The 72089-nt window shown below is 34.8% G+C and overlaps 7 protein-coding genes and 2 pseudogenes across 7 annotated transcripts in view; all 9 read right to left on the minus strand.

Moving 5' to 3' along the window:
- Nucleotides 1-11267: 11267 nt before the first annotated feature.
- Nucleotides 11268-11938, minus strand: LOC127800979 (auxin-induced protein X15-like). Its single transcript, XM_052335698.1, has one exon. It carries the CDS (start codon nt 11729-11731, stop codon nt 11441-11443), a length of 291 nt encoding a protein of 96 aa, XP_052191658.1. The 5' UTR covers nt 11732-11938; the 3' UTR covers nt 11268-11440.
- A 7327-nt stretch (nt 11939-19265) lies between these two features.
- On the minus strand, nt 19266-19937 carry LOC127802746 (auxin-induced protein 15A-like). Its single transcript, XM_052338751.1, has one exon. The coding sequence runs from the start codon at nt 19835-19837 to the stop codon at nt 19550-19552; it is 288 nt and encodes a 95-aa protein (XP_052194711.1). The 5' UTR covers nt 19838-19937; the 3' UTR covers nt 19266-19549.
- Nucleotides 19938-22425: 2488 nt separating this feature from the next.
- Nucleotides 22426-23111, minus strand: LOC127802231 (auxin-responsive protein SAUR22-like; annotated as a pseudogene).
- A 1258-nt stretch (nt 23112-24369) lies between these two features.
- Nucleotides 24370-27302, minus strand: LOC127802232 (uncharacterized; annotated as a pseudogene).
- A 4752-nt stretch (nt 27303-32054) lies between these two features.
- Nucleotides 32055-32709, minus strand: LOC127802747 (auxin-induced protein 15A-like). The gene has a single exon (XM_052338752.1). The coding sequence runs from the start codon at nt 32616-32618 to the stop codon at nt 32331-32333; it is 288 nt and encodes a 95-aa protein (XP_052194712.1). The 5' UTR covers nt 32619-32709; the 3' UTR covers nt 32055-32330.
- Nucleotides 32710-36638: 3929 nt separating this feature from the next.
- Nucleotides 36639-37123, minus strand: LOC127801109 (auxin-responsive protein SAUR21-like). Its single transcript, XM_052335966.1, has one exon. The coding sequence runs from the start codon at nt 37047-37049 to the stop codon at nt 36765-36767; it is 285 nt and encodes a 94-aa protein (XP_052191926.1). The 5' UTR covers nt 37050-37123; the 3' UTR covers nt 36639-36764.
- Nucleotides 37124-38730: 1607 nt separating this feature from the next.
- On the minus strand, nt 38731-39019 carry LOC127801108 (auxin-responsive protein SAUR21-like). Its single transcript, XM_052335964.1, has one exon. It carries the CDS (start codon nt 39016-39018, stop codon nt 38731-38733), a length of 288 nt encoding a protein of 95 aa, XP_052191924.1. The 5' UTR covers nt 39019.
- A 748-nt stretch (nt 39020-39767) lies between these two features.
- On the minus strand, nt 39768-41156 carry LOC127802233 (uncharacterized). Its single transcript, XM_052337944.1, has 2 exons — nt 41039-41156; nt 39768-40684 (listed from the first exon to the last, which is right to left on the minus strand). Exons 1-2 carry the CDS (start codon nt 41154-41156, stop codon nt 39768-39770), a joined length of 1035 nt encoding a protein of 344 aa, XP_052193904.1.
- A 17073-nt stretch (nt 41157-58229) lies between these two features.
- LOC127802508 (AT-hook motif nuclear-localized protein 1-like) overlaps nt 58230-72089 on the minus strand; it is a 25456-nt gene continuing 11596 nt past the window's right edge. Inside the window, exons 4-5 of the mRNA XM_052338339.1 lie at nt 58981-59145; nt 58230-58685 (exon numbers count right to left, since the gene is read on the minus strand). Of these exons, the coding sequence (XP_052194299.1) occupies nt 58548-58685; nt 58981-59145 (303 nt within the window). The 3' untranslated portion in view covers nt 58230-58547. The remainder of the gene's footprint in view (nt 58686-58980; nt 59146-72089) is intronic.

Consider the following 72089-nt stretch of genomic DNA (forward strand, 5'->3'; position numbering starts at 1 on the left):
CCATTTCTTTCTCCCCTCTCTTTCTCTGCATTGTCTCTCTCTCTCTCTCTTCCTTCCCAGCTTGCGATCGCTATTTGTCGCTTCCTGCCTCACGTGCAATCGCCATCCTCCGTTTCCTGCCTCACCCGCAACCGTAGTTGCCGTTTGTCGCCGTTTCCTGCCTCGCGTTCGACTGCCGTCGTCGTCTGCCACCGTTTGCCGTCGCTACCTGCCTTGTCGTCGCCGCCTCTTCCTGCCTCAATTGTTCCAAACATTTTCACAGCTAAGCAACCTCAGTTTTCAAATATATGCTTCTTCGTTACTGCTCTGCTTTGTTAACCAGGTTTGATCTTCACACTGCTTTTGTTCATTACAATATGTGCAAATTAAAAACTAACTATCTCTGGAAGAGGCTATAGTTGTTTTCCTGCTGTTAGGATTTAATTTTTTTTTAGAAACTCACATATCATGTTACTTGAGCATATGTTTATCCTAATTTGGACACTTAATTAAACTTTTAATGATTACAGGAAACAAGAGAGAATGGTGGCTAACATGATTTTCTTTGATATTTGTTGTATTTGTCTCCTGGGTATTGCTTAATAGTCAAATCCCTCTAGGGCCATTAACACCTAGGTTCTCAAGTGTTTAAGAGATTTTGCAAACGTATGTTTTTTGAACATTATGATAGATGATTCACTGTCCAATTTTATTGTTAACTTATTTTGGCTGTCTCCATTTTAATGTAATAGTGAAATTTTTTACATACTTTATAGTGTATCAATTTGTAATGTTTAGTAATATATTTTACATACTTTATAGCGTTTAAATTATATGATATTGACAATGTTGGAACCTACAATCATTTAACTAAATCAAATTTTATTGTCTTAGTTAAGATGGCTTCTAATTTGGAAATATGTGAAGCTTCAATCAACTCATCTATTTTGCATTAAAGAATCATGTGTGAGCATGGTGTATCTATTTGGTGCTACATATCAGGGACTAGGTGTAATCCTGGAAGAAAATTCTTGATGTGTCAGTTTTGCAAGGTAATTTGTTATCTTATAAATGAAAAAGCTATTAATGTAAATGAAATTGATTGTTGGATGGTTTGGTGGACATGATAATGATTATGAATGGTTTCAATGGATTGATGATGAACATATAACTCGCAAGAAAGCATTATGTGGAGTTTTCTTGGATAAGTTGAATGGAATTAAACATAATATAGCAAAATTAGTTGAAAAGAAGAGAATACTACAAGAACAAGCGATTTTTGAAGAAAAAATCTTACAAAACTTGAGAAAGATAATAAGTGTATTATGGAAGAAAATTAAAAATTAAAAATGAAGATCCAAGAGTATAGGACAAAAGAAATTAAGTTTGTGAGGGGTTTGATAGTGTTAGGGTTAGGTTGTTTTTATTTTTTTATTTTATGATTAATGAAAAATGAAGATAGTAGATTCAGGTATTTAGTTTAGGTATTTGGCTTTATTGTAATTAATGTATGTTAATTACATAGAAGTATGCTTGTAAGGCATAGAAGTATGCTTGTTGTTTGTTAATTATGTATTTGTCACTTATTATTATCTTGGTGATTAGTATGATAATTAATTATTTTGATGCTTGTATCTATGTATAATTGTTATAGTATTGAAAGAATTAATTAACTTAAAAGGAGTTTAATTAATTAATAAATTAAGTGCAATTTGTCAAAAGCAATTGACATGAAAGGGGAGGAATTGACGTGAGGGAGCAGGTTATTATTTTATTTCATTGTATATTATTTAATCATTTGTAACGTTTTGAAATGCGTGTAATTTTTAATTTATTATATGCATAAGCTATTATAGCAATCAAAAGAGGTTGAATATACATCATACGAACGGGGGTACAATGATATGTGGCAATGTTGGTGAATTTGGAGATTCAAGTTTAAGTATTGTGAATTTAAATTGACGAAGTTCTTAATTGCGATTATTAAAATTTAAGGATGAATGAGCTGATAATATTTATTACAAAAAATGTAATGTGATATCATTGGACCCATGTACAATACTTAAGGCGAGTTTGATTGATCATATTTTTCATGAAAAATAACAAAATAGTTATTTTTCATGTAAATTCTCATTTTAGTGGTATTTAATAGATCATATTTTCTAAGTAATTCAAATTCTCACTTTTGCTCACGTGATGCCCAAGTCTAACTTTTGCTGGAAAACCAATTCTTAAGGGGGGGTTGAAAAAGAAATTCCAGACATTTAGAAAAGAAGAAGAAGAAGCAATAGAGGAGCGGAAGCACGAAGTAGAAGAAGAGAGGAAGCGCGACCGATAGTCATGAGGAGGAAGGGAAGCGTAGCCAGCGATCGCAATGAGGGGAAGCGTGGCCGGCAATCACGAGGAGAAAAGGAAGCGCGATCGGCAATCAGGCATGGGAGCCACAACTAGTGATGGTAGCGACGGACTGAGAGAGAGGGCGAGGACGATGAAAGCATTCTGAAGCATTGGGAGTGCTCTGATTGACGCTGTCAGGCTCTTGACCTCGCGCTGCTCCGTTGAAACTTGCTCGGTTGAAGATGACGCTCCCATCATTGACTCTTCGCTTTTCTCGACTCTTCTCCTATGTATGTATGTATATTTGTGTATATATATTTAATTTTTTTGAATATTTTGTATAGTATATTTGGTTTTTTGAATATTTGTGTATATATATTTGGTTTTTTAAATATTTTGTATAGTATATTTAATTTATTTTTAAATAATTTCTAGGTAAAAAATTAAGCCAATCAAACGCCTTCAATTGATATTTTTCCTATAATTTAATTTCCTGAAATTCATTTCCTTTCTACTCAAATTCTATCCTTGTAATCAAACACACTCTATTTTCCCTTTGATTGCACACATTTACCATAGAAAATATATAATTATTACATATTTTTTATGGAAAACAATTAAACACTCTTAACTTTTCTATAAAAAAATATGTATGATACAAGCATTTAAAACTTATTTTCATAGAATTTATTTTTCAAAGGAATGGAGTGATTTTTATTTTCTAGACAATATTATCTAGAATTAAATTCTAGGTCATGCAATCAAACACACCTTTAGGGTCTGTTTGATTGGCCATTTTTTTCCATGGAAAATGGTCATTTTCCACCTAAATTCTAATTTTTGGAGTGTTTGATTGATCAAATTTTTCATAGAAAATATTTTCCCACTTAGAGTCACGTGACCCTATTTTTCCACTTTTGGTGGAAAATGAATTCCCATGAGAGGGCAAAGAAATCATTTTTGAGGCAAGCATCAAAGTATGTCTTGGAGAGAGGATGGACCAGAACTTAGTCTTTCCCTTGGTTTTGAGGGGTTGGCCGGCGACGGGAGGTGGAGGTGGGGCAGCGGCCTTCTTGTAAGAGCAGAAGAGGCACTGCATTGGGTGGGGGTGGAATGAGGTGAATAGCAGATTACACGCAGAAATATATACATATATATATACATTGCAGTGAGGAATATGGGTTTCTGCAGCGAGGAAGAGACCCAGATAGGGTCTCTCCTGCAATGTCTCTGCTGATATATATATATATATATATTGCAATGAGGAAGATGGGTGAATTGGGGGATGTATATTTGTATTTGATTTATTTTTTTGAATATTTTATATATGTATATTTAATTTATTTTTATAATAAATTATTAATTTGTATATTATTGATTAATGTATAAGTAATTATTTTTATGAAAAATAATCACAATCAAACACCAAAAGTTAGAAAATTATAACAATTTTTAGGTAAAAAAATTAAACCAATCAAATACCTTCAATTGATATTTTTCTTAGAATATAATTCTAGGCAATTGAATTATCTAGAAAACATTTTCTTTCCATGTAAATTTTATGCTTGTAATCAAACATACCCTTAGTGTTACTGGACTCTCAAATATCAAGCAAGATTATTAGTCACATCATGCCTAGCCCAATAAGGATGGTAATGAATTGGATTGAAATTTATATTTTTTAAGACAATATTTATGTAAAGATAAGTTTAGTTGTAATGGTATAATTAGTTTCAAACTAATTTTATGTTAGATGTGATGGGTTAGAAGTTTAAACCTCAAGGTGTAAAAAGACTTTACTATGATGATTTGTGATTGAAGGATTTAGAGGATCTTTGAAATTTGACAAATTTTCCAAATCATGACAAAAGATTTGAGATATTGGTTTCATTCCAAATCTTCTACTGTTGTTGCTCCATGTTTTTGTTTTTTTCCATCTGACCTGATTGTATGGAACAAAGAGGTAACCATTTCTTCCATTACAACCAACCAACCAACCAACTGAAAAAAAATAACTTGGAAACAACAATGTGGGCCTTTTGGTTGAGTAGGAACAAAGAAGTTGGTAAGTAACTGCACAAAACTGAAACCAACAAGAAGCAAACAGGATGCACAACCAGTTTAGGAATTTCTTCCCCCTACCCACAAAAGGCTTGGTGGGAATGTAAGGGCTAAAAGTGAAAAAACAGCACCATGAGTCAGTCAATATAATAATAAAGGATTACAAATAAAATATAGACAAGATAAATAGATGAAATGCAAAAATGAAAATAATATACTACAATGTATAATGGCCCATTACATAAACAAATGACATATGCTTGTTGCATTTCATTACTTGTTAATTATTATTATCTTTTTGTAAACAAGGATAGTTAAAGAAAATGGCATTATGCCTTGCATTTATTCTTAGTCCTGAATAGGAGAGCAAAACCTTATGATCCAACATGGTTCCACAATCTGAAGAGTATTTTGATTCAGTGTTATTAAAGATCCAAGGCGCACTAAGATACACAAGAGTCTTGGAGCCTGAGGTGTAAGACGCAAGACGAGGTGCAATCCTGGTGAAACTAGGCGCAAATTAATAAAAAAATAAAATAAAAATATATGTCCTAGTTGAAGAAAAAGGTATAAAATAGGTTAAAACTTTTAATAATATTTTAACAAACATGTTATAAAATATATATATATATATATAATTCAACACATGTTAACTATGATATTTCCATACTGAATCTTTTCTTCTACCAGTAGAGCGACTATCAGGATTAAGATCAATAATGTTGGATGACATTTTAAAGTTTTTATTCTTTCAACATTCATAGCATGTTAACAACAATACCACTATAAAGATCATCTTAAGAAAAACAAAGAGATAATACTCAAAATCAAACCAGTAACAATCATCATGCAAAGTTTTAAACAAACACATAAATACTACAAGTCCAAAATCAATAAACACTACAAGTCCACAATCAAGAAAATGCTTTCATTTTGAAAAATGCTATTTTTCTAAGTCTGAAAATTAGCATATTATAAGGAGACATATAAGAAAATATTTTTATTTTGAAAAACTATCTCCCGGTATTTTAATAACTAATATTCATTGTTGTTAAAAATAGTTTTTAATTATTTTTTCAAGAAATAGTAGGTATGTATTTTAGGGGAGGTAAAATCGCTAAATCCCGAGTTTGTACTAAAACCAAAATTTCATTTTTTTTATTGTTATGGATTTTGATTTTTTAGATATTTTTATTGAATCCAAATGGAGGGTACTTTCTTATTTATATTTATGTATTAAAGTAAATAGAAGGTAAAATATAAATTAAAAAAATGTGGACATTTACTTTAACTAAAAAAATGTAAATATGTTATAATGTGTATATGCTGAAACTGAGAAAATGGGGGGCTAAAACCAAGAATGGCAGCTGATTTATTTAAGTATAATTTGAATTAAGATTAAATTTAATTAAAATATAGTAATAAATCAATTCTAATTTAATATTTTTTTAAAATTTAAAAACTAATACTAAAATAAACCAGGCGAAGCCTTGGCACGCCTAAGCCCAAGGCTATGCCTGAGGGCCTGGGTGCCCCCAGGCACGCCTGGGTAGATCTCACCCGCTTGATTTGTTACTAGGTGCCAGACTTGCAACTGCTATCAAGGCGCGTCTTTAATAATACAGCTTCGACTTGACTCTGAAGTCCCATATTCACTCATTCCCATATTTCAGACGAAGTTTCACCTACCTTTGATCTATAATAGCCACAAGCACATAGGTAATTCTGCACAGTTATATGATATTAGGTTGCCAATACAAGTCCATCATCAATCATTACAAGACAATAAATTTAATAACTAATAATATGTATCCTGTTCTCGATTCAAGTTGCCTAAAAATGTACGTGCTGCACTCAACTTGTCGATGTTTGCCAAGTCTTTCTCTTTCAGCATTTCAACAAAACTATTTTTGCAATATTTTCTATCCATCCAAACAACAGAAGAGTCAGCTGTCCTCTTCAGAATCAATCTTCCACACCCGCCCGCATCATCAAGAAGACAAGGCCATGTGGTCTGCTGTGATCTATTCCTCTCATTGTAACCTTCCCACCAAACCCCTTCTATATCACTTACGAACAGTGTCGTGCATATCAGTTGTCGTGTATCATAAGTTCAGCTGTGCCCTACCTCTGCTAGCTTTTGTGTTTCTCTGGACAATAAACCTTGCAAATAACTCTTGTTCACATGGCTTGCCCATAGATTGTGGAATAGATTGGGTACTAATTTGCTTTATAGTAGTGCTTACCATCCTCAAATGGATGGACAAACCGAGGTTGTTGACAAGGGCGGAGCCAAGAATTTTAGGTAAGGTGGACAAGAATTAAATAACACAAAAAAAATTAAAATAACATAATATTAAACAAAATATATCAATAAATTATTATAATTGTTCTCGATGTGTTTTTATATTTTGGAAATGCTGCATAATAATATCATTATCAATTTCATTAAATAAATCTTTTTCAATATACACAACTAAACTATCGTTCTACCATTGATCTCCAATTCGATTGCGCAGTCAAGTCTTGACAAGTTTCATGGTAGAAAATGCTCTTTCTACTGTAACAGTAGTAACATGAAGAATTAATGCTAGTATCAAAAGTCTGTAAACTAATGGATACACATCATTATTCTTTGTCACTATCAACTTCTGTGTAAGATTACTAAGACCTCGTAGTCCTTCAAAATTCTTGTTTGTATGCACATTAATAATATATGTTTCAAGTATATTATCAAGTGCCAAAAAATCTATTAGTGAAAAATCTTCAGGATAATACTCATCAAGTCAAATTAATTTATTCTTATCAAAAGCAGAGAATGAATTATATGGAAACAAGCATGCTACACAAAAACACAATTCATTATTTACCTCAAAAAAATGATCATTCAACTCCTAAAGTTGTATATCAATGATTGCATAAAAGAAATCCATCTACAAGTGATACAAATTTGTCATTTTTGGAGTGTTACAACATGAATGAGCATAGTTTATTTTTTCTGTGCTTCTGACAGAAAGAATAAACTATTTTCAAAAAAGAATCCCGTTCATCGTCCCTCATTGCTTGAAACTGTTCTTTACAAATTTTCACCAATTTCATGGTATTGGCAATATCTTGATCTTTCTTTTGTAGCGTTTTTGACAATTCATTTAATATTCCTAAAATCTCTTTTTTCATGAGATGTAGATTAAATACAAAGTCAAATGTTATTATCAAGCTCAACAAATTACGTGCTTCACCTTTTTTTCCAAAACTTGGAACATCATTAGTAATCATTTCAAGGACATCAATTGTAGGTAAAAACATATGAATCAAGTTCAATAAAAAACCATAGTGAGAGTCTCAACGTGTATCACCGGAATGCTTAAGAGTAGTTTGTTGATTAACATCCTGTCTACTTGATATTTCATCATGATTGAGTGCTTTAAGAATTTTGAGTCTTTCTTGGTTCTTGCTTTAGTGGAAGAGATGCCGTGAAAAGAGAGAGAGATAAGGAGAGTAGCCAAGTGGGTGAGGTGGAGGAGGAGATGTCGGTGACTAGCATAAATAGGGGCGTCCGACCTTTGACGGATTGATTGTCTAAGTAAAGTAAGTGAGAGAGAGATTGAGAAGAAAAAGAGAGAGGGAGAGAGAAAATGAAGGTTAGGTTGGGTGGTTCGATACTCAGAAAAAAATAAAAAAAATAAATTATATATATACAATAATAATTTTTAAAAATGAAGGGTTTGCAATTACAGCCCCTCCTGGTGGCTCGGTAATCAGAAAAATAAATAAATAAACAAACACACCCAAACTGAAATAATACAGAAATAATTTTTGAGGGCGTAGCTCCGCCCCTGGTTGTCGCTCTACAGGAAAAAGTCCATTTGAAATTGTGTATGGGCGCAATCCTCATCATTATCTTGATCTTGCTAAAATACCAACATCTAGCAAGGCGGCTGAAGATTTTACAACAACTGTGGCAAGGATTCAAGAAGAAGTAAAGAATAAGCTTCAAGAAAGTAATAAGTCATACAAAGAAGTTGCAGACGCTCATCGAAGAATCCAACTTTTCAATGAAAATGATATTGTTTGGGTTTATTTAAAAAAGGAAAAATTCTCTGTTGGTACATACAACAAGCTCAAAGAGAAGAAGATTGGTCCTTGTCGGATTCTAAAAAAGATAAACGACAATGCCTACAAAGTTGAGCTCCCAGCACACATACACACTCATCCTACATTCAATATTCGTGATTTGACCCTTTACTATGGAGAGAATGATCTGAACTCAGGGACCAGTTCTTTCCCACCTGGGGAGGATGATGTAGTGCTTTAAGATGACAGATTCACTGAACTAGGCGGTGTCCAGAGTTTTTATCATAACTTTCTCTAGAAAGCTCCAGTTCATGCTTGGTTGGTGGCATTGGAAACTAGACTCATTTATCTTTCCAACAAGTTATTATTCACTATCAGATTCCAAGTCAATCGAGAGTTATGGAGCTTCAAAGTGACGCCTTGTGACGTGGGAATTACATTTTGAAAGTTGAAGTTTCTGATTTTTAGTGTTCTGAATTTATTTATCTTGGTGTATTTTGTTAGCCTATAAATACTTTGAGAGTAAAGGCAGACAGGACTTTTGGTGTTTATTTGATAATAGATATTGAGAATAAAAGTTATCTATTTCTCTTAAATCCCAACGTTGTGAAGCCAAATTTAGCATAACTCTAAATTATTCCTTTCCCTTTATTTTCTTCCTCATCATAAGGAGACAAGATAAAGCTTAGATAGGGACTGGATTACAAGGGCCAAGCAAACATGACCAAGCTAAGCGCACATTGTTTTTCGGGTAAAGTTAAGCAAGTGCATGATGCATCTTAATCACCAAATATCTCTTTGTCTATTGATGGATGGGCAACCTTAATATCATAGCAGCATGCCAATGGACATTCATGACTATAGCCATATGTTTAGATGGAAGGTATAAGAAAAATTCTCCAATATCCGAAATGAGGTGTTTAAGGGAATCCAGAGTGGGTACAAGTACTATTCAGATTTAGAAGACTTAGGAAGAAAAAGTTTTCTCCTCCCCCTTACAATCAAGAGTTTAGGTTGATATAACAAACATATTAGTCTTGTAGGTTGAAAACATCACAGTTCTACTTTTAGTTAATAGCCTGCATATTTAAGCAGATCCTCCTATATAAGTAAAATATAGCATGACCTCTAAGTTAAATTACATTAGTAATAGCTGACTGTTGCATCCAAAGCATGCTTGAGACATCTTACTCCTTTTTTTCCTTCACTAACACGATATGCAACCTTCACCCAAAAAAAGAAAAAAGAAACACCATATGAAACCACCAATTAATGAAGAAAACAGTGCATGATCAGAAGTTTCATTTTTGTTTTCTGTTACACAGGAACAATAACAAGCAAATTTGGTGGGGATTTTTAAGTTTTAAATCAGTGGTTCATAGTCCTAAATCATCTTCATCCTCATAAAAAAGCTTTAATCCCACTAGATGGGGTTGGGCTAGTTAGTCTACACAAATTCTAATTCCCCAGTTATCTTTGTTCATGACCATATTTTCTATAAGGTCATTATATTCCATGGCATGTCTAATAATTTCCACCAAATTCTCTTTGATCTTTCTATATCTCTTTTGCCACAAACATTATCCCATTCCATCCCTTCCCTGACAAGTGCATGATTAATATAAAATTAGCTTATAATTAAAACGTCCAAAAGATCTCTTTGACGAGCACTACCAAGAAAATAGCAAGTGTTATCACGCATTTTCTAAAAAAACAAGCTGTAGGGCAATAAATGATCACCTTGCACAAATACAGCAAGCTAATCAAGCAGTCCTGGCTCAAGTTACTAAAATGATACAGCATAATAAATCTGTTTGTTCAAGATATAAACAATAAGGGACTTAAAGCAGTCAATCATTTGCAGTAATTTTAGTGAAAGAGTTACTCATGTAAGACCAGCAAGAAGACCAACTCAAGCCACTCATTATATAATATAAATATTAATATTCAGCCTGTTCCTTCTCACCAATTGCATGATTTGGGCAATCTAAGTTTTGGGTAATTTAAATTCAAACTAGGACTCACAGAAAGGAAAAATAAAATAAAATCATGACAAAACAATACCTCCTTGCTGGTCTTGTGATCAACCAAGGCATTCTAGGACTCTATTATGACCACTAGGATCATGATTAAAAGCAATTCTTAAATTGGCAAATATAGAAATTACTTTGGCAAGCACATGGATGTGAAGTACTGAGTAAATGAGGTCAAATTACCATAAATTCGAGTTTAATACGGTCATCCTCCAAGAAGGTTCAAAACCCACTAATCCACAATTTAGCAATACGGTAATCCTTCTCTAACAGGACTTTCGTCAAACAACCGGTATACATAGTGGATAAACAATAATTTTGCTCACAAATAGGCTACATAATTCGCCCACTAACAACAGCGGAATGTTTCCCTTTGGTACTTTTCAGATCTGGGATTGAGATAAATTAGCTAGAACAGTAACAAGCAATGTGATTAGCTTCTGCAAAAAAGTCATAACAGTATGTTACTGTGAAGGAAGCTTCTCATTTCGCCTGCTAGTCTTAGTTGACTGGTGACTGTAGTTAGGAGGACCAAATATGAAGAAATAAGGCATCACCAGCTGCTTGACAAGCACAACAACAGTAGTCATCAAGCAAGATACACTTGTTTCTTCGAGATAGAAACAAGTCTGGAATTGAGGGAATTGCACGTATAAAGATTAGAAAGAGTCAACCTGTAAGGGATTTCAATCGTTACACAGTTGTCACATTCATTCTAGTGAAATAGTTGCAGATTCAAGAAAGAAACCCGAGACGAAAACCAACCCAAGCCACTCAAGTATGTAATAGAAACATCCACATTTCTTGTCATCTCAACTGAGGAAATGAATATATATACATATATAGAGAGAGAGATTTAAGTTGATTTACAAGAAGCAACGTAGTCCTCTAATGCAAAACTGGACTGCTTTTTCCTAAGTGCTAATCTATAGTAGAGTCTGCCTCCTCCTCCTCAGTTACAAAGATGATCTCAAACTGCAAATCAGATCGGTGAAGCTTTCTTCTGTGCAAGGGATTGTAAGACCACCCATTGGATGTTCGAATCCAAACTCCTCTTCAGCTCGGATGAGCAAGCTCTGAAACCAGGGATGATTCAGATACGAAACTGGGACCACGAAGCGCTGCCACTCGTTCTCACCAACATAAACAGCAACATGGCCTTTGGGGACATCTGCAGCCACTGGAGTTGAAACAAGTCTCCTGAGGATCTTCCTGGCATCAGCAACTCTGGGCAAGCGAATACCCATCTGAGTGTTGAATTGTTTTCCTTATTCAAGAAACGGAAAGTAAGTAATTGATCTCAAGGAAGGCTTTGTTAATGCACTATCTGGTGAGTGGCTTATGCATATGTGAAATGTTATAGCCATATATATAGAGAGAGATAGCAGAAACATTATGTTGTATGGCCAGCATTTTGTATTGTGTGGACCATTGAGGAGATGATGAAAATTAATGCAAATTGGCCTACAAGCCAATTTCATATGGCTTGCATGAGGTATATCACATGGCTTTGCCTCCCAACAAATATATACATATATATATGCTCAGATCATGATATCTTTTTGTGTACTGTAATGTTTCTTTGCTATTGTATGCAGAAAACAGTGAATGCCCCACTTGAGATTGCATATGATCAGTTGGCTAGTAATTCTTGTACTCAGATTTTGTGCTTTTTAATTATTCTATGGCAAGGATACAAAAGCCTTAGGAAATACACAAGCCACCAGTGGTAGGGGACAGCTGAACCTATTAAACATAACAAATGTCACGCAGGAAATCATTCCCATTACAGTATGCGGTGCATACAGTGATATAGAAGGGAAACAACTCATCCTTGTTTACACAAAAAAGATAACAATAACTATTTAGCATAATGCAGCACTAAACAATAGGTTCTCCATCCAAAATAGAAGAATTGTTCTTTATGTAGGAGTTTCGGTGAGAATCTTTGGCAAAACATTATAAGCATAAATACCCAATTTGGCAAGCTATCTTTCAGTTTAGAAGCATAAATACCCAACTTGGCTAAACATTCTAAGCTTAAATATCCAATTTGTAAAGCTATCCTGTAGTTTAGAAGCATTCTCAAGCTGGGGACTTAACAAGATTAAGAGACAAGGTATTCACTTGTCCCTGCGCAGCCATATCCCACACGGTTCTCCAATTGGAATATTCGTACAGATTGAGAGAAGATCCTTCTTCTTATCTGGAAAGATTATGTTTGAAAGGATTGTCAAGATCTGCTTCTCGATTTTCCAAGAGAATGTTCATTTAAAATAGATACAGATTCTCAAATTTGCAAAAAATTCTTTTCTGAATTTGCTCACTAACAATAGGAGCCAAAATAAATTATACATTTTGGGCTTACCATCCATACATTTTCAAATATAAAAGGGGGCACTAAGACTTTAAATACAAAATGAAACCCTATAGTCTTGCCCTCAACATTATACTCATAGATCTTGAGGCTGTGACATCTTTGTACACATCTAACCAGAAGTTGCTCCAAATATCTATCTTCTACGGACTTGGAACGACAAAAGAAATAAAGTGAGCCACAAGACTCGGCAAGTATATTGCAAAGGGAAGTATCCATAAAACGATATATGAAGGAATAAATAACTCAGAGCTAAAAGAAAATCTCTACCTAACATCTAGACAAACATTGGGTTCATGCCTTCTACATTAGCCAATAACATCTTCAAAGAAATACAATTTCTTATGTTTCATCAAAACACAATTTTTGAAAGTGAGCCATAAGGTTTGGCAAGTGTATGGAACAACGAAAAATGGATACGATCGGGCTTTCCCTAAACATCATGCACATCATACTGTATATAGAAACACATGCTAATCTCATATACATAAACAACACACAATCCATGCTATATGTGGTTATATAACACGATACCCAACCATAACATAAATGCATAGATACACACATAGGGTTCTTGGGGCCCATATAAAATATAGACACTGGCATCCAAGAACCAATATGCAAACCTACTAGCAACTATAACAGGCTACTGAACGAAATTATGAATACCACCACATCAAAGATCTCAAGCTGCTGCAGTCTTACGTATCACAATCACAAGCCAAGCTTCATTGGGGCGATACTCCCAACACCTAGAATAGTAAAAATTAGGAGCCAAAGCTCCATTGGAACAGTCCTCCCGTCTCCAAAAAAGATGTACATCTCGTGGATAAAACCAGTGCGAGCAAAGGAACCATGCAATGCAACATGTAAAGAAATGCAATGTCTTTTGCAGCATAAATGTAATGTCAAGACCCCATAAACCAAGCATCAGGCTATGCTACGCCCACGTAGGAATTCACACACACGAATGCTTTAAATGCTTATGCTCACCTAGTATACCCAAGTTGGCTCTTAGGCCCATCAGGTCATACCAATGGGCACATGTAATACCCGAGAATGATTTGAGGTCATAAATAATATTTGATGAAGGGCATAAATGGACTTTGTAGAAAATAAGACTATAGGGTACACTAACGCAACTTTGGACGATCGAATTAGTCAGGTAATACGAGTTATAGTATCGACAAGTAATACGAGTTATGATTTTAGGCATCAAAAGAAGTTGGATCGGGAACGGTTCCCGGTACAGCTAAAAAAAAAAAAGGCAATTGTGATTTAGGCTGAAATACCGAATTATCGTACGGGGCATCCGGGAAGTCAATGGAACCCCAAGGAAGTTCATATTTGGCATATAGAGTAACCCTTCAGTAGTTTTTGGAAGAAACAAAAGGGTTTTTAGCTAAAACGAAGATTCGGGCCTAAGTGCAGTTTTTTTCGAAATTGACGGAGGGAGATCGAAACGATATTTTTTCGGAATTTTAAAGAGAGTGTTTTGGGATATTTCAAAGGGTTATAAAGGTCTTTAAAGAGAAGTTTAGTTTTTGAGCCGGGGGCAAAATCGTAATTTTTGAGGTTGGGGTAAAAGTGTAATTTACCGAAAAATTAGGGGCATTAGCGCAATTAGTCCATTTTTCAGGGACTAAAATGCAATTAAAAATTAGCCCGGGGACCATGTTGAAAAGGGTCTAAGTGCAATTATCCAAAAGTTCGGGCCAAAGTGTAATTCTTGAAATCTTTTTACTAGGGGCATTTGGGAGATTCAGGAAAAAGCTTCATAAATGACTTTAGAGATAAGGATGAAGTCTCATGATGACGTTAGAGATAAGATGAAGGCTCATAATGACTTTAAGGATAAGATTTGTATAAAGATTTGATTGGATAAGAAAAGATTTGATTTAAATAACAATGATTACAAAAGATATTAGAAGATTTGGAATGATTATAGAAGATTTACAATGATTGCAGAGAATCTTAGAAGATTTTGGAATGATTACAAAAGATATTAGAAGATTTGGAATGATTATAGAAGATTTACAATTATTGTAGAGAATCTTAGAAGATTTTGAAATGATTTGCAAAAGATATCAAAAGATTTGGAATGATTATAGAAAATATTAGAAGATTTGGAATGATTGGAAAAGATTTTGAAAGATTTGAAATGATTGCAGAATATATATTTCTTGGTGGCTAAGTTTCCTAAACATATAAATAGGGGCTCAAGGCTAAGGATTCTCTCATTCGAAGTTGTGATACATTTGTGCTAGACGAGAGTGCTTCGGGTTTAGTGGATAGAGGGTTTTTAAAGCATACGCGAGGCATCACACGCGTAGAGCACTTAGGCAGCGCGTGAGGACCTGTAAGGAGGTGGTTTGGTTAAAAGACTTGAGGAGTTGCACGAAAATTGAGGTTGGGCACAAGATTCGAGGTGTTCTGAGTTTCGTTCAAGGTGAGTTGTTCGCTACCAAAATTTGGCTTTCTTGTGAGTGGTTCTCCTCCAAAACTTGATTTATTGTGCTTGTTCTATCTGAACATATGGTGATTTCATGCAAAATAGTTTTGTGCATTAAAATGGTAACCAGTGACGGTTGGATTTATGAGGGAGGTTTGTCCCTAAACGTTTTGAACTGTGCATTGCATTTTATAAATGTTGTTTATACGATGCATTGAATTGTGAATTGTGGCATTGTCTTGGGTTTTATGTGTACGTATGGAATGTCAGCCTCGGATGTTGTCTGGATAGTGTAGCCATAATTCTCCAAGGGCGTGACGGAATAATAGGGGTATCTGATGCTGGTGTGCATGTCAGGATAGCCGCCTTGGTTTCCGTGCCAGACCGTTTGGTCAGGGAAGTTGCACTAGGACGACTAGGTGGTCCATACTGTGTTGTTCATGTGGGATGTCAGCCTAGGATGTTGTCTGGATAGTGTAGCCGTAATTCTCCAAGGGCGTGACGGAATAATAGGGGTATCTGATGCTAGGTGTGCATGTCAGGATAGCCGCCTTGATTTCCGTGCCAGACCGTTTGGCCAGGGAAGTTGCACTAGGACGACTAGGTGGTCCATGTGAAATTTTGGAGTTGGGATTGTATGGTGGTTCCTGGATGCTTAAGGTGGGAACGTATTCTGGTGAGATGCGTTGGCAGCCCCATTTAAGCTAGAATCGCGTCACGTCGTCGTGTCGTCGAGTCGGTGTGGTGGCATAGCTTTTAGAGAGATTGCTCTTTCCCCATGGTAGGGTTAAGCGCGTGGGAATTCTCTTGAGCTAGGGCTTACCGGGTATATTGGTTTATTTCATGTCTTGCATTATTCATGAAAAATGTGTTTTGAACTCTCACTTAGATGATTCATCATCTAATTTGGACTTTGTCCCTGGAATATTCAAACGTTCCAGGTGAAGGTAGCGGTGCAAAAGGGAAAGGAATCGTCGAGGAGTGACGGCGATTAGCGGATAGTTTACATTATGTCTTTTCAGTTATGTTATTTATTTTTGAAAACGTCATGTAAACGTTGGTGCAACTTTATATATAAATAAAGTGGTTTCGGTTATGACCTGTTGAGGTTTCGATCTAGCTTCCGCATTTGTGTTGGTGAACCTGTCTTGGTTTATTAGTGGTTCATAGTTGATATACTGAGAAGGTGTAACGGGATTTTCGGGGAATGGTTTTTGTGATGGGTTTTTGTTTAAAAAAAAAATTATCCCCAGAATCTTACGTTACGTTAACGCTCCCGGGAATTGGGGTGTTACAGCACACATCCCCACAAACAAGGCATGTCCCCCCAATGAATGCAACCCATGACCCAACATCATAATGCAAAGTAATATAGTAATACAATGCAATGCACACAGCCACAAGCAATGTTATAACAAGGGACATTCACCCACTCGTAGTTATTGCCCATTTTACATAATTCACATTTAAATAGGTTCACCACATAAATTACGAGCAATTATTTGATAATATTGGTAATCGGGTCAATGAAGAAGTATTCGATTTCATAATTTAAGATTGAACGAATTTTTTTTAAGGAAGGAGAATACAAATCATGCATACATTTCTAAGAAATCCCACAAGTGCAATATTTTCCCAAATGGCTCAAATCCTATACCAAATTGAAGATTATCGAGTTAGGATCGCAACAAAAAAAAAAAAAAAGATTTTAATTTCGATATCAAGATAAAAAGTTACAATCAAAAGAATGCAACATGAGTAAAGCTGAAAGAAATGGAATAGTCGACTTTTGGAAGGAATAGTCAACTAAAACTTAGTTGATTGAGCAAATTAATTAGTCGATTGGGCCGAGAGTTAGTATAAAAATATGAAAAAATAGGTCTTTACTGAGTTGACTAAACCCCAACATTAGTCGACTCGGTGCACACAAAACACACGAATGGATCCGAAACACCCCAAAACGACCACCACTAGCTTCCTAACCCACAAATGTCATTTCTTGAATGAAAATTGGAGTGAACGAACCCCAACGAGACTCTCAACAAGACTATTCAATTTACAAGATAAATATACAATACTTATAACCAATGAAGAGAAATTGTTTTACTGAAAGTGATTTCAACACAATGAAGAAGATAAAATCTTGCATCAAATGAAAAGAGAGATAGTCAAGAACTTGCACAACCAAATAAAAGAGGGTGCAAGAAGAACTTACCTTTGAAACTTGAATTGAAGAGAAGAAGAAGAGGAAGAAACCTCCTCAAAGCTGCAAATCCTCCCACCTTTGAAGCTCCAAGCAATAAGAAAAATATGGAGGAAGAAGAAAAAGTTAATCGAGAGAGGAAGAGGAGAAACAAGAAAAAGAATAAGAAGAAGAAAGGTGAGGGAGACAAGGAAAAGTGAGGGGGATGGCATGCACGTCCACCCCCCACCTGCCACTTTCTCTCTTCTCTTTTCCCAATTTTACCCCATTAACACACACACAACACACAAATATCTAAACCCCTTTGTCTTTTGCCATTTTTCTTATTTCTTTCATCTTTTCTTTATATCTCCAATTATGAATTTCCCTATTTTCCTTTACCTTTTTCATAAAGTATGTCCATTTTTGTTATTTGTCACAAATTCTCATTTTTCATTTAATTATAATGGCACTTTTTATACACATGGGCCCAAGCCCAAATCAATGGCCCAAATAAATAAAATGGCCTACTTCCATCTTAGACTCCAAATAAAATAACACACACATATTTACTTAATTTTAAGCCCAATGGCCTCAACCCAATTTATCAATGAATTTCAACTCTTCAATTGTATTGGGCTTTTCAACTCTTAGCCCAAACCCATTATCCACACAATTTATTTACATAAATTTTTCATATAAAAATATTTTTCAACATTTAATTTAATAAGGACAAAATTTTCAATTTCTATAAATAAAATATTAATAAACTCCTAAACCCACTAACGGGTCGTTACAAAAATTGTTTAGTTATTCACTAAACTAGCTAAAAGAGAGAAAGAGCATAGTTAGTTCCGGTATTGGCCATAAAAACATCTAATTTAACTACACAAAGGAATACTAGGAGGCCAAAGATCAACCATGTAAGAAGCAAAGCAGGCCCGGATCAAGTTACTACATAAATCTGCAACAGCCTGAGATAGTTGCTTACTCAAGATAGAGACAACAAGGGAATCCAAATCAGTGATTAGTTTGTAGTTATTCTAGTGAAAATAGCTTATTCAATACAAAACAATCACTTTTGACACAGATATAGAACAGGAAGATTCAATTTTCTTTCATAAGATTAAAGCTTTACATTGGTGACAGGTAACATCCCCCTTCTCCTGATTAATTCAAAATTGGAGAGGTTGCTTTTGTGATAAGTTGTGTCCAACAGTTCAAGTGTTTTTTTCCTAAGTGCTAAAACTAGAATCTTTCTCCTCCACAGTTGCAAAGAACTAATACTGGAATATGATCCTTGTATCTACTGTAATTACATGTAGCTATATATGATAAAACAGTGAAGATCCACTTGAGATCACAAATGAATAGTCAGTGTTCCCCATCTATTTTTGTATCAGGAACAAATTAAGTAGCTAGTAGCTCTTGCATTTGAATATTACGCAGCCTTTCCCTCTCCTCATTCTTTTATTTATCTATTTTTTTTCTAAAGAAACTGTTCCTACAGCTTGAATCCATAAACTTCTGTCCCCAACAAGCAATCTTATCATTGCTACAGCTGTCACAAAAAATCTTTTTACAAGTGCTTGGCACACACACCAACACAAAATGTGCGTTTTTTAATAGTAATTGTTTTATCCAGAGATCCAAGATATACTACTTGTTTATTCAAGATAGGAAAACAATTCTATCATGCATTGAGAGACTTGCGTATACAGAGATTCAAAAAATAATCGATCTGTAAGGGACTTTCAGTCAGTACACTGTTAATTTATATTTTATTCTAGATAAATACTTGCTTACCTTATGAAATGAAAAACAAGAAGAAGACGAACCCAAGCCACTCAAATATGCAATAGAAATATTCATATTTCTTGCCATCTCAAAAGAGAAAATGACTATTTATGGAAGTATACATTGATTTACAAGAAACAACCCAGTCCAAATTAGCGCAAAACTGGACGTACGGTTGCCTTTCTGATATATATGGAGTGTTCAATCATGCTTTTCCTATGTGCTAAAGTATCGGAATATATCTCTGTCTTCCTCAGTTACAAAGATCTCAAACTGCAAATCAGATTAATGAAGATTTCTTCTGTGCAGGGGATTGTAAGACCACCCATTGGATGTTCAAATCCAAACTCCTCTTCAGCTTGGCTAAGCAAGCTCTGAAACCTAGGATGATTTAGATACAAAACTGGCACGATGAAGCGCTTTCTCTCGGTTTCACCAACATAAACAGCAACGTGGCCTTTAGGGACGTCTGCAGACACTGGAGCTGAAACAACTTTCCTGAGGATCTTCTTGGCATCAACAACTCTGGGCAAGCGAAAACCCATCTGCTTCGAGTTATTGTTCTTGTACAAGAGAAATGGAAATTAAGGAATTGATCTCAAAGTAGGCTTTGTTAGAAAATGGATAATGCTCTATCTGCTTGTGGATGGCTTATGCATGTTATAGCCAATATAAATAGAGAGAGCAGATATATGTTGTATGGCCAGCATTTTGTATCATATGGACCGCGGGTAGATGGTGAGAATTAATGCAAATTGGTCTACAAACCAATTCATACGGCATGTTTGAGTGTATATCACATGGCTTTGCCTCCCAAACAAATTATTATACTCAAAAGCGTACAATCTTTTTTTTTTTTTGGGTGATTGCGATGTTTCTGAGTGAGTGTATACAGAAAACAGTGAAGATCCACTTGAGATTACATATTATCAGTCAACTAATAACTCTTTTATGCAGACTTCGTGTTGCCTGTTCTATGGGCAAGCCATGTGAACAAGAGTTATTTGCTAGGTTTATTGCCCAGAGAAACACAAAAGGCTCCAGTGGTAGGGCACAGCTGAACTTATGATACATAACAACTGATATGTACGACATTGTTCGTAAGTGATATAGAAGGGGTTTGGTGGGAAGGTTACAATGATAGCAATAGATCACGGGAGATACATGGTCCTGTCTTCTTGATGATGCGGGTGGGTGTGGAAGATTAATTCTGAAGAGGATAAATGACTTAGAATGTCTTCTGTTGTTTGGATGCATAGGAAATCTTGTAAAAATAGTTTTATTTTTTTTTATGAAACATCAAATGAGGTCCAAAGGTTGGGGGCCACTTAGCAATCGTGGGCTGCCCTTTTGGGTGCCCACTGGAGGGCCATTTTGGCAACAACCGTTGGCCCAAGCCTAAGCCCTTTGCCTTTTGTCGCGTAGCTTGCAGCAGATCACCCCTTGCACGATTTCATCTAAACTGTTGCTGCTGTCTTTATCCCTTGTCATCGCAGTCGTCCAGTTGCATTACTTATCGAACGCCTCGAGATTGATGAAGGGATCAGGGGAAGACAAAAAAGAGAGGGGGGTTGGCCGAGAGTCATTCATTTTAGGGTTTTTACACTCTCTCTCTCTCTCTCTATATATATAAATTCTTTGTACAGTCTTCGTCTTCTTCTTTGTCCATATGTGTTCTTTGGTTCGATTCAAGGTAAGCTCCTAACTTTTTCAAAGTGGTTTTGAGCATTTTGTATAAAGAATCAAGGTTGGTCCATTTTGATTTTGTATATGGTTGTAATCAGATTGATTTATATAGCGGAGCGAGCTCTACTCACCGGAGTTCAAGTTGACGTAGTCCCTATTTGGGGTGAACCACTATAAATAGTGTGTCTCTTGCTTCTGCTGTGTTGTGTTTATACTCTCGGCCATTAGAGTTATTTTTCAACAATGCTTGATTTTGACTGTATAAGAAGATTTGTTATCTCTGTTTTCGTAACAGTTTTGCTGATATGCTGAATGAGAAAAACTTGACAAACATCGACAAGTTGAGTGCAGCACATTTTTAGGCAACTTGAATCAAGAACAGGATACATATTATTAATTATTAAATTTATTGTCTTGTAATGATTGATGATGGACTTGTATTGGCAACCTAATATCATATCATAATGCAGAATGACCTATATGCTTGCGGCTATTATAGATCAAAGGTAGGCGAAAATTCGTCTGAAATCTGGAATGAGTGACTAAGGGACTTCAGAGTAGAGTCGAAGTACTCTTCAGATTGTGGGACCATGTTGGATCATAAGGTTTTGCTCTCCCATTCAGGACTAAGAATAAATGGAAGGCATAATGCCATTTTCTTTAACTATCCTTGTTTACACAAAGATAATAATAATCAACAAGTAATGAAATGTAACAAGCAAGCACATGTCATTTTCTAAATCAGGGTCAAGTATGATTAGCATGTAATTACGAATGCCAAATGTGTTCTCAAGCATAAAAAAGAAAACTCCCTTTCTCTTATATTTGCAGATGATTTACTTATCCTGTGTCAATATGATTCTCCTATGCCTCAGCCATCCAAGAAAGCCTAAATCTATTTTCCAAACTCTCTGGATAAGAGATTAATAAAGCTAAATCAGCCAGTTTATTGCAGTAAGAACACCCCTCGAGATACGATCAGATCCATAAAAGGCCATCTAGCTCTTAAAGAAGGTGTGAAGGCCAAGAGCTTCTCTTACGTAGGAAGACTCATGCTTATTAGCGCATCAGCAACTGCATTGGGCACCAGTTTAGGCAATGAGCACTCATCGGTTGACTAAACTGGTACGCCACAAATTAAATCCTTCTTCATATTTGAAGTGGTTCTGTTTGAAAAGATTCAGAAATGGAGGAATATTGTAAGGCCTAGCAATGGAAAATTGAACATCTCAGAGCTTCGTTCTAAAGTAAAAGCAGCACGGTTCGAGCATTTAAGTATCATTGACAAGAATAATTCGGACTCAGCAAGTCACAAAATAGAAGATTAAAGTTTAACAAGGGAAAAAAAATGAAGGAAATTATATAATTTACCATATAAATGTGGTACAGGCTGACATAGTTGCCTGCTCAAGATAGAAACAATAAGGGACTTTGAGTCACTGATTAATTTGTAATGATTCAAATGGAAGTTGCTTATTCAATAAAAAAGCAACAAGAATACCAACCCTTGCAACTCAAATATTGAACAAAAAGATTCAATTTCCTTTGCAAATGATTAAAGTTCTACATTGATGTACAGGAAACAACCCAGTTCTCCAGATTAATCCAGAATTGGAGAGGTTGCTTTTCTGATAAATGGTGTTCAAAGTGACTTGTTCTAAGTGCTAAAATTAGAATCTATCTCTTCCTCAATTACAAAGAACTTAAATTGCGCGTAAGACTGAGGAAGATTTCTTCTCTGCATCGGATTGTAAGACCACCCATTGGATGATCAAATCCAAACTCCTCTTCCGATTGGCTGAGCAAACTCTGAAACAAAGGATGCTTCAGATATGAAACTGGCACAACAAAGCGTTTCCTCTCAGTTTCACCAACATAAACAGCAATATGGCCTTTAGGAACATCTGCCACTGCAGTCGAAAGAACTCCCGAGGATCTGCTTGGCATGAACAACTCTGAGCAAGCGAATGCCCGTCTGATTCTTGAGTTACTGTTCTTGTACAAGAAATGAGAAGTAATTGATCTCAATGGGCTTTTTTATTGAAAGAATACAATGCTCTGGTGGTGGGTGCATGGCTTATGCATGTTGTAGCCAATATATAAAGAGCCAGAAATATGGTGTATGGCCAGCATTTTGCATCTTATGGATCAAGTGCAGATGATCAGAATTGTTAGAATTGCGGTTATATTAAGATAAGTTCTCTAGTGATAAGATAAATGTTATGAATTTGAATTTGTTTCAAACTCATTAATATTTGAATTTTAACAATATAATGGGATAGGTAATTGAAATTTGAATTAGATTCAAATTCCTAAAGAGATATGCCCATCAATATCTGTGTGATACCTATAAATAGGCATAGATCCTAATGAAAAAAATGATAATTAGAATTAGTTTTTGATCGCTTATATACTGCTTTCAACATCACCTTTCGAGCCTTGGGCAAACAAGGAGTAGACGAATAAGAAAACTTTTATAGTTTTCTTTTACAATTGTTAGACAAATCAAATTCGAGTATTCCGCTACAATTCAGGTATTTCACATACCGCTTGTATTTTTTCTAAAAGTTCTACAAGAATTAATGCAAACTGGCCTACAAAGCCAAATTTAACATTGCATGCATGAGTTATGTCACATGGCTTTGCCTCCCAGCAAATATACTGTCATCTTCTTCTGTGAACTGCAATGTTTCTAAGCTACTGTACAAGAAAACACTGAAGGCCCACTTGAGATTACATATGATCAGTCAATACAACCAATATATATTGTATCAGATTTATTAGTAATTCTCCTAAGCAGAGTTTTTGTTACTGATTCTATGGTTGAGCCATCCTTTGAAAGGTTTATTGATCAGATAAACAAAAAAGCCACCACTGGTAGGACACAGCTAAACATATGACACAACAAATGATATGAGTGACATCATCCCTTTAGACATCTCCAATCCAAAATTTCAAAATGGTGCAACTTTCACACTATCATGTCAAGACATCTCCAATCCATTACACCAAAAGTTAAACCAAATGAATAGTGTTATTTCTATTTTCTTATTTCTTTAATTCATAATAATTAATTTATTTCAAAAAATTACTAATTTTTTATGCAATTGCAAATTAAATATGTAAAAAAAAATTATACATATTTACATAAAATATTACATTTATTTCAAAAATAAAATACGATATTATACATAATATCGCAATCTACAAGATTTATAATTTAACACGACAATATTCAAAAGTGATTATTTGAAAGAAAAAACATTACAAAGAAAAAAATACAATTAAGACTTGACATTTAATTCTCAGAATTAGTATATTCTTCTCACAAATGTTCAATCAATTCATTCTGAAATGCAATGTGAGCCTTTTTATCCTTGATTTTTCAGTGTCAAGTGAGGAATTCTTGAAATCGGGTGCCTTCATCAACAATCATCTCAACGTCTGGACTTGGTGCTTCTACCCAATCTCGAATTAGCGACTCAACGTCACGTTCTACTACAAGAAAAACGAAATTTAGTAACGAAAAAATCCATCGCTAAAAAATCAAAATCCGTCGCTAAAAATGGCGTCGTTGAATTTCAGCAACGGGAAAAATCAGCGATGGAAATTTTTGTCGCTAAATAAAAATAAAAAAAATTAAAAAAAGTTAAATATTATTTTAGCGACGAAAAAAGTTATAGCCCGCTCTAGAAGGCCGCGCACGCTGTTGTAGCGCCACCTTGAGCTGCCACGTGGCGTCGTGGGATAATTTCTCAGTGCACTCCTTTCTTTTCTTCCTCAATTTCGATCCCTAGTCATTCGTGCGAGCACAATCGTCCGAGCTGCAAACTTACTTATCATATACACTGCACATATTTTATATATACTATACTTACCTGTGAGTCATTTTAATTTTATTTTAAATTAAGTTTATAAATTTTAAATTTTTTAAATTTATAAATTAATACTTAAAAAAATAAATATTATAAATTTTAACTCAACTAATATACCATTTAAATGTTGTAATTAATTTATCTCTTAAATATTTAAGTTTTGTTTGATTAAAAATTAGTTTAATACATATTTGTTATTATAAGTTTTACAACATATCAATTTACATATTTTTGGTTTGTAAATAAAATACATAAAATATGCATTTAATACATTTTAATATTTATTTAATCTTTGTTTAATACATAATTAATAAATTTTATTTTTTTAATTTATTTTTTTCATTTGTAACTGCTGGCTAATTTTTTTAATTATTAATTTAATTTTTTTAATTATTTAGAAATTTTATATTTAATTTAAATTTAAGTTTTATTATATATTTAATTTTTTATTAGTTAGCGATGGAATATTTCGTTGCTAAATATATTTAATTTAATTAAATAAAAAATATAAAATTTAACCACGGAATTAGTTCGTCACAAAAAAATAAAAATAAATTAAATAAAACATTTAGTGATAGGATAGACCCATTCGCTAAAAAATAAAAATAAAATAATTAAAAAAATATCAAATTTAGTGACGGGGCAACCCCATCGCTAAAAAATAAAAATAAAAAAAATAAATAATGCAAAATTTAGTGAAGGGACCTGTTGCTAAAAATTAAAAAATAAAAAATAAAAAAAATTAAAATCCATAATTCAGCGACGGGGCAACTCCCATCACTAAAAATTAAAAATAAATTAATTAAAAAATACCAAATTTAGCAACGGGATAACCCTCGTCGCTAAAAAATAAAAATAAAAAAAATAAAAATATAAAATTTAGCGACGGGCCCCATCGCTATAAATTAAAAATAAATTAATTAAAAAATACCAAATTTAGTGATGGGTTCATACCCGTCGCTAAAAAATAAAAATAAAAAAAAATAAAAATCTAAAATTCAACAACGGGGCAATCCCTGTCGCTAAAAAATAAAAATAAAATAAATAAAAAGTATAAAATTTAGTGACGGGGTCACACCCGTCGCTAAAAAAATAATAAAAAAAGAAAAAAAAAATTTAGTGATGGGGTAACCCCTGTCGCTAAAAAATAAAAACAAATTAATTAAAAAATATCAAATTTAGCGACGGGGTCACACCAGTTGCTAAAAAATAAAAAATAAAAAAATAAAAATCCAAAATTCAGCGACGGGGCAACCCCCGTCGCTAAAAAATAAAATAAATACAAAATACAAAATTTAGCGACGAGGTGACACCCGTCGCTAAAAAAATAAAAAATAAAAAAAATAAAAATAAAAAATTTAGTGACGGGGCAACCCTTACCGCTAAAAAATAAAAAATAAATTAAATTTTTTTAATTATTTAGCGACGGAAGATTCTGTCCCTAAATTTTTTAAAAAATAAAAAATTTGGCAATGGAATATTCCGTCGTAAATCCAAATTTTCGTCGTCCAAATTTCCATCTCTAATTGGCGACGAAAAATTTTCGTCGCTAAATCCGTCACTAAATTACAAATTTTTTGTAGTGTTCATCCTCGATAATCATGTTATGCATAATAATGTACGCAGTCATTATATCGTGTAAGACATTTTTTTTACCAAAAGCGTGACGATCCTACAACTATTGCAAACCTAGATTGTAGAACCCCAAATGCCCGTTCTACATCTTTTCTACAACTCTCTTGTTTCATTACAAAATATTTTTTCTTGGGACCACGTGGCTCACGAATTGTTTGTGCAAGAGTAGACCATTTCGGGTATATACCATCTGCTAAATAGTAACCCATATTATATTCATGTCCTTGTATGACGTAATTAGCGGGATGAGCAATATTTTCAGCTAGGTTGGCGAACAGATGAGAGGTCTTCAAAACATTGATGTCGTTATTTGAACCCGGCATACCGAAGTGTGCGTGTCATATCCAAATATCGTAATCTGCTACAACCTCGAGAATAATTGTTGGAGATCCATTTCGGCCTGCATATTGGCTGGCTCAAGCGGTTGGACAATTTTTCCATTTCCAGTGCATACAATCCAAACTACCCAACATTCTAGAAAATCACGTTGTCTACTAACATAGAGCAGCCTTACAATATCGTCAGCATTTGGTGATCTCAGATATCGACCCCCAAATACCTCCACAACAGCACGACAAAATTTCTTCATACTTTCAATAGCAATGGACTCCCCAATTTTGATATACTCATCAGTTGCATCTGTTGTGACACCATATGCCAACATCCGAAACACAGCAGTTACCTTTTGAATTGAGGACAAACCGAGTCTTCCTAGAGCATATTTTTTATGTACAAAGTAGTTGTCATGAGCTGTGACGGCCTGAAGTATATGCAAAAATAATCTTCGTGACATTCGAAAGCGACGGTGAAACATCCCTTTGTCGTAACATGGGTGAACAACGTGAGTTTATACGAAAAGAACATAGAATAATCATGAGGAAAAGTGGTGAACAACAGGACAAAAAACTCGGAAGTTCCTCAACTCCATTTGGTCATTATTTTGATGGTCTTGGAGGATCTAAAAATAATCTACCGGATTATTAAATATTTGCCTTTCATTTTTAGTATATGTTGTAATTTAATTTTCAATGTTTACGATTTTGTATTGCTCATGTTGTTCTCAACTTTTTAAATCTTATGGAGTAATTTATTTTATCTTGTTAAATAATTATAATTGTTTTTGCTTAATTTTAATTTATTATGTTTTTAAAAATAATGATCAAATTAAATATATAAATTAAGACTAAAATCAATTATTATACATACTAAAACAAAATTAAAAAATGATATAATGGGAATAACATTTTTTTACATTGAAAGGGGAAGGGTAATTTGGGCATTAACTTCCCACGACAAAAATACCGCGGGTGAACTATTCATCACACCATTTTGGTGTGATCTTTTGCCATCCCATTGGAGACGGAAAAATGGCAAAATCACTTGATTTTGTCGTTTTTCCGTCTCCGTTGGAGATGGCCTTAGTGTGTGTGGCGCAAAATTGCATACAGTGATAATTATAGAATGGCTATGGTGGGGAAGGTTCAATAAGAGGACTAGGTCACAAGAGATGCACACGATTTTGTATTTTGATCATAATGTGTGTGTGAATATTAAAGTGTGTTTGATTGCACTCATTTATCATAGAAACGCCTATGAGGGTGTATTAAGCGGCCAAGGGCATTTGGAAGCCTAATTTATCTATAAATAGCTAAGAGCTTGGCCGAGAATTTTCAGAAATTAGAGCTTTAAATCGAGGGTGAAAACAAACGAATTAGGACTTCAAAGCATATGGCTTTTGTTGCCCATAGCTTGAAGATCGTTTCTGGAGAGTTTAAACATTTTGGTGGCGATTTGAGTGGGATATCGAGGCTTGGTCGGAAACCTAGGCAGTCCACCTGGCCGAGCATTCCAAGCCTTTGGTTGACGGCCTTACGGTGCTTCGTTCAGGCCTCAAGTTGGGCCATTTGGATCTACTGGAAGCAAGGATTCACGAGGTGGAGAAAACCAGCAATGCCAGTGTATCGACGTTGGAGAAGAAAGTTAGAGCGTGAGGTTCACTCACGGCCTTCAAGTGCATGCACGTGGGTCAATCTTTCTTGGGCGCGTGAGAGCATGTGCCGGCATAGAAAATTGTGAAAAAAATTCCTAAATTCCTAGAATTTTGAGATCTTGAAGTGTATGCAATTAGTTTTGAATTTGGGCTTTATGTTGTCTCAATTTTAGCATCAAATAGTCTCGTTTTGCGTGAAAATGCAACACCCGGGGTGCTTTGAGGCCTAGGGTTGAGTGTTGGTGTGACTTTTGAGGTTGGCACTAAAATTGAGATCGGGCACGTAAATCGAGACAGTGCACGCTTTTAGAGGTACCCTGAATTTTGTCAAATGTGAGCAATTCTAATCCCAAAATTTGTTTATTTAAAGTTGTTCTCCTTTTAAACTCGATTTGATCCATGTAAATGTTTTGCTGCATGTGAATTATTTTTACCTCTGATGGTTGGTTTCATAGAGGTTTGTCCCGAAATGGTTTATGCATGTGCATTGAATTTTGTGTTATAAATTGTGTACATGAAATATTGTTTCATATGATTCATCGAGTTATGTTTTGTGGCATTGGCGTGTTTTTATGGGATGTCAACCTAGGGTGACGGGTTGTACATATGGGATGGGATGTCAACTTGTGATGTGGCACTTGAAGTGACAGCACTAGGAAAGCGTGCCAAGGAAAAATACCCATTTGAGACCTGGGCTGAGCCACCACCCATGTGAATCGTCAAATGGCAGGGCTGAGAGTGGACACCAACCTGGACCGGCAAGTAGCGGGGCTGCAAGTAGGCACCACCCCAAATGCCTTGCGCGATAGTATTGTTTCCAATGTGGACATGGATTCCCAGGATGGTGTTGGTTATCATTTGGCCCGGATTGATGTTAACGTGCTCCGTAAGCTTCTAAGTGGGAACGTAGTGATGACGGGGTGGTTCTCGGATTCATGCATTGACGTTGCTCCCTCTTAAGCTAAGACTGTGTTGTGCTAATGTGTCGATATGGTTGTGTTGCCTTTAGAGAGATTGTATTTTTTCCAGTTAGGGTTAAGTGCTGGGTGGGTTTCTCTTAAGCCGGGTTTTGTCGTGATATTTTGTTGTTTCATGTCTTGCATACATTTATGAAAATATTTTTAAACTCTCACTTAGATGATTCAACATCTTATGTTAGACTTTTGTCTCTAAAATATTCTAACGTTCCAAGTGGAAGCAGTTATTCCAAAGGGAAAGGAATTGCTGAGGACTGACGGCAACTTGTAGGTGGATCGTAGCATGTCTTTTGGGTTATATATACTTTATTTTGGGTGATATAATGTTAGACGATGGTACGATTTTGATGTTATATATAAGATGATTTCGGTTATGTACCATATCAAGTTTCGATCTAGTTTCCGCATTTGTTTTATGATGATATTACTTGTCTTAGCTTGATGTTTTTAAGTTTGATGTGCTAAGAAGGTAATCGAGATTGTTGGGGAAGTTATGGATTTAAGTGTTGTGTAGTAGAAGTGCATGTCTAGGAAAGTTCTAACTAAGGAAAGATTTGGTATTTAAGTGTGTCTCTTTGTGACCCACTTTTTTGTCATGAGAACTTACCTGGTATACTATTCACGTACAGATGCTATTCCAATATATTTGTGAAAAAAAATATATCCTTGAAATCCTTAATGAGGTTTATTTATTCCGCATTTATAACGCCCCTCGGTTGGAGCTGGGTGTTACACTTTTGCCCTTCATTTGCACACAATCTCAATTATTCTCATACCCCTTTTGGACATTTGTCATTTGTCATTTTTTTTCATTTTTTTTATCAAACCCATTTATGCAATTTTCCATTTACCTTTACATTTTTCTCACCCAACATTAGGACCTCAAGTCCTTTCTTAATATTTCATAATTAATTACATTTCTATTTAAATTTATCTCTCACCATTTAGAAACTAGGCTCAAACCCAACCCATTAATCCAATTCATTTAATAGGCTCAACTCACTTAAGGCCAAAGAGTGGCTCAACACTTAAAAGGCCAACCCATTTCATATGAAATATACAACCCACATATAGTTTAGGCCAATCCATTTAAAATAAGTTTTATTTAACTCTAACTATCCAATGCCTCGGGCTTTTTCACTTAGCCCAAACCTATTTCATTAACTCAACCCATTTATTAAATTTTCTACCTTTAAATTTCTTTCTAAACAAATATATATATATATGTACCAAAATAATTAAAGTTTTTAATAATGACAGAGAATAACAGGTCGTTATATTTTCCAAATCCTAACTTTTTTTTTTTTTTACCCATTTTGGCATCTTTCTTCTTCTTTTCTTGTAATCTTTGAAACTCGATTATTTTCAATTCAATTGTGATTTTAATTAATTTAAAATGATATTCTGTAATAGTTACCTAATAAATTTGATTCAAAAATTTCACTTTGGTCGATCAACTATACTCATGATCAAGAGTGAATTCAGATTACCGATATTATTTTCTGCAACTGTGGAATAACATGAGATGCTATACACATAATTACACAATTTGTGACACCCCCCTGAGAACTGTGCTTCCAATCGCGTGAATCTATTTGTGGTACTAGCTCATACTGGAACAAGAGTGCGATAAGCATGGCATGACTCCAAGATGAGTAGTTGTCTCCCATTAAAGGTTGCGACATTGGCAATAATCTAGGATTGTCAAAGTGGTGCAAATAGTAGGGGCTCGAGACATCGTAAATGGCAGAGTTACTCATTGATAGAGAAGATATTTCTGAAAACATAGTCGCCATAAAACAAGTATGGATGATCGAGGAAGAAAAAGATGAAATCAATAACAGGAGATTGTTGGAGAGAGAGATCGATTTGCAGATCTCTGATCAAAAGAGATCGCGGTCACATAAAAGAAGGAATTTCGAACAATGGAGATTCACTAACATTGAAACTATGATACATGATATCAATCGAAAAAAGGAAACATACCTAAGGCTCGTCAGAGATCAATGGAGAAGAAATTGTGATCGATGTAGACAAAATCGCAAGCCTAGGGTTTTGAACGCTCTGATACCATAACAAAACAAACAAGAGGAACAAAGGATAATAGCTTCACTGATTTCATTATTGAGATCTAAGCCTTTAAATGGTAGCCCTAAAACTAATACATCAATATTACAAAAATACCATTGTTCAACAATAGCAATTAGAAAAGAAATAACAAAAAATAAAATACAAACAAACAATAACTAAAATGCTAATATACAAAACTCCAAAATAAAATAGAATGAATTAAAAACTCAAACACTCTGTTAATTTATTTTTTTTAAAGAAAAAAAAACTGTTCCTACAGCATCAATCCATAAACTTCTGTCACCAAATCATTGCTACAGGTGTCACAAAAAAATCTTTTTACTTCGTACACACACCAATACAAAATGTGCGTTTTTTAGTAGTAATTTGTTTTATCCAGAGATCCAAGATATACTACTTGTTTATTCAAGATAGGAAAACAATTCTATCATGCATTGAGAGACATGCGTATACAGAGATTCAAAAAAGAATCGATCTGCAAGGGACTTTCAGTCACTACACTGTTAATTTATATTTTATTCTAGATAAATACTTGCTGACTTTATGAAGTGAAAAACAAGAAGAAGACGAACCCAAGCCACTCAAATATGCAATAGAAATATTCATATTTCTTGCCATCTCAACCGAGAAAATGACTACTTATGGAAATATACAATGATTTACAAGAAACAACCCAGTCCAAATTAGCGCAAAACTGGACGTAGGGTTTCCTTTCTGATATATATGGAGTGTTCAATCATGCTTTTCCTACGTGCTAAAATATCCGAATCTCTGTCTTTCTCAGTTACAAAGATCTCAAAGTGCAAATCAGATCAATGAAGATTTCTTCTGTGCAGGGGATTGTAAGTCCACCCATTGGATGTTCAAATCCAAACTCCTCTTCAGCTTGGCTAAGCAAGCTCTGAAACCAAGGATGATTTAGATACAAAACTGGCACGATGAAGCGCTTTCTCTCGGTTTCACCAACATAAACAGCAACGTGGCCTTTAGGGACGTCTGCAGCCAGTGGAGTTGAAACAACTCTCCTGAGGATCTTCTTGGCATCAACAACTCTGGGCAAGCGAAAACCCATCTGCTTCTTGAGTTATTGTTCTTGTACAAGATAAATGGAAATTAAGGAATTGATCTCAAAGCAGGCTTTGATAGAAAATGGATAATGCTCTATCTGCTGGTGGATGGCTTATGCATATTATAGCCAATATATATAGAGAGAGTAGATATATGTTGTATGGCCAGCATTTTGTATCATATGGACCGCGGGTAGATGATGAGAGTTAATGCAAATTGGCCTACAAACCAATTCATACGGCATGTTTGAGTGTATATCACATGGCTTTGCCTCCCAAACAAATTATTATACTCAAAAGCGTACAATCTTTTTCTTTTTTTTTTTGGTGATTGCGATGTTTCTGTGTGAGTGTATACAGAAGACAGTGAAGATCCACTTGAGATTAGATATTATCAGTCAACTAATAACTCTATTATGCAGACTTCGTGTTGCCTGTTCTATGGGCAAGCCATGTGAACAAGAGCTCTAGGTTTATTGCCCAGAGAAACACAAAAGCCACCAGTGGTAGGGCACAGCTGAACTTATGATACATAACAACTGATATGGACGACATTGTTCGTAAGTGATAAAGAAGGGGTTTGGTGGGAAGGTCACAATGAGAGGAATAGATCACGGGAGATCACATGGTCTTGTCTTCTTGATGATGCGGGTGGGTGTGGAAGATTAATTCTGAAGAGGACAAATGACTTAGAATGTCTTCTGTTGTTTGGATGGAAAGGAGATCTTGTAAAAATAGTTTTGTTGATATGCTGAATGAGAAAGACTTGGCAAACATCGACAAGTTGAGTGCAGCATATTGTTAGGCAACTTGAATCAAGAACTGGATACATATTATTAATTATTAAATTTATTGTCTTGTAATGATTGATCATTGATTATGGACTTGTATTGGCAACCTTATATCATATCACTATGCAGAATGACCTATATGCTTGTGGCTATTATAGATCAAAGGTAGGCGAAAATTCGTCTGAAATCTGGAATGAGTGACTAAGGGACTTCAGAGTAGAGTCGAAGTACTCTTCAGATTGTGGGACCCTGTTGGATCATAAGGTTTTGCTCTCCCATTCAGGACTAAGAATAAATGTAAGGCATAATACCATTTTCTTTAACTATCCTTGTTTACACAAAGATAATAATAATCAACAAGTAATGAAATGCAACAAGCATATGTCATTTTCGAAATCAGGGACAAGTATGATTAGTAATTACGAATGGCAAATGTGTTCTCAAGCATCAGAAAGAAAACTCCATTTCTCTTATATTTGCATGATTTACCTATCCTGTGTCAAGATGATTCTCCTATGCCTCAGCCATCCAAGAAAGCCCAAATCTATTTGCCAAACTCTCTGGATAAGAGATTAATAAAGCTAAATCAGTAGTTTATTGCAGTAAGAACACCCCTCGAGATAAGATCAGATCCATAAAATAAAAGGCCATCTAGCTCTTAAAGAAGGTGTGAAGGCAAAGAGCTTCCCTTACGTAGGAAGACTCATGCTTATTAGGCAATGAGCACTCATTGGTTGACTAAACTGGTATGCCACAAATTTAATCCTTCTTCATATTTGAAGTGGTTCTGTTTGAAAAGATTCAGAAATGGAGGAATATTGTAAGGCCTAGCAACGGAAAATTGACCATCTCAGAGCTTCGTTCTAAAGTAAAAGCAGCACGGTTCGAACATTTAAGTATCATTGACAAGCATAATTCAGACTCAGCAAGTAACAAAATAGAAGATTAAAGTTTAACAAGGGAAAAAAAAAAAAAAGAAAACGAAAGAAATTAACACTATAAGAATTTTGAATTTTAGCGACTAAATATTTTCGTCGCTAAATCCAAAAATCCATCACTAGATCAATTTAACGACGGATTAGTGATGGAAAAACAGATTAAAAACGGACTTTTTCCGTCGCTAAAGCAATCATCACTATCTTTTTTTTGCTATGGATTAGTTGCCAATTTAGCAACGGATTAGTGACGAAAAATTTTCGTCTTAGCGATAAGATTTCAGTCACTATTTTTAAAAAAAATTAAAAATTTATTTTAGCGATGGAATATTTCTTAGCTATTTTTAATTTTTTTATAAAATATATTTTTTATTTTTAAAATATAAAATTAAAAAATATTTTAGCAATTGAATATATTCTGTCACTAAAGCATATTAATAAATAAAAAAATTAAAAATTAAAAATTAAAAAATAATAACAATAATTAAAAATAAAAAAATATTTTCACTACGTTAAAAAAAAACACTACAATCCTGACAAACATAAAATTATTAAAAAAAGAAGATAATTAATTAATTTAAAATTAATACTTAAATATTTAAACTTTAAATATAATAAAAATAGAATAACATTAGAATCCTAACAAACATTTCTAATTTACTGAAAACAAATAAAAGATATAAACAAATAAAATAACACCAAAAAAAAAAGAGAAAGAAAGCATACAAAATATATGAGCAGCAAACAACATAATAAATAATTTTTTAATGAAATAACATAAAAAAACATACAAAAGAAATAAAAGAACAATTCTTTCACTGAAAAAACATTTAAAAGAAATAAATAATTTCTTTCTTTTTTGCTTGGAAAGAAAGAAAAATTAAAAAATTAAATAAAATAAATAAATTAATACTGAAAACACTACAAATTTACTAAATTTAATATGAGCAGCAAACAAATTTTAAAAATAAAGAGTAAAATAAATATTCAAAATAATAATAATAATAATTTAACCTTAGTGATGGCGAGGGGCTGCAAGCAAGAGACGCGAGCTAAGGTGAGGGGCAACGAGCTAAGGTGAGTCGCTAGCGAGAGTGATAGAATGAGCAAACGAGAGACGAGGGTGAGCAACGAGAGGCGAGGGCGAGCTGCGAGCGAGAATGAGACAACGAACGAGAGCAGGGTTGAGGGTGAGGCAGCGAGCAAAAACGGGGGCGAGGGCGAGGCAACAAGTTAGATGAGAAGGCAAGAGGTGAGGGCAAGAGAGCCAGAGAGAGTTAGAGAGCCAAAAAGGATTAGAGATTTGGGAGGAGGGGGGGGACTTAAGGATTTGGGGGGAAGTTTGGGGACTTAAGGATTTTTGGGGGGAAATGAGGGGGAGGGGGGTTTGGCTAGGAAAGAGGCGGGGAGTTTCCCGCCTCTTGAATTTATTTATTTTTTAATATTTTTTAATTAAATAAAGAATAATATAATTTATAAAATAATATAAATAATTATTTAATTGATAAAAATAATGTAATTTAAATAAAATTTTATTATTAAATAATTTAAATAAAATCTTATTGTAGTTATCTAAAAAATTAATTATATTATAAATCCAATAATTATAATAAATTAATTTGATATATTGAATTATTTTTAATAGTTTGTTATCTTAAAAAAATAATTTTTTCTATAAATAAAATTATATTAAACGAAACGTACATAACATCTATAAATTACTAGGATAAATTTTGAGTTTCACAAAAAAAAATTTAAAAATAAAAATCCAAAACTTTCATTGCACTTAGGATTCTCAATCAAAGAGTAGAACAATACTAATGGCAAAACCCATCTGATGAATACAATGGGTTTTAGATTGTTGAATTTCATCTATAACTTAGAAGCAAAATTAAAGAGCACAAATAATAAAGAGATATATTATTTGTTTTCGTCGATAAAAAAATAATTTTTTTCATTTTTTTAGTGACGAAATTTTTTTCCATTGCTAGTTCTCTCAAAAAAAATTTTGCAACCCATTGCATTTCCCGTCACTATTTCGTCACAACAAAATAGCGACGGAAATATCCGTCACTAAATCCCGTTTTGTAAATAATTTATCATATAAATGTGGTACAGGCTGACATTCTTGCCGGCTCAAGATAGAAACAATAAGGGACTTTGAGTCACTGATTAGTTTGTAATGATTCAAATGGAAGTTGCTTATTCAATAAAAAAAGCAACAAGAAGACCAACCCTTGCAACTCAAATATTGAACAAAAAGATTCAATTTCCTTTGCAAATGATTAAAGTTCTACATTGATGTACATGAAACAACCCAGTTCTCCAGATTAATCCAAAATTGGAGAGGTTGCTTTTCTGATAAATGGTGTTCAAAGTGATCACTCCTCCTAAGTGCTAAAATTTGAATCTATCTCCTCCTCAATTACAAAGAACTTATATTGCGCGTAAGACTGAGGAAGATTTCTTCCCTACATGGGATTGTAAGACCACCCATTGGATGATCAAATCCAAACTCCTCTTCAGATTGGCTGAGCAAGCTCTGAAACGAAGGATGCTTCAGATATGAAACCGGCACAACAAAGCGTTTCCTCTCAGTTTCACCAACATAAACAGCAATATGGCCTTTAGGAACATCTGCCACTGCAGTCGAAAGAACTCTCCTGAGGATCTGCTTGGCATGAACAGCTCTGAGCAAGCGAATACCCATCTGATTCTTGAGTTACTGTTCTTGTACAAGAAATGCGAAGTAATTGATCTCAAAGGGCTTTGTTATTGAAAGAAGATAATGCTCTGGTGGTGGGTGGCTTATGCATGTTGTAGCCAATATATAAAGAGCCAGAAATATGGTGTATGGCCAGCATTTTGCATCTTATGGATCAAGGGCAGATGATCAGAATTAATGCAAACTGGCCTACAAAGCCAAATTTAACATTGCATGCATGAGTTATATCACATGGCCTTGCCTCCCAGCAAATATACTGTCATCTTCTTCTGTGAACTGCAATGTTTCTAAGCTACTGTACAAGAAACACTGAAGGCCCACTTGAGATTACATATGATCAGTCAATATAACCAATATATATATATATATATATTGTTGTATCAGAGACTAATTAGTAATTCTTGTAAGCAGATTTTTTGTTGCTGATTCTATGGGTGAGCCATGTGAGGAAGAGTCCTTTGTAAGGTTTATTGATTAGATAAACAAAAAAGCCGCCACTGGTAGGACACAGCTAAACATATGACACAACAAATGATATGAGGGACATCATTCCTCTAGTGTGTGGCGCATAACTGCGTACAGTGATAATTATAGAATGGCTATGGTGGTGAAGGTTACAGTAAGAGGACTAGGTCACAAGTGAGCACGCGGTTTTGTATTTTGATCATAATGTGTGTGTGAATATTAGAGTAATACTGGCGACAAATAAGTTAGCAAACATCAGCAAGTTGAGTGCGGGACATTTTTGGGCAACTTCAAGAAAGCACAAAATGCATATTATTAGCTATTTCAAACTTCTCTTCTTTGTAGTGAATTGAAGGAACTGTATTGGCAATCTAATATTGGATGACTCGGATCATCCCTATTCATAAATGACCTATATGCTTATAGCTATCTATACATCAAAGGTATGTGAAAAATTCTATGATGAAATCTGGGATGAGTTACTATGGGAATCCAAAGTGAAGTTTAAGTACTCTTCAGATTTTAGGACATGTAGGATCATAAGGTTTTGCTGTCCCATTCATGATTTAGGGCACAATGCTATTCTCTCTGTCTCTTAACGGCCCTTGTTTGCACAAAAAGATAGTAACAACCAAGTAATGAAATGCAGCAAGCATTTTTCCTTTTCCATGTCAGAGTAAAAATAATAGATCGAGTTGATAGAAGACTTTTCTTCAAATCATAGGGATTCTGTTTGAAACAATCTGAAAATGGAGGAATATTGTAAGCAATCGAAAAGTGAACATCTCGGGGCTTCATTCTGAAGTGAAAGCAGCCAGGTTGGAGCACATAAGTATAGCTAACAAGCATAACTCAGACTCCACAAGTAACAAAGCATTGAACAGCAATGAGGGATGGATCAAGCTTATGTGTATTAAAATCAATACTGAAATAAGAGGGTTCAAATCAGTTGTTAGTTAGTAATTATTCTAATGAAAGTTACTTATTCAATGAAGGAGCAACAAGAAGAGCGACCCTTGTGACTCAAATATACAACAGAAATATTCTATTTTCATTTCATAATTTAAGTTTTACATTGATGTATAAGAAACAACCCAGTTCTCCTAATCAATCCAAAAGTGGAGAGGTTGCTTTTGTGATAAACGGTGTTCAAGTGTTTGCTATATATTAGTGCTAAAAAAAGAATCGGTCTCCCCCTCAGCTACAAAGAACTTGAATTGCACATAAGACTGAGGAAGGTTTCTTCTCTGCATGGGATTGTAAAGCCACCCACCGGATGATCAAATCCAAATTCCTCTTCAGCTTGGCTAAGCAAGCTCTGAAACGCAGGATGCTTCAGATATGAAACCAGCATGACAAAGCACTTCCTCTCAATTTCACCAACATAAACAGCAAAATGGCCTTTAGGAACATCTGCAGTCACTGGAGTTGAAAAAACTCTCTTGAGGATCTGCTTGGCATGAACAACTCTAGGAAAGAGAATACCCATCCGATTCTTTGCGTTTTTTGTTCTTGTGCAAGAAATGAGAAGTAGCTGATTGCTCTAGTAGTGAGGGGCTTATGCATGTTACAACAAATATATAGAGGGCAGAATATGGTGCATGGCCAGCCTTGTATATTATGGATCACATTGAGATTATGAGAATTAATGTAAATCATATGCCATGCATGAGGTATATCACGTGGCTTTGCCTCCAACCAAATATAATCACAAAATACTGAACTTTAAGATAGGATGCTCTGTCATGCATGATTGTGAACTGTAATGTTTTTGAGCTACTGCACACAGAAACACTGAAGGCCCACTTGAGATTATCCATGATCAGTCAATTCAACCAACACACACACACACACACACATATGTATATATATATGTACATGAGTATATTGTTGTATCAGAGACTAATTACTGGTAATTCTAGTATGCAGATTTCATGTTGCTTACTCTCTGGTCAAGCGATATGAACAAAGAGCTCTTTGTTAGGTTTATTGCCCAGATAAACACAAAAGCCACCACTGATAGGACAGAACTAATAAACCTATGACAGATAACAAATAATATATGTCAGGTTCCAATTTCAGTGACTCAGTGCCGTACTAGACCCTCAGGCGAAATGTAAAAATGAGCCCCCAAATCATAGATTACATTTAAATTTTGTTTTTTTATAATAAAATATAAAATAAATAAATAAATATTTATACCATATCAAAGAATAAAATTGAAAATTTTCTAAATTATCAATTAAAAACTATTCTCCTTACAGTTTTGGAGGCAAAAATATTAATCAAGTTTACATAATGAAGCCGATCTAGCATTTTTTTCTCAATAGACAACATAACCAATCCATTCAATATGTCTTGTGACATAGTTGAGCGGAGATAAGTCTTGATCAACTTCAACTTAGAGAAACTTCTTTCTGCAGATGCAACTATAACTGACATAGTTAACAAAATTCTGTACGCTACACAAGCATTTGGAAAACACCCATCCATTCTCTTCAAATAGTTCACCACATCAATTGTTTTTTTTATTTCTTTAGGTAAAGAGTATTTCAAGATTGTCAACTCCAAAAACAAATCATCTCCATCAATATCAAAATGACCATTATGCATTAAGGATTTTTCAAGATTCTTACAAGACCCCAATAAAGTATCATCATCAGCACACTTCAACCTCTTCAAATTAAACAGAAATCCAAATGTTTCCTCATATTTTTTAAATTGTTCAAATCTAGTTTGAAATGAAAAACGAGCTCGATCAATTATGAAGAGGAAATAATTTACTCTAAAGGAATCTTCTGCTGATTGTCTTATCTCATCATTGCCATCTTCATCAAACTGTTTCTTTCTTCGAATCATGCGTTTTTCTCGAAATACAGCTTCAACTCCCATTTCATTTGCTATTTGTTTCGCTTCAACCATGGCCTTATCAAACCCAAATTCTCTATAGTCATCAAGAAACAAAAGAAGTCCTTCTAAAAGACTGATAGCAACATCAATATCCATATTTTCAGTTTGAAGGAATTTACTTACAGTGTTGATTGCATGCAACAACTTGTACCAAATTACCATGCCAAGCAAGAACTCAAAATTCTGAAGTTCACGTGTTGCTAAGGACTCAGCTTCGCTCTTTGTTTTAGGATCTTCACTAATATCTACCAACTCAAATAAAGCATCTATTATTTGTACAGTTTGCTCTTTTATAGGCCTCACACTTTTAACATGACTTTCCCAACGTGTTTGTGACAATGGTTTAAGTGTAAGACCTTTCACATAATCTTTGAAATTTTTTCATCACTTGGTAGATGAAGAAAACAATGTATAGATGCATTGTATAACTCCAAAAAATGATATAGCTTTAGGATAACAATTTGCCATATCACATAAAATCAAATTAAGACTATGACAACCACATGGAGTATAAAAAGGCCTCAGATTTATTTCAAGTAATCTTGTCTGTACACTTTTATGCTTCCCTTTCATATTAGACCCATTGTCACATCCCTGACCTCTTATATCATCAATGTCCAGCTCAAGATTGGTCAACATGTTTTTAAGCTCAGTAAAAAGTCCAAGCCTTAATGTATCATCAACCTTTAAAAATTCTACCCAATATTCTTCTACCATTACAGAGTTTGTTGAATAATCCACACATCGTATTACAAGATGTTAGAACAGTAGGTGTTATGGCACACACCAAAAGGGAGGGTGAATTGGCTATTTTAAAAATCTTGATAGGACTTGAAATCTTTTTGACCCAATTGAGGTTTTAGTGATTTAAAACATTAAACATATGAAATGAGAAATATAAAGCTCAATGAATGTAAAAGCAGGAAGGATAAATGACACAAAGAATTTATAGTGGTTCGGCTTAAACCAAGCCTAATCCACTACCTTAGCTCCCACTAAGGATTTTGAACCAATTCACTAAAATCTCCTACTTACACAAGTAGGCCCTCTAGCTACACAAGCTAGGAAATACAACCTCCTACTTAAACCAAGTAGGCCCTCTAGCTACACAAGCTAGGAAAACAGCCCCTTGCTTCAACGAGCAAGTCCTCTAGCACAAAGCTAGGAAAATAAGAATGATACAAATGTAAAGAGAGAAGCTAAGAGTTAACACTCTTAGTTACAAGTTCTCTCACAATGAAAATAAGGTTTAATAATAAATTTACAATGATAGAACAATGAAGCCTTGGAGAGAAAATACAACAGTGAAAGCGTAAATATATATAAGCTCGAGTAAAAATGATTTGAACTCTTTAGATCAACTCGTTCCCATCCATTAGCCTTCTCTTGATCATCTACAACTTGTATTTATAAGCTTCTCAAGAGATTGAAGAGAAATGTAGCCGTTTGTGACCGTTGGAGTTTGAAAACTAGCCGTTGGAAGCTTTCTGTAAAAGATATAGTTGACAGAAGAAAATGCATAGTTGACTATTTTTACAAATAAAACCAAACATAGTCGATAGACAAAAACGCATAGTCGACTATCTTATAACACAAAAATCCCATAGTCGACAGATACATATGCATAGTCGACTATTGCAAAAATGTGAAGAAAATTTTGAATTCTAAGAACAATAATAGTCGACAGATGAAAAGCCATAGTCGACTATCCTTACTTGATAGTCGACAGATTGAAAAATAGTCGACAGATGAAAACAGCATAGTCAACTATCCTAAAAACATAGTCGACTATATTTAGGCATAGTCAACAGCATTAAATCACATAGTCGACTATCCAATTTGAAAAAATGAAAACTAAACAAATTCTCATTTCGATTCTTTTGAAGCAAGTTGAGATTATTAAAAACATATTTATTTTTAATCTAAATACACTCAACCACACTTCAATATATCTCCTATATAAATTTTCATAACTTTGCTCAAGGAGATTTAAAGATTGATTTTCTCATTCATATAGATTGATTAAAAAAAAAACTTTGTCCATATATATATACTTACTCATAAAGATTTAGAGATTGATTTTCATATAGTCATTATCAAAACCATTATTTTATTTTTCAAGAGTAAAATATCAATCTCCCCCTTTTTGATGATGACAAAAACAAATATGAAAATCAATTCATTTATTTTATCTCTCCTTTTTTGTCAAAATCAAAAAGATTAATACTCCCCTTTTTTGGAACATACTGAAAGCATAAATAAAATAGGCTCCCCCTTAAACCAAATCCTCATAAAAATCATTATTCAATTTAAGCATATATTCAGAGGCAAGCATTCATTGGCAAGAGTAAAATATTCATTTTCTTTAGATGAAAACTCCCCCTTAATCAAAGCATAAAATTTGAGAATCATTTTAACACTATAACTCCCCCTCAATTTTAGAAACCAATATAGGTTTTCAACAAAATCATAAAGCCACACTTATAACTCAAGATCATCAAAACTTATAAACAGAGAGTTTAGGGATAGAAAATATACCACCAAGATTGAGTTTAACAATCTTTCTTACTCTTGGTTGGCAAAAACAAATGAGCATCTTTTGGGGTTGAATTTCTTTTTCATGCCCTTTTCTTTCATGCTTGATTCATCCGCAAGGATTTCATTTTAAGTTTCATTTGGATGTCAAGCAACCTGCAAAAATAACTCATCCACAAGCTTTTGGTGCCCAAACCACTTTGGAGTCACCATTGTTAGCATAGAGCTCCTCCCTAGGAACCCAAATTTGTTTAAGCTTATGTGGGTTATTTCTTATAAGATATTTGTTTCTAAAATGATACCAATAGCTAGGATGTGAAGCAAAAGATTTTTGTTTCCTTTTTATGAAAATTGTTTGCTTCTTATCCTTATGCACATTTCTCTTAAAATGAGAGTTTTTAGGTATCAAAACATGCTTGGATTCTTGGGGTTTAGTATGAGAAACACTTGATGGTTTAGTTCCCTTAGGAATCCATAACATTTTAGGTCCATAATATGATTTCCTTTTTAAAGGACAATTGTATGCAATGTGACCTAATTTACAACAGTAAAAGCATTTAACATCATGAGAGGTGTGTGAAGGTAAGCTTTTGACATTAGCTCTTTGACTATTAAAATTTTGAACACCTAGTTCACGATTACATGAATTTGAAATCTCCTCTTTGAAAATGGATTTCTCATTTAATGCACTGTTTGAGGATTTCAAATCAAATTCTTTCAAAACATTTTCCTTTGAAAATTCATTATTGGAAGCAAGCAAATATTCATTCTTTGATCTTAAAACTTCCAATTCATTTGACAATAAATCTAATTGCTTTTGACGAGATTTATTTTTCAAACATAGCTTTTCAAAATTTTCATATAAATCATTAAAAGCATTCAATAACTCTGCATTTAAAAAAGTATCATGATCATCATTTTTAGCATTCAAAGAACTAGACTCATGATCATTTTCAATATCATTACTATCATCAAAATCATAAGTAGAAGTAGAGGTTACCTCCTCTTCTTCATTTGCTGTGAAACACAGGATGGGTTTTGAATTTTCTTCATTCTCTCTTTGTTGATGATTCAATAGATTTTCAATCTGTACATTTTCATCAACATGCTTGCAACATTTGTTAGAGAGATAAATTGAATCAAGAGTTTTCAAAATATCTTTAGCATTTGAACACTTAGAAACTTTAACATAAATATCATCACTTAGGGCATGCTGTAAAATATGCATAGCTCTAATATTTAAAGAAAAATTCATTTTATCACGATCATCCCATTCCATCTTTGGTTTTAAAACAAAACCCTTTTCCACAATATACCACAGATAACAATCAATGGATGTCATGAATACACAAATTCTTTTTCTCCAAAAATCATAGAATGAGCCATCAAAATAAGGTGCCACATTAATAGGATACCCTTCCTTAAGAGCCATGGACCTCTCCTTAGGTTGTTAGACCTTGAAACAAGGAGTTAGGCTCTGATACCAATTGTTAGAACAATAGGTGCTATGGCACACACCAAGAGGGGGGGTGAATTGGCTATTTTAAAAATCTTGATAGGACTTGAAATCTTTTTGACCCAATTGAGGTTTTAGTGATTTAAAACATTAAACATATGAAATGACAAATATAAAGCTCAATGAATGTAAAAGCAGGAAGGATAAATGACACAAAGAATTTATAGTGGTTCGGCTTAAACCAAGCCTAATCCACTACCTTAGCTCCCACTAAGGATTTTGAACCAATTCACTAAAATCTCTTACTTACACAAGTAGGCCCTCTAGCTACACAAGCTAGGAAATACAACCTCCTACTTAAACCAAGTAGGCCCTCTAGCTACACAAGCTAGGAAAACAGCCCTTTGCTTCAACGAGCAAGTCCTCTAGCACAAAGCTAGGAAAATAAGAATGATACAAATGTAAAGAGAGAAGCTAAGAGTTAACACTCTTAGTTACAAGTTCTCTCACAATGAAAACAAGGCTTAATAATAAATTTACAATGATAGAACAATGAAGCCTTGGAGAGAAAATACAACAGTGAAAGCGAAAATATATATAAGCTCGAGTAAAAATGATTTGAACTCTTTAGATCAACTCGTTCCCATCCATTAGCCTTCTCTTGATCATCTACAACTTGTATTTATAAGCTTCCCAAGAGATTGAAGAGAAATGTAGCCGTTTGTGACCGTTGGAGTTTGAAAACTAGCCGTTGGAAGCTTTCTGTAAAGGATATAGTCGACAGAAGAAAATGCATAGTTGACTATTTTTACAAATAAAACCAAACATAGTCGACAGACAAAAACGCATAGTCGACTATCTTATAACACAAAAATTCCATAGTCGACAGATACATATGCATAGTCGACTATTGCAAAAATGTGAAGAAAATTTTGAATTCTAAGAACAATAATAGTCGACAGATGAAAAGCCATAGTCGACTATCCTTACTTGATAGTCGACAGACTGAAAAATAGTCGACAGATGAAAACAGCATAGTCAACTATCCTAAAAACATAGTCGACTATATTTAGGCATAGTCAACAGCATTAAATCACATCGTCGACTATCCAATTTGAAAAAATGAAAACTAAACAAATTCTCATTTCGATTCTTTTGAAGCAAGTTGAGATTATTAAAAACATATTTATTTTTAATCTAAATACACTCAACCACACTTCAATATATCTCCTATATAAATTTTCATAACTTTGCTCAAGGAGATTTAAAGATTGCTTTTCTCATTCATATAGATTGATTAAAAAAAAAACTTTGTCCATATATATATACTTACTCATAAAGATTTAGAGATTGATTTTCATATAGTCATTATCAAAACCATTATTTTATTTTTCAAGAGTAAAATATCACAAGAGACATTTGCTCCTCATGACTAACATCTGGCATACAATCTAATATGACTGAAAAATATTTTGTTTGTTTAACTTTTCTAAGAATTGAACTTTTTACCTCATTTGCCAACATTTGTATCAATTCATTTTGAATTTTAGGGCCCAAATATATATAATGAGTCTCATATGCTTGAATACGTCAAATGTGCTCTTTCATAATCGGATCAAACTCAGCAATCATTTCAATCATTTGCAAAAAAAGACCATTGTTTTCCACATAAAGCTTCTCACAATCTCCTCGAAATGCCAAGTTATTTTTTGTCAATCTTTGCACAACAGCTATTATCCTCTTCAACACTTGTCTCCAATGTTCTCTTTCTTTATTGATTTCAATATGCACACTTTGATCAATTGTCTTATTTTTACTCAATCTTGTTTCTAATTCAATTCAACTAGTTATGCAATCTATATACTCCTTACTTGCTTCATGATTTTTAAGGCCCCGACCCATATTATGCCAATCTATGTATCCTTCATTTCCCAGCGAACTAATTTTACTCATTGTTTTTTGAGTCTTGAACAACTTACAGCAAAAGCAAAGAACCTTGTCCAAATGAATTGAATATACTAGCCATCTCCTGTCATTTGTTTCTCCATTGAGCAATACTCACTTATATTGTGATAATTCAAAATGCCTATCACTACTATCTTTAGGAAACAAGACTCCATCAACTCTTTTTGGACCCCTCTCTCCTAACAAATCTCTCATATTTTGGTCAATTTTATCCCAACACCTAGATCATAAAAATTAATCAATAAATCTTTATGTTGAACATTGTTTTCTTCTTTCTTGTTTAATTCATTAACATCAACGTGATCATCTTTGTCTTCATTCAATTCATCAACTAAGTCTCCTTGGTCATTGACATTATCATTTCAAGTTTTTTGTTCCTCTACTGAAGTTTCACCAAAGTTTTCAACTATTTCTTCTCTCTGTTTTATTTTGCTGCTACTAAAGTATTTAAACATATCACCGACTTGATATTGAACTAATGCTTCTTCCCTCTGTTTCCTTTTTCTTTTTTGAGCTCCAGACATATGTTTAGGAGGCATGATTTATGACTATTGCTTAAACCTAACAAAAGTCAAAAGGAAAAAAATATTATGACATTACTCGACACACTTAAGCATTAATAATGTTAAACTTAATTTTTATCTAGACTTGTAATAATAAGAAGAATAAAATGAACCAAGCATCTCTAGACTCTAATTACAATTTCTAAGAATAAAACAATTATCACGTATATAAACAAAATAAAGACATTAATAAAATTAAATTTTCTTTTGCCGATACAGCCAACACCAATAAAGCCAAGTTAGCCAACATCAATAAAATAGACATAGGTAGCTATCAAATAATCCAAATCTCCAATGTATCACAAACGAAAGGAAATGAAAATGATTCGTGAAAGAGAAACTAACTGCTGAAAGTGAAAATTGAAGTAATGAAGCTAAGCTAAGTAGATCTGGATTCTTCTGGAGAAGCAGATCTGCTTCAAGGATCTAATGGTCCGAATCTGAGGCAACAAGCGGAAGCGGTCAAGCAGAGATTGAATCTGGAGGCTTGAGCGACTGTCGACTGAGAGCGAGCCAGAGAGCCACTGGTGACCGGCCACGAGGGCGAAGGGCGACGATCCGACGGACTGACGGAGCAGCGAAAGGAGAGAGAGGCAGCGAAAGGCGAGGGCGAGCCACCGATCGACGGCGAAGGTGAGGCGCGAGGCGAGGATGAGAACGACGGACGGAGGGACTTACAGAGCGAGAGGGCGAGAAGGGCATGGGAGAACGCGAAGCTTCGAGGGGGAGGGGGTAAACCGTGGGCGGTTGGGCTAGGCGACTGGGCTCTTACCAAAAATGGGGGTTCCAATTTATGGCCCCCCAAATGTATTAATTTTCATGGGCCCTGAGGCAGCTGCCTCACGGGCCTCATGGAAGGTCCGGCCCTGACGTGACTAACACTACCCCTAAGAAGTCGTAGACTCTAATAAAAAATAAGAAACCTTACAATATACCATTTACCCTTAATAATGTTGATCTCATAATAGAATATACAAAAAAAAAAAAAAAAAATCGATTTGCAACTTGTGAGGAGTAATGTGAAAATAATTATGATTAATGACTCTCTAGATATATGAACACGGCCTCCTTAATCTCTGCAAATTAGGTTCCTTTTGTTATTTATTTTTTTGTAATAAGTTAGAAAATAGGTTTGCGAGATCAGTGTCATAAAAAACACTATCAAACAAATATCTTAGGAGTTGGGATGTCAAGCAAAGTGCTGGTGAGAAAGGCCATTTGGTAATTATGGAGGAAGGGGATAGATTCAGACTTACAAGTCAAGCTAACTAGAAGTCGTTCTACAGGGCCAGACAAGTTTACCGATGAAATTGCACCTGCCCACTTTGCAAATTTGCAAAGTGGGCCACTGCCTTGCTCCCTGGTCTCCCCTCCCATGGCCATCGTTGCGCCTCGTTGCCATATCGCTGCCGCCTAGCCTCACCTCCATCGCCTCGCTACCATTGTCGCCTTGCCTCGCCTCACCAACCGTCGCAACATCTTCAAGATGCAGCAACAGTCGGTGAGGAGAGGCGAGGCGAGGGCAATGAGGCACGACGGCGATGCGAAGGCTATGGGAGGGGAGACGAGGGAGCAGGGCAGTGGCCCACTTTGCAAATTTGCAAAGTGGGTGGGGGTAATTTTGTCATTTTTTCCTCCATTCGGTAACTCCGTCGGTAAATTTGTCTGGCTCTCAAGACTTTTCCACCAACTAATATCAAGTCAACTCTACAAAAATCAACAGTTAGAGATCCACTTCATAGAAACGTGGCTTAGATAGAATGCAGTCAATTAGCTAAGGATGTCAATGTGGGATATCTGTGGCCTTTACCTTCGATTTAGACAAGAAAAAATGAAAATCTGCTTCTAGTCAAAAGGAGCAAACAGATCTCTTTTATCTCTTTTAACACCAAAGCATTGAAGATACAAAATTGGTAGGGTTCATGCAAAGGGTGGGACCTGAAAGTACAGTCAAAAACGAAATTGACTTTGATAGAACAATAACCACCATCGCAAGACAATAACATGATGATCCACTCACAACACAATCTCAGTACTTCTAATTAATTTAAAATATTTTTTTATAATAATTGCCCAACAAATTTGATTCCGACATTTCACTTTGATCGATCAAATGCACTAATGATCAAGAGTGAATTCAGATTACCTATATTATTTTCTACAACCATGGAATAACATGAGATGCTATACACATAATTACACAATTCGTGGCACTCCCATGAACTTTGTTTTTGATCACGTGAATCTATTTGCGGTGCGAGCTCGTACTAGAACAAGGAGAGACGTGACTCGGATCGCCAAAAATGGCGATCCCAGAATTATGAATAGTTATAAATTGGCTTTTATTCATTCAAATATTCATCTTCAATCATGATTTTGTCAAAATTATGAAGTTGGACCTTATAGAAGATGGGATATTGATATTGAGAATGATAACATAGAGGAGTCTGTTAACCAAATTGGAGGAGCTGAGATAGAGTTCTTTGGATAGTGAATATGTTGAAATGAAGAGGAAGCTGCACAAGATTGCTCAAGAGCTTTGCTTGCTGCCACATACAAGCCATCATCTAAGCTTGTGAAAGGAAGCAATTCAGAGGATGGGGAAAAAAGTAAATTATAAACAAGGTAGTTAGAGATTTGGGATTTAGGTGCTCTTATTATTAAGTTTTTGAGATGATTGCTACTTTTAAATTTGTTATGTTAGCATTCAATTGTTTTTTTTTTTTACCCCATTTCAATTCTACTATTATAGTTTTATGTAATTGTAGACTTAAAACTTATTTTCATTACAATATCTTTTTAATATAACAAAAATTTTCCTTCAAATTTTAATAAGCATACCAATACATTATTCATTTTTTTTAATACTCATATTAGTTTAAGTAAAATTTGTTGTGTGAAGCCTTCTTAAACTTTACTTATTCCTAGAATATCTTATAATATTCTTTGTTTTAAAAACAAAAACAAAATTTATCAACCAGCTTGAACTCATGATCTCCAATTCAAAACAAACTTATTTTACCATTATACTAAATATTGTCTTTATCCAAACTTTGCCTAAATATATAAGAACTAAACTACAACTTTTAGTCATTATCAAATGAACTTTCATTTTAAATCTTTTATCTTTTTATTTGTACATGCATAGCACGAGCTACACATCTAAAATAAATAAACATTGACATAAATGGACCTTGCAAAAGAGGAGGCACTTCAATCCAACTTAGCAATGGAAACTTCTATAAAGCATTCTCATGTTGAGTTTATTTCATTTCAACCAAACACATAAATTTTGAAGAAACTTCCCTTAACCTATCTGTGATGACTCAGAATTTTTCAAATCTTTATTTACAATTAGCTAATAATTTAAACATATAGGCTAAAAATTTGTCCTATTATTACACAACAACGGAAGAAAATTAAATATAAATATACATCTCAGAGGTATTTTCTTACTCAATAAAATATCAATCAATCAAATACCACATATACATAATTAGAGCCCCTAATCACAACTTACACTCTAAAGATCTTTTCGACTAAGATTGCCTTGTACACATAGAATCCAAAGAAAAGAATAACATCGCCATAGCAATCATTCTCAAGCAACATTCTTCTCAACCTGGAATGATAGTAAAACAAAGTGAGACACAAGATTCAACAAGCACAATAGAAGAAATATGATACGGCTGGGACTAAATCTCTCACACTAAATACCACCCATCAAATGACGTGATGGAAATCAAAGAGCCATGCTGTGGCATGCCATGCCATGTATTACAATATGCAGCCGTCAATATAAATAAATAAACCAATGCACACAATGGCAATTCTTGGGGCCCACATAAGAAATGCACAACCTAGCACCCAAGTCCGCATACAAACATGTCGCTGCCATGGACTGGCTAGCAAACATCTTATAGGCCTAAAGCCCCAGCATAAATCATATGAGCCCAAAGCCCTAGCTAGCAAAGATAGATGAGCTCAAGGCCCTAGCTAGCAAAGATAGATGAGCCCGCGACCCTGGTTAGCATAAATAAATGAGCTCAAGTCCATGGCTAGCAAAGATATATGAGCCTGCGGCCCTGGCTAGCATAAGTAAATGAGCCCGAGGCCCTAGCTAGCATAGATATATAGTATCGTAACCATACATGCAATGCAACAAATAATAAATGCAATGGCTTCTATAACATCAACATGATGACAAGTCCCCCATAAGCCAAGTATCAGGCCATGCTACGCCCACGTAAGAATTCACACAAGAGAATGTTCTAAATGCATATGCTCACCTAATATACACAAGTCAGCACTTAACGGGCCAACTGTGTCATGCTAATACTCACACCCCCAACACATACAAACATCCCCAATGACTATAAAGCCAGTCACATGCTAGCCAGGAAACTTCAATAAAGAGGGGGCACTTCAATCCAACAAAGCAATGGAAACTTCTATAAAGCATTTTCATGTTGAGTTTATTTCATTTCAACCAAACACATAAATTTTGAAGAAACTTCCCTTAACCCACCAAATAAAGCATGATTATTAGCCTCCTTTACAATAAATTATGACAACCTTCCACCAATCATTACACGGTTACCTGGTTTTTGTAATCTTAGTTTGTGGAACGTGACATACCAATTTACCCAAAACATGTGTAAGGGGTAGGCTTTTTTAGTTCCCTTCTTTTTCAAATTAATTTTTAGTTTTTCAATTATAATAACTTAATATAATAAGTTTTATATTAGATATTGTTCCACTAAATAATCTTTCTGCTTTTTTATTATGAATAAGGGTAAAACTCACTAATTTTTTGGGTCTTGGGGCAAACCAAAGAAGTTGGCCTATACATGTCTTCACAAGGGTGAAAATCCTCCTTCCTTGTAGCTACCTCCCATTTTCCCTAGTTTTCTTTTCTCTTTTAGTATGCCATTATTTTTCCTTTTCCACTCCATTTTTCTTTCCTCTTTCACCCAACTACCCCCCCTTCTCTCCCCAACTTTCTTTCCTTGGTTATTGGTGAATGACAACATCAGATGAGGCATCAGGTTCACCCTTTAATTATTATAGTGTTGTTCAATGGTTAATATTGCGATTATAGATAGTGTTTCTTTTGGGTTGATATATTGGCATGAATGATCTTCTTCCTCATTATCTCTTTCCCTTTCTTTCTTTCTATTCTCATTTGTCTTGCATTTAGTCTTTAGGGTGTTTTCTTTATTTGAATGTCGTTCCTTGGGGGTGGTAGGGTAAACCCAGTAACTCCGGACCCTTGTGCCCTATACACTATATTCTTCATTTCAATGTGCATGGTTCATTGTGCCCTTTACACTATATATATTGAATGAATAATATGGTTGATGGTACAAAATATTTATAGACTAAATTACCCAAAATAAAGATAAGATCTAACTAAAGTAAAGACAAGACTCATCATTTGTTGACTAGTAATTAGGTTTTTCCACTTCAAACCCCTGTTGATTATAAAATGGATCACTAATGAACACTTGCTCAGCGCTCAGCCAGTCCTCCCCTCATTTCCCTCTTTCTTGGTTTGCCTAGAACCTCAAACATGTCATTCACATGACGGAATAGAAAAACCAAGCACACCAAGCTATAATCTGTATTTGCATTTGGGTCAATTGGAACAACAATTGAAATGGGATTTACTACAATAGAACTAAATCTCACAATTAGTTTAATACTAATCTCAATACTATTCCAATAGCCTGGTTTTTGGTAATCCTTGAATTACTTGTATAACACCCGCTACTAGACTAGCTATGAGATTCACTTGTACTGTAGTCCATCCCATTTCAGTTGCTACTTCAAGTACCATAGATACAAAGTATAGATTTACAAGTTGGTGTGATAGGATTTTTTGCACCATGTGAAACATTATCATCTAAAGTTGTAGGCCAACCAACAAAGAAGCAAACAAGGGAAGGACCAACTGGGCATATGTTTGTTAGTAATCTAATTTACAATCAATAGGAATTCAAAGTGAAAAAGCCTAATTATCAGTCAACAAATGGTTAAACTTGTTTTTACTTTGGTTAGGTCTTATCTTATATCTCGTGTAATTTTTTCTACAAAAACTCTTTATTATCAACCATATTGTTCATTTAACCAATACACTCTTCATTGTTTGCAAATAGGAAAATAAAACAATACTTAAAGAAAACTTTGACACATATGATCATTGGCAAGTAATTTTTTAAGGCTCATTTGATATAGTTACTGATTTTAGATACCTGTTTCCATTTTAAAAAAAAATCATATACAAAAGAAAAAAATATCATCTTTATTTTTGTCTTGAGGAAAACCTACATATATTTATAAAACTTTAGGAAACAATGGGGGTTTGGTATCATTTCAATCCAACACATAAGTTTAGACTTTTACAAGATGTTTTGGTGTTGGGTTTATTCACCTCGACCTAACACAAAAATTTTGAAGAAAATTCTTTTTGGTATTTAAAATTTTAAAGAAACTTACCTTCACTCTCTTAATAATGCATTACCTTACCATGATTAGCAGCATCCCTTACAATAATAGATAACCATCATTCAATGATCATTGCATAGTTACCTAGTTTGTGGAATGCTAAATACGTGGTACGGTGCAGGCTTATTTTAGTTCCCTTTCTTACCCAAAATAATTTTTATTTTTTCAGTTACAATAACTTGATGTAATATGTTTTATAATATTTTTTATGTTTTTCCATTATAACTAAATGTATAGCCCACCAAGTTATTGTGCCTTAATGAAATGGACAGCAAAATAAGTTGGCCCATGATGAGGGAAACCCATTAGGGTTTGGTCATGGAAGGGTAAAAACCGCCCTCTTTGTCGACTCCCATTCTCCTTTTCTCTCTTAGTGAGTCACTATCATCTCATCCCCACCCTTTTCATTTCTCTATTTGTTCACTCCCTTTCTCGTTTTCCCTACAACCTTTTCTTTCCATTTCTCGTTTTTTCTACAACACTCTCTCTTCCCTTCTCGTTTCCCCTACAACCCTCTCTCTTTCTTGTTTCTCCTATGACTCTTTCTCTCCCTTTCTCATTTACCCTACGACCCTCTATCTCATTTCCTCGTGTCCCTTATGACCCTCTATCCCTCTCTATCCCCTCTTCAACTATTTGTTGAACAACGACACTACGACAACCCCTCAGGTTCTTCATTTAATTTATTATAGTGTTATTCAATTGTTGATAATATAAATAGGGTTTTTTGGTTGATTTATTGGTGTTAACAATCTTTTTCCTCCTCAATATCTCATTCTATTTTGGTTTGTCTTGCATTCAATCTTTGGTTATTTTCTTCATTTGAACATGATTCCCTTGGAATGGTGCAAAAAACAAAGTATCTATTGACCATTCTGTCCATTTGACCATATTTTTTACTACATTGCCATAATACTCCTTTAGTGCCCCGATCACACCAAATCACCTAGATTTGGCTAGATCAAGTAGCTAATGACCACTTTTTCCTTCCCTATCTTTGATAATGAATAAGCATGTAGATCTACAAATTGTGTCCTCTAGCATGCTTCATTGACAACTTGATCGTGTTGAACCACTTAAGATTTTTCCAGATTAGACAGTTAATACCTTTCAACAACACATTTTCTTTCTCCTCCATCTTTGGTAGTGTGAAGTATGTTGATTCACAAATCATGACCTTGTGGTGTGCACAAAGCTTCTTCGACGATCTCATCACACTAAACCACCAAGATTTGGGCAAATCCAACCACTAATGAACTTTTACAATGCCCCATTTTTCTTAGCTATCTTCAATAAAGAAGAAGGTGTAGATCGGCAAGTCACGAGTTTTGATGAAGTTTGACAAACACCTTTCATTGCTTTCCTTGCTCTAACGAATCTCTACTCACTTGCCTCATTTTTGACAAACTCATATCAGGTAACAACCTATTCTCCCATGCCACAATTTAATTTTTTGTTTTATTTGTTCCTTTTTGTTTTATTTTCTACAAAAAAGAATTGCAAATATTAGGTGAGAAATTGATATATATATATATATATATGTGTTTATAATTTTATTATGTGAACTTAAAAAGTTTACATCACTATATGGAGAAAAAATAAAACAAATAGAATGATCAAAAGCAACTTTTGTTTCATTTTCAAAATTTCTCAAAAGGTCAAAATTGAAACAAAAAGATATGAAAATTAAAAACAAAATCCAACAGGCACTTAATAAAATACTATACCTCAATATTGATAAGTGAACTAAGATGCCAATTTATTCTCAACTAGTTGGAGTTGTACCAAATTCAAGGTTGCATTTTTTTTTTTTTTTTTTTGTAGTTAATCATAAAGATTAGCCTTATTGATTAAACAAATATTTACTAGGGAATAAAGGTGTCTGGATACAAAAGTTTGAGCTAATAAGATATGTTAATGAGGGAAAGATTTTAACTAAGCAATTAATTTGATGAATTTTTGTACCAAAATTAACATAAAAAAGTTAATTTTTTTTATTTTTGTCACTTCAACATTTTCTACTAGATAAAACTTAACTGATGTGTTGGCTATGTTAATTAAGATATCACATAAAGATTGTCTCATTTTTTACACAAGGGCCACAAGTTATTAATTTGTCTCATTTTTGTTGTGGATTCCATTTCAAATGCTACACATAGATAGGCTAATTCTTTGGGTGGTGCAGTACTACTCCATCAGGTTTGAATCCTTATCTATCATAATATTTTTATTTTTTTGGATTAATTATTTAAAATGTTTGTTTTGAATGATGAACAAGATAAATTTTCCTTATCTATCTAATTCTTTGAGTTACTAGAAAATGTTTGTATTTAGGTATAATATCTTATTAATTGTTTGTTTGATTTTATTGTTAGTTTCCTTTCTTCATTTTAAAATTTTTGTTTTCAATTTCTTTTTAAAAATAAAAAATAAAAACCAAATCTTTTGTTTCACATTTCCTATCATTTTGAAAAAAATTCAAAACAAAACAAAGAATTTCATTTGATAAGTGTACTTGTTTTTTCTCTTTCTCCAAATAGATATAGAAGTTTTGCAAATTCTATAATGTAATTACATGTATCAACTTTTATCCTAATATTTGCAATTTTGAGTAGAAAATAAAACAAAAACAAAAAAATCAATAATTTACATTGTGGCATTGGAGAGTGGGGGATTACTTGATAAGGGGGAAGATAAAATTGAAGCAACTGAGAAGAGCACAGTCAGAGCAAGGAAAACAAGAAAAAGGTGTTGGTTAGAGCTCATTAGATAGAAGGCAATAACTTGCAGATCTACATACTTCTTCACTGTTGGGGACAAACAAGAAAAGGAGGCATTGGTGAAGGTCATTAGTGGTCGGATAATTTTTCCTAATCTCAATGTTTCAGAGTGATCAAGCCTTCGAACATTGGCAAAATCCTGGAGGAAGGTGAGAGAAAGTATGTTAAATGCAAGTGCATAGATTTAGATATTCCAAAATTTTTGTCATACGATCTTTGATTATTTGATAAACTGAAACTCCCATTAAAATTAGTTTTATATTATTCTAATGTTCTAGTAAGTTCCTGAACAATTATTAATTAAGTGTATTAAGTTTCTTCCAGTTTTTATACATACAGCAATTAATGTTAGATATAAATGGTGAATCTAGAACATTTTTGAGGATTAACATTTGTTTAAAGCTTCTTTTTTCTTAGAAAAATATTAACTTTACAAACCTTAGTACATCTACAATTCAAGGGTTTGGTATACAGTGCAATATACTTTTTCACAAACTAAAAGTACACATATGTATATATATATAAAACTTCTAAGGATTTAGTTTGTATTGAGTTTTTGATTGTTTATTTAGAACATAAAACAACACATAATGGAATATGAATAGTTTCTATGTTAAACATTAATTTCTGAATGCAAAAAACACATTCGTTATGTTAAATATAATATTCTTAGAGAAATCCAAATTAATGAATTTTCATTAATTTAATAAGTTCCAATAAAGGAAAAAAAAAAAAAAAAACCTCTAAGTGAACTTTTATCAAAATTATATAGGTAGTTCATAACATATCAAAAATGTATTGGCCTAGATGGGGGGGGGGGGGGGGGGGAATAGGCACCACTTTTCCTAGAAACTAAAACAGTTCATTGCACCAAATGTCGTTCTAGTAAATTGAAATAGGCCATAAATAAGAAAAGCTTTTAGTTGTGAAAGCAAGACAAGAAACAAAATATAGAGATTTTCTGGTCATTTCAACCAATCATAAAGAAATAAAAAAAAATAAGAAACTCTTGTAAATTATAGTAAATCAATTTTCAAATCTTCCACTTCATAACTAGTGGGAGAGTTATTACTCTCCTAGTTTATCTTGACTTTTCTTTTCCCAAATCCCAATTTTTTGGACCTATTTTGGCCTCTTGCTTCTTCTTTTCTTGTAATCTTTGGAATTTAATTATTTTTTATTTAACTATGATTATGAAATTCTAGAGTATCATCGTCTTCTTAGCCGTGCCAATTCAACCCCCATCTTTCAATTCATTTCAACTTGAGTTTATTTAGATTTTATTTTATTTGAAATAGTCTATTCAAACAATTCATCGTGCATTTCAACCAACTTCGGACTTGAATAACTTTTAAGTGTTTGTCAATTTTTAATAAAATTGAATCCTATGAATTCGTCATGACCTCAACTAAGTATTGAACTCGACTCAATTTAATTTGGTTTAGACAATTTTTTTGCTTAAAGTTAGTTCCTTAATTTAGTGGAAATGCTTACCTGAGCAAATATGTAAAATTACGCTTAAGTTTTATTTTTTTTACAATTTTGTAGAATTGTAAGGATGTATTTTTATCAATAGAATTCAACGTATCTATATGAGTAATTGCAAAAAAAATTAATTATATCCCAAAAAAATTTCATATTTCAAACTAGCTGACATCCTTATTCTCCTACTAATATTGAGGTCTAATATCTTAGTGTGTCAGTTTGATTTTGCTATCAGTTTAAATGTCTTTGTTTTCAAATTTTTGTGTCTTAAGTTATGTTTTCAATTAAGAAAATAAGAACTAAATATTTTTCAAAAGTGTTTATTAAAGTTAGAACTCACCAAAAGGCCTCGATTTGCAGATCTACACACTTCTTCAATGCTGGAGATGCGCAAGAAAATGAGATCATTAGTTGTCAGATTTAAGTCTACTAAAGTTAGCTCAAGAAAATCTACATAAGAGTAAAATTTAAATTCTGACGTGCGGATTAGTGCATGAATTTACTCAAAAACTCATGAATTGCTAGTTTGTATTGCATGTCTGTGCTGTTTCATTTTCCATTTTCTTTTCTTTTCTTTTCTTTTCTCTTATGTTGTAGGGACAGCTAGATGTTGTCTTCATTGCACACACAAAACATATAACACCATCATGTTAAACAACCACAAAGAACTGTTGAAACCGACTAGTTAATCCCAAACATGCCAGTGGACTTTGAGATCATGAAATCCAAATGTCTTTTTGTCTTGTTTGGTCCTCTATTTAGCAAAGGAACAAGAAGAAGAATCTGCTAGAGGAAAATGATGGGAGTAGCTCTACTTTTATTTCTTTGCTTGTTCCGGACAATCAGCGGGCAAAGGTAAGTCTGCTTCTGTTTCTTCCTCCCGATTGTTCAATGTGGTTTCTGTTGCCACAAAGTTCTCCTGATGCCCACTCCTCAGAAAGCTGCCGAAGACAACCTAAATATAAAGAAGACTGGTCAGCAAAATATCAAATCATGGCGACTCCAAAACTACTACTACCAATGCTACTGCTACTGCTAATGCTACTGTGGAATCCAAACAGAAGATGAAAAAATCATCAGGACAGAGAAGATGTTCTGCTAATTCATGAAAGAATTCTGGCCAACAGCCAAGTTCGCCTTGTCTCCAAAATTAGGAATGAAAAACAAGAAAAAGGAGGAAATGCAGGATCGAGAATACATGGTTGCAAGTGCCATCTTTTCCCTCCCTAGAAAGAAAGAAAGGAGCTCACCTGTACAGGAATGTCTGCTATTATTCTTCCCGCAAGTGCTCCCCCAAATACATGACCGCCAGGTCTTGCTAAAACCACCTTCAGGAAACCTGAGCTATTGAAAGCTGGGGTCCCAACCTCTGAGGGAGCGAACAATCCTGACAGTGAAACGATATCGAACATTCCCTAGAAAGAGTTGTAGAAAGGACAATTTAATTTTTCATGTAACAGAGAGAGAACGGCAGTGGCCAAGAAGGTTTGCACATGTCAACAGCCAAAATATGCAGAATCAGGGCAGCTTATAAGTGATTTCATTTGTACAAACCACAACCAGTAAGCATATGCATGCTAGGCATATTAGTGCTAATAACAGATATGATAAAGCTAGGATTAGCAACGAAACATATGTATCATCTAAAAGAATGAGTATGTGACTGGTGTTTGCCAAACAAAATTAAGCCCAATTCCATCTTGTTATTTTATTAGTTCATTTCTCGTTCAGTTTCTTTTCAATTTGAAGTCCATGAAGATTCAAAGAATTTGTTGTATAAAAAAAAAAAAAAAGATTCAAACAATTTCAGAGACATTTGTAGTTATTGCAGGGTGCAGGTAATGCATTTTATGCTGTTAGCTTCTTGCACCATACCAAAAGCTTGGGATTAAAACCCTGTAATGGTATTACGTGGATAACTAAGAGTTTTCCACACTCAGATTAATCAAACTTTTCTGCTGTAAATTATGGTTGTGAGAGATCAAGAATAAATGACTTAACAAATGAGAAAAAGATCAAACAATTATTTCAGCAGTGCATTAGAATATATTTTCTACCATAATGATCAGGATAGAATCTGAATGGAGTAGAGAGTATACATCCAAATATTTTCCTTCTTTATTCCCAGTAATGTATTCACAGCTTGCATCCACTTCTTTCTAATAAAACTGAATATACACAAAAAATAATCGTCATTTTCATTATTAAAACCAAAATGTTTTATGCATGTGCGTGTGTGTTTGTATATGCTCCTCCACAGTAATAACTTGTCATAAGAGGCCAGGTGTTAAGGATGAAAGAGAATTATAATTGATTGTGACTTTAACGATAAGATGGATAAAAATGAAAAGAATAGATTTTATGACAGCACTAGAGAGTCAGTATTAGGACAATTATTATACTCAAAACCTTTCCATCTAACGGTTTCACTAATTCTATGGCTCTTGGCTTATTGGCCGGAACCTGAACTTTTATGTTCCTATTGGTTCATCTCAAAGCCTATTCCTGTGTATGCAATAGCTTTGGGTTTTCTTCTAATTGAAGTGCTTGCAAAAACAGTGGACCAAATAGCATGCAATTTTTGGTGGAAATACCAGGTTGGGGACAATGAAACTTCACCTCAAAGCCTGGATCAAATGTGCAAGCCTAAGGAATTGGGAGGTCTTGACTTCAGGAAATTTGAACGCATCATGGAGCACTTCCTGCCAAGGTATCTTAGACGCTGCTCAACCAGCCCACTACAGCACCAAATTGTTGGGAGTAGGAGATTTGATCAATGTGTGAGAGGATCCTTGGATCATAAAGCAATCTGCAGGCCTCAGGAATCTAGTGGACATCAAAACATCATATATGGAAGAAGGATGGGCTAGAGAAGTAATGTTTATCAACCTCTGTAACAAATATAATGCAGATCCCCATCGCTATTCTGAGCAGACCTGGTATATGGAGTTGGATAGATAATACGGGCACAGTTTTTGACTAGGGCAGCTTACAGGATCCAACAACAACATCACCACTCCCGTCTCCAAAATGTTGGATGAGAATTTGGAACACAAAGATGCATAACAGGACAAAAATTATGTTCTGGAGGGTAGCTGCAAGAGCTCTAGCAACTAGGGAAGAACTAGCTGGAAGGTTTTCAATCTCAGATGAAAAGTGCCGCCTCCATAAGCAACATGCAGAGACCTCCATCCACTAATTTTCACATTGCGAAGCTGCTAGAGTAGAGTGTGGTTTCCCTTCTGGGGCCTTGATCCAATGTGATGCATGTTTCAGGATCCACAATAATGCTGTATCTAATCTTAAATCCTCAATGATTGCACATTCGGGGTTAGATGGAAACCGTCCAGATGACTTATTTTGTGGCAACTATGGTGGAAAAAATTTGGGCCAAAAGGACCTTAGTCAGACTTTCTCAAGCAGACTTGCAACATCCCGGATTTATTGCAAAAAATAGAATCAGCATGGAATGTGTATTTGCAGATAGACACTGAAAAAGATGATGAACCTATGAGGAACAAAAAGCATGGGATGAGTATTTTCAGCTAACATTAGCCAGTCAAATTGGATCCTTCCTATACTAGGACATCTCAAAGTTAATGTGGATGCTACAAGGTAGAATGGGAGCTTGTGTGGAGGAATTATTGTTGGAGACCAAGAAGGCGAAGTCCATCTGGCTAGTACCTAGAGCTCAATTCATCTTGCTGCTAAACTTCAGATTGCCAGTGAGGCACTCTTTGTTGCACCACCAACCTGCAGATGGAAGGAAGGAATACTAAAGTCATGCTCTTTAAGCCTAGTCAAGTATGCTATATATTCCTCATTGCAGATGTACTGGTCCATTCTTATGCCAATGTTAGACGTCAAATCTCTGCTCAGAAGTTTCCCCAGTAGACTCTTATCCACACTAACATCACCAAATCTAGTGGCTCATTCTTCAGCTGAGTGGGCAAGAGCCACCAACATCTCAGAAAGCCTTAGTTCAGAAGGGTAGGAATTGGTTCAAGCTCGATCTCATTAGGTCATAGCTCAGGAGGGTAGTCCCAGGCCCAGCAGAGTTCATGCTCACATTTTTCAAGTTCTCTCTATCTCCCCATTCCAGTTTTGTTAGTTCTTAAATTTTCTCACCAAAAAAAAGAAACCCCTAGTAAGGATGAAGCCACCTTGAGAGTGCTAGTGGGAAAGGAGTTATCTAGGAAACACAATCTGCAGAACCAGACAGCTATTTTGAGGGAAAACATTAGAATAGGGCACCAATTATCATGGTTAAATCACTTAAGCCACTCAAAAATCCAAGGGGAAGTTCCATGGTTACTGGTGATTCCGTGAGGCTGTATCTCAACTATGGAAAATGGGTATAAAGAGGTAAACAAACTGGTTTGTTACATTAATAACTGAAACTGAGATAGAAGAAGTAGAAAGAGGGAGAGAGAATGAATAGAGGGAAAAACTCAGATCTCATAACTGTATTCAGTTAGGATCAGTTATATATATACCTGCTGAGTACAAGTATATACAACACAAGCTACAACATACAAGCCAACTAGCTCTATTATGTGTGTACTAACTGCATTCTCAACACTCCCTCTCAAGGAGCATACTTGTCATATGTGCCTAGCCTGGTACAAATGTAGTTAATCCTTGGACTTCAAAGTGCTTTAGGGAACAGGTCAGCCAGCTCATCATTAGTACCCACAAAACCACCGGTAATCTCACCAGAAACCAAATTTTCATGCACAAAAAGACACGTCTATTTCAATATGTTTGACCCTCTCATGAAAAACCGGGTTAAAGGTGATAGGAGTAGCCTGATTGTCATACATGAGCACTACATGGAACTTGAATCTCCAAACTGCAAATCCTTAAGAAATTTTTTAAACCAAACCAGCTCACATGAAGTTAGTGCCGTAGCCCGATATTCTGTCTTTTCACTAGATCTAGACACAATATGCTGTTTCTTACTCTTTCAAGAAATCAAATTGCCTCCAATCATTACACAATAATCTGAAGTAGAGCATCTGTCAAAAGGATAAACAGCCCAATAAGCAGGAACGTAACCTGTAACTTGTGTATGCCCATTATCCTAAAATAAAAAACCTCTACCAAGTGAGCTCTTGATATATGCAAGATGCGCACAAAAACATGCCAATGACTCTCACAAGGTAAGCCCAAAAACTCTCTAAACACACCAACAGAAAAAGCAATTTCAGATCTGGTGACTGTAAGATAATTTAACTTCCCAACCAATCTCCTATACCTCCCTAGATGAGCAATAGGCTCCCCTCCCCCTAACAAGGAACCAGCTTTGTGAGCAATAGGCTCCCCCTAACAAGGAACCAGCTTTGTGTTTAGATTCATAGGTGTATCAATAGGTCTAGAATCCATCATACTTGTCTGCTCTAAGATATCAAGAGCATACTTCCCATTGGATATACAAATACCATGCTTAGATTGAGTAACTTCAATACCCAATAAATATCGCAGTCAACCCATATCTTTAGTCAAAAATAGGAATGAAGATGAACCTTTAATTGAGAAATCCCCTGCTCATTATCACCAATAATAATAATATCATACACATGGATCACCAAATAGATGACACCACTCAAAGCATGGAGATAGAAAACAGAATGATCAACTTCACTCCTAGTCAATCCAAAAGATTGAACTATAGAGCTAAAGCAATCAAACCAACACCAAGGAGATTGCTTCAACTCATACAAAGTCTTCTTGAGGCAATAAACAAGGTAAGACTCCCCCTAAGCAACAAAACTTAGTGGTTGCTCCAAATAAACTTCGTCACGAAGTTACCATGAAGAAAGGCATTTTTATATCAAGTTGACAAAGAGGGGAGAGTTTAACAACAACCATAGCAGGAAACAAGCAAATTGTAGCAATCTTTGTGACCAAAGAGAACGCATTACCATAATCTAGACCATAGTTACACAAAATATGGTAGACTTTGATTTGTGGTACGTATTCAAGTGCGAGGTACGTTCTTAGCTAGATATGCATTTGTGGGCATAAGGATTAGTTGGTATGCTAGTTTGGTTCATGGTTTGCTTTGAATAATGTATTGGTAAACTTATTAAAATTCGAAGGAAAATTTTGTTATATTCATAAGATATTGCCAAGAAAATAAGGTTCAACCTAACTAAAAGCAAGTTTGCAATTACATAAAACCATAATAGTAGAACTGAAACAAGGTGGAAAAAACTGAATCCTAACATAACATATTTAAAGCTAACAATCATCTCAAAAGCTTAATGATAAGAGCACCTAAATCCCAATCTCTAACCACCTTGTTTATAATTTACTTTTTTCCCCTATCTTTAGAATTGCTTCCCTTCACAAGATTAGATGATGGCTTGTATGTGGCAGCAAGGAAAGCTCTTGAGCTATCTTGTGTAGCTTCCTCTTCATTTCGTTTCTACATATTCACTATATAGAAAACTCCACCTCATCTCCAATCTGGTAATAGAATCCTCTATGTTATCTTTATCTGGATCAATATCCCATCTTCTACAAGGTCCAACTTCATAATTTTGACAAAACCGTGATTGAAGATGAATACTTGAATGAATAAAAACCAATTTATCAACCCTTGTACTGTTCCTAATTTTGGGATCACCATTTTTGGTAATCCAAGTAGCGTCCCTCCCCATTCCAGTACATGCTCGTACTGCAAACAGATTTGCAAGATCAGAAACGAAGTTTGCTTTGGGGGGGGGGTGTCCCACGAATAGTGTAACTATGATCTAGACAAAAGATTTGTGTACTTAGAAAGATTACATACACAAAAAACCCGAAAAGGAAGTATCACAACCCTTGATTTTTCTACCAAAATTTCTAATGATTGGCCAATTTGATTTTGAAAAGATGCAGAAAAGCATCATTATCATTTCGCTTAATAAATTCATCTTCACCACAATCTTTTGGATGAATAGATGTTGTTTGATCTCATATATGATTGTGTCATCTACCAGCACCTTAAATCCGCAACGACCTTTTAGATCCTTGTCATTTGATCTATCACCTTCAACATGAATTAGGCCATTATTGTGTGATTACAACTGTTGGATTACATAGATCTCATCATATGCATAGCAGAATAAAATTTAATTTTGCAAGTATCAGGTTTTTCAGAAATTATGGTTTACAAAATCGAAGGATAAATGAAAGTATACCTCTTAATGAAATCTGATTTCACTGTTAGGTTCCTTGCTGTATAATCCTCAAGTGTAGGATGTCGAGTTTGTCCACCCAAAATAGCTTAGATCCAAGAGATTCAAGAGAAGAAGGAGAAATTTTGAGAAAATTTCTAACTCTTGAGGATTCTCACGCACACCTCTCAATCTTCTCAACTCTCCAAGAGTTTCAAATGAGAAAAGAGTCTTGAGAGAAAGGGTCTATTGTGCAATTTATAGAGCACCATAGATAGGGATGGCAATTGCAACCGAAACCGTGTGGAACCGAACCGAAACCGAATTGGTCAACGTGGTTAAAAACCGTTTGACTAGGTAATGGTTTGGTTCGGGGAAAAACCGAACACTGTTTCAATGGGTATGGTTTGGTTATGGTTTTCACTAAAACCAAACCAAAACTCGAACCGAAACCGAACCGAATGGTGGATAACCAAACCGAACCGAATATATATATAATATATTATATATAATATAATATGTATAATATGTAAATATAATATATATTATATACAACCCCGCCCACCTGAGGCTAGCCCATCCCAGCCCAATTGCCTTGCTTGCAAACCCTTCTCCCCTTCTCTTCTCCTTCCTCTCTCAACCTCACTCTCACTCTCTCTCACCCTCGCTGCCTCTCGCTCGTTCGCCCGCCCTCGCCCTCGCCCTTGCTCTCTGCATGTCTCTTGTTCTCGCTCGCCCTCGCTAGATCTCTCTTGCTCTTGCTAGGGCTCGACCCCTACTCTCGCTTGCCCTCAATCTCTCTAACCTTTTCTACCTCATTTCTCTTGCTCCTCCGCGCGAGCTCGCCAATCGCCCTCCCTCTCTGCATCTCTCTTGCTCTCACTCACCCTCGCTAGATCTCTCTTGCTCTCGCTAGGGCTCGGCCCCTCTTGCTCTCGCTCGCCCTCGATCTCTCTCACCCTCACTACCTCATCTCTCTTCATATTAATTTATTTTTTATATTTATAATTTTGTTAGATGGAGTTGGCTCATTCATTTCAGATGGATATGCATCAATTTACGAAAAATATATTAATGTTGTTGATGAAGGTATTAACTTTCATAACTAATTTTTTTTAGCTTAAATTACAATTTAATTATGCACATATTAATTTATTGATCTTAACAATTATAGGTTTGGAAATGTGATTTTATATCCAATAAGTTTTGTAACTTTATGCAAGAATAAGGTAACTTTATTAGAATTTATCTTTGTTTGTTGTGAAATTATCAAAAATTTTTATGAATGCTATTTGTCTTTGTTTGTTGATATGGATTAAACTAAAAAAACCATGATTAAACCGAAACCGAACCGAAACCGAATGGTTTGGTTATGGTTTTAAATTTTTAAAACCAAATCGGTAATGGTTTGGTTTTGGTTTTAGTAATTTAAGTTTGGTTTGGTTATGGTTTTGGCAAAAACCGAAACCAAACCGAACCATTGCCAACCCTAACCATAGAGAACCCTAGATGCTATTAGGCTTAACAATCCCAATCCAACTAGTGGACTTAATAAACCCAATTCAATTAGTGTTATTGGGTCAAGTTTAATGTGCTAGCAAAAAGCCCAATCCAATTATTAATAATTAAATAATTATATTCATAATATAATCATTTAATCATTCCTATTTATCCAATAAATAAATGCACTATAATTAGTAATTCCAAAATTACTAATTTATCTTTCTTCTCTTGAAAAGTGATTTCTTATTGGATGAGACTTTCTGGGTTCACAATTAAATTGACAATGAGAATAATCAACTATTAATTTTCGTAAATCATGAGTGACATCTAGCAATATGTCATGATTACCCAATTTATTGTAAAGCAGGTATTGTGAATCTTTTACTATGATACCATGCAATACGGTCATTCTATTATCCTATATCCCGACAAGATACGAGATCATGGTTAACAGATCGAATCTCTTAATCTCGTCATATAACCAAATCCAAAATCAATCTTGACTAATTATGACACAACCTTATGAAACACATTCCATCGTCATATTATCTCGACCAAGGATTTATCATCAAGTGATTATTGGATCGCATAGGATATCCTCTTCATAAATCTCGAGGTGATAGATTCCATGTCTAATGCACACATACCTCATGTATCACTAAACAAGGCACACAGATACGTATGATTATTCCTGATTAGAACAACCATATAATATCGTTGATATCCTAATCCACCAATACATAGATATCCATGTCATCTCAAGTTTAAGGACTAGTTGTACATCCATAGCTAATATTGAATCATTGACCCATGAGATATAACCCATATGATTCAATATTAGCAGTCATGTTCAGTGAATTTGTTCCTGTAATGAGCACCCACTTATTTTCCTTCTATATGTCATATAGAATGGCACGAGACTTACCAACCTTATCTTTCAGTATCTCATACTGAACAATGAGGAAGACAATGTGTGGGCCTTTGTGAGTTGCTACTATCCAAGTTAGGAACTCTATGGACAGAAACATGTTTATAGTATAACGAATTGTGGATTATCCAGAACTCGTATTCTTAACACTTAAGAATAGTATCCACCCCTTATTATACTAATGGATATATGTTTTTTAATTTAAATCATATTGCAATTTAAATAAAAACATAAACTTATCATTTAAGTAATATTTAAAGAACTACAAGATCCCTTTGTATCACTAGAAGTGGTTTTCAAGGCTCATATCTAACAACAACAGGAAAACTCAAATTCCCTGACAAACTATAAGAAGGAATTTTTTATTTGTAACATTGCATGTCACTTTACATGCATTTATAAATTTTGCATAATTTTACTATTTATGCTATAATAAATGATTAAATTATAATTATTATTGCCAATTATTGAGCTTTGTTTTGCAGTAGAAGGAATTGAACGCTGTCACGCTCAATGTGCCAATAGAAAATCCATAATTTGTGATTATGCAATTCAGTGTATTATTATTAATTTAAATTACCAAGTATATTATTTTCTATCGAAATTAGTTTAAGTGGCTAAATGCATTTATTCGAGTTTGGGAAATTTTTAGTAACACTTAATAGGATCTAGAATACAAATTAGTTTAATATTAGATTTAATTTATAAAAGATTCATTCTTGGCCCAATAAGTGAGAAAAAAAAAAAAAAGAGAATAATCCCAAAAAAGCCCAATTAAAACCCAACCCGGCCCAAAACTTATCAAACCCTCCTTCCTCTTTTCCCCTCAAACTCACGTCTCTCTCCCTCTCTCAAACTCACGTTTGTAACACCCCGTTTTTTCCAAACGTGCGTTAATCCGAGATTTCGAGAATATTTTTTTTTAGTGTACACTTAACGTAAATCTTTCTCCAACAATTCCATTCTACCTTCTCAGTATATCAAACTTAATGATCAATAAGTTAAGACAAGTAATATTATCATAAATGCGGAAGCAAGATTGAAACCTCAAATGATACATAACCGTAAACACTTCGTTTATAACATAGAAACCGTATCATCGTTTACATCACATCTTCAAAACAAAATACATGACAGCTGAATATCTCGCACATAATCAAAGATCTACTATAGATCTAATATGTAAATAACGGCTACATCTCGAAAACCTCTTTTCCCTTGGCGTCGATACTTTCACCTGGAACGTTTGAATATTCCAAGGACATAGTCCAAATTAGATGCTGAATCATCTAAGTGAGAGTTCAAAACATTTTCATGAATATATGCAAGACCATGAACAACTGACATATCCTGACATGTCACAGCCCAAGAGAATCACATACAACACTTAACTCATACCATGGGGAAAGAACAATCTCCCTAAAGGCAACATAACCACATTGACACATTAGCATAACGCAGTCCTAGCTTAGGAGGGGTAACATCAACGCATATCCTCGACACCTCGGGAACAATCGTTACCATTCCCGTCACAGGAGGGTCAACATCAACGCAAGAACCCAGCACACCACAATCACGTTAGGGATTACGTTCCCACTCAAAAGCAACGCGAAAACACTACCCATTTCCAACACACATGCCAATGCCATAACCACAACATGTAATGATGCATTACATAAAACGACATTTCAATACACGTATTTCAATGCACACGTAAATAAACATTTTGGATGAACCATCCACATGAAATCAACCTATCACAGGTCAAATCATTTGTATAAATCAAATCAAGTATAGGGTCAAACCACTCACAATAAACCAAGTTTTAGGTAAGAACACTCACCTTGAATAAAACCCAGAACACCTCGATTCTCGCCCAACCTTGATTCTCGTGCTAGGCTTCTAATGGTTCTCAAATCCGAGTCTCAACATACCCTGGCCATCGTATATATTCAAGGAATTTAATATTCAATATTTCTCCTTTCTCCATTCCTTCTCCGACTTCTCCAAATGGTGCCTCCTATTTATAGGCCTTGAAACTTGACCACCAAGTATGTTATATTATATTATAATATTTCTTAATCATTTCAAATCTTTTCCAAATCTTCTAAGATATTCCAATCATTTAAGATCTTCCCAAATCTTTTCAAATGTTCTGAGATATTCTAATCATTTTGAGATTTTCTCAAATCTTCCATAATCTTTTATAATCATTCCAAATCTTCTAAAATCTTCTCCAATCATTCCAAATCTTTTAAGATTTTCTACAATCATTTCAAATCTTCTCCTTAAGTGGCCAATGGTGGCTTGCCACATGTCCCTAGACTTGATTTAAATAAGGTTTGGACTCTAAAGTGATCCAAAGCTAGAATGTAATGTTGTTTGAAATCCAAAAATGATCCAAACCTATATTGGAATGAGTTTTGAAATCCAAAATGATTCAAAACTATATTGGAATAAGTTTTGAAATCTGCAATCATGACTTCCAATGGTTAAATGGTTCAATTCGCTACTCCAATGGTCTTGTGCCACCTTCTGTGTGAATTTTATAATTTTATGACATCATTTTCTATTTCAAAAATAGTTATCCAATCAAGCTTGGTCTCCAATCTATGGACATGATCAGCCATCGATTCATCCCTCAATGCAGTAGACAACAACTTGGATTTGCCAGTGGAAGTAAAAAATAGCACAACAACGGAAGTTGTGTTCCCTTCGGCAAAACCTTTGGCTTCTTCCGCTATATTCCTTAGCTTTCCTCCAGCTAGTGCTATCTTCACCTTCTCGTTGCCTATTTTATCCCAAGTTAAGGACAGTTTAGCCTGCTTTGGAACCAAAATCCTATCGAAAGAATGCCTTTTCTCAACCTCCAGCTTCTTCCTTAATGTCGGTCTAAGTTCATCAGCCTTAGGGTCAGTTTCCGTAGAGCCAATATAAGATTGTTCAGGTCCTTTAATCAGATTTTCCTGATCCCATGTTGTTCCATCAACATCTCTATCTCTCTGTTTCTTCTTTAGTGCTTCCAATGTTAATTCTTGGAGCCTGACACGATCAACAACATACTTGAGAGTCTTGGGCTGAAGCACTGTCACCATTGGCCTCAACTCTTCGTTCAAGCCAGTTAAGAAGCTTGAAACAAAATAGGACTCTATCAAATGGGGGTTATGATTGAGCATCAAGGCCATCAGCTCTTCAAACCTCAATTGGTACTCTATCACCAACCCTACCTGCCTGATTTTGTTGAACTCCTCCACCACATTAGACAAGCCTCGATCTCCAAACCTCTTCTTAGGTTGCCCATTTTAAGGGACTCCTCTTAGTTTAGAACTTCTATGATAATCATCAAAGAATTCCGCAGGAAAACTGTAATGATACTTCTTAGTTAGTATCATTGCAAGCTCCTATAATTGCTCATGTAACATATGGCCGAATTCCTTGCTCGCATCATGCACCACACTCCCTATTTCCTTGTTGTTCCCAGCTGAAAATGCTGTATTCTTTTGCTTCCCTTGAAACTCCATTTGTCTCATACATGAACTGCTCCCCATGGTCGACTTCTCACCAACAGAACACTGCAAAGACCAAGGAGTAAAAGTCCTGTACATTGAATCCCTCATCTCCCTTCGATATCTGCTTCACAGCAAGCACCTAGGATAAACAATTGCCTCTCAACACTCCACGGCCTTCAATTTCTCAGCAAGATGAGCCATCTGCCTTCCAATTCGACTCAGACTCAATGCTAATGTCGCTTATGTTAACAGTCACCAAAGAAACTGCTATAAACTCGCCTATGTTGGCCTCAATTCAGCAGAATAATCAGACTTCAGATCCTCTTCTTTCTCTCTAATTTTCCTTGTTTTATCCCTTGAATCTCATCGAGTCAAGGGAAACAACTTGCTTAGCAACTTGAATATGCCTCTGTCACCGTTGTAAATCAGCTGGCGTGGCTTCAACGAATATGATAATGGAGTTCGTCTAGCTTGTCGGAAATCACGGGCAAGAAATGTTGGCCTGTTCCACCAGTTTCTACAAGCTGCCTCTATATCTGCTCCTCCAATTCACCACTATCACCCTCCCAAATCATGTTGGAGTCGCTGGTTGCACTTGCCAATCAACACCGATGCCTTGGAAATTGTTGGAACTCTAGAATTCGTTGGAATTAACTGTTGAGAGTTGTTGAATTCACAACTAGGAGGCATGGGTTACTATATTACAATGACCTAACTTAGATCAACTCCATTTTTTCCTCCAATACTTGCCTAATCGAATTGAACCCACAGCTCAGGCTCACGGATCTGCTAATGGAACTGGAATTTGCAACCCCGAATCAATCTCTGACTTCTCCTTCGGAATTAAACATAAGATATGATCACCCACTCCAAATTTGCCACTGGATCTACTTCGCCTTTCACCCTCAACCTCAGTTATTAGCCAACGCTCAACCTCAGTGCGTTGGAATTGATCACTCGTCTCCTATACGCGAGTCAAATTCCGAATCTCTACTACCTCAAATTGCTTCGGAATTCAAGCGCTCAGCTTGATTCATTCCTAGAAGTCGACTTGGTTAATGGTTAGGACCGCTTGAATCGCCTCAAGCCTCGCTGCCTCAATCACAATTCAGTGGTCGTGGACCGTCATCCCTTCGTTTCCTTCCAGTCAAACCAAGAATCACCATCGAAGTTGCCTAGGCCAGTTTTGCCTTCACCCGCCTTCCTCAGTCGGTCTCCTTCCCAATTCAATCAATTGATGCTCCCAATCGGGTTGG

Source organism: Diospyros lotus, chromosome 5, assembly GCF_014633365.1.
Source record: "Diospyros lotus cultivar Yz01 chromosome 5, ASM1463336v1, whole genome shotgun sequence".
Lineage (NCBI taxonomy): Eukaryota > Viridiplantae > Streptophyta > Magnoliopsida > Ericales > Ebenaceae > Diospyros > Diospyros lotus.

Excerpts from the sequence above, each read along its gene's own strand:
- LOC127800979 (XM_052335698.1), bottom strand. The coding sequence starts at position 11,731 with ATGGGTATTCGCTTGCCCAGAGTTGCTGATGCCAGGAAGATCCTCAGG.
- LOC127802746 (XM_052338751.1), bottom strand. The coding sequence starts at position 19,837 with ATGGGTTTTCGCTTGCCCAGAGTTGTTGATGCCAAGAAGATCCTCAGG.
- LOC127802747 (XM_052338752.1), bottom strand. The coding sequence starts at position 32,618 with ATGGGTTTTCGCTTGCCCAGAGTTGTTGATGCCAAGAAGATCCTCAGG.
- LOC127801109 (XM_052335966.1), bottom strand. The coding sequence starts at position 37,049 with ATGGGTATTCGCTTGCTCAGAGCTGTTCATGCCAAGCAGATCCTCAGG.
- LOC127801108 (XM_052335964.1), bottom strand. The coding sequence starts at position 39,018 with ATGGGTATTCTCTTTCCTAGAGTTGTTCATGCCAAGCAGATCCTCAAG.
- LOC127802233 (XM_052337944.1), bottom strand. The coding sequence starts at position 41,156 with ATGGTAGAAGAATATTGGGTAGAATTTTTAAAGGTTGATGATACATTA. Across the intron at positions 40,685-41,038 it reads GGACATTGATGATATAAGAG|ATATTAGTGAAGATCCTAAA; the intron begins GTCAGGGATGTG and ends TTGAGTTGGTAG.